Source organism: Alosa alosa, chromosome 5 (assembly GCF_017589495.1).
Source record: "Alosa alosa isolate M-15738 ecotype Scorff River chromosome 5, AALO_Geno_1.1, whole genome shotgun sequence".
Taxonomy (NCBI): Eukaryota; Metazoa; Chordata; class Actinopteri; order Clupeiformes; family Clupeidae; genus Alosa; species Alosa alosa.
The window spans coordinates 37070183-37139344 of NC_063193.1; the positions used below are offsets into that span (position 1 = coordinate 37070183).

A 69162-nucleotide genomic window follows, 5' to 3' on the forward strand; every position below is an offset into this window, starting at 1 on the left:
AGGCTATATAACGAGCTATGTGCCTGGAAAGACGATAGATGACGGCTCTGGTCATCCCATACCCTCCCCCCACTTCCTGTAGCCTACCATTATGAAGGCCTGTAGCCTAAATATTTCTAAAATCATTTAAGTTTCACTAGTCACATGTTTTAACAAGCAACACTTGTTATTGAACTAATAACAGACGTGTGTCGAAAATTTACTTTATTTTCCATACGGAGAAATAACATATGCAGAGTCTAACCAAGGTCAATCTTGCCAAAAAAAGCCCTCAAACCTGAAAACACATGAGGCAAAAAGTGCAAAACATCACAAAAAACAAACTAAACTAACACAGCGATATTTTTGTATTGCAATCATTGTAGCCTACAGTTGTAACAGCACGTAACAGTCGTTTTACTCCTCGATGCTCATTATAAAGAACGTTTAACGTGTCCCAAAACAGCTATCAATTAATCACCAAATGTCTTATAAACAAGTATTGCCAGGAGCAACACCTTGCAAAAAATGATAGCAATAGGCCTAGGCCTTTATATGGCTCTGCTCCTGCCTAGATTCGAACTCAGAACTACCTGAAAGTTGCAGACCTGTTCTGGAAATATGTGCATTAACCCACCTCGACCGTCAGACAACGCTTATCTGCTTCGAGTAGGCCTATTGGGTAGGACTGTAGCCTACACTGGTTGCTGTGGCACAGTCTTGAGTGACCGAATTCGTTTTTCTTTGTCATATGAATGCTGTCATTTTGTTAACATTACTGTTAAGGAGATGCTGTAGGCAAAGTCTATATTTCAACCTCGTTAGTGTAGTAAAAAAAATCAGAACTATTCACTTACCATAATCATTCGACTCCTCTTGAACAGACAGAAGGTCATCCACATGAGTACCAGGGCGAAGGCCTTTGCAGACAGCGATAATCCTAGTTTTGTAGAACATTTTGCAATAGACTTGCCTGAGATGTCTTCTCCAAATAGCATTGTGAAGTCTTGGTTAATCTAACACAAACAGAAACCATGTCAAAACATGGTACACAACACATTTAATAATTGGTACATCAAGCTAGTCTCTATTCTTACCAAGCCTGGTGTATCCAGGAATCGGGGAAAGTGATCTAGAATGACTGAAGACTGGTCTGGATCGTGTAGCATACTCTGACGGTGCTCGAAGGTTGCCTTAATTTTCTCTTTAACAACTGGTTGGTCTGCTGAATGCTTCATCACGGACGTTGCTTCTCTACATTCATCACCTGACAGCTGCTCAGATGTTGATGTCTCACGCAGGGTCTTAGGCCCATGTTGATCAGCAGACTTGGAGCTCATCTTACAGTCACTTGTGATATTGCGCTGAACCGTTTTCAATCTGTAGGCCAGGTAACCTTGGCCACTGTGAGGATCGTAGTAATGTTCCTGTCAGACAAGAACACAAGCAAGAGGCACAGTCAATATTAACCCTCTAGGCGCCAGGGTCGAGTACTGAATAAAATGGCCGATTTATTCAAATAGGGTGTCATATTTCATTCGACCTCCACTCCACTAGATGGCAGACATGTCATACGTCATCCCCGAGTCCGAAAAAGACAAACAAAACTTTTGAGCCACAGCGCATTGAATCAGTGCGTGAATCAGTAATGTCCATGTAGCGCTAGCTGCTGTCTTCTGACCGTGTGCCTCTCCGCAATCGCGGCGACAGTAACGTGGTGGAGCCTTTGTCTAATGCCACTGGGTATGTTAGATGAGGTCGAAGTGCTCATAGGACAGTTAGGGGAACGTAGAGGCAATGTGGGAGTCGCCAATGAGAATGACAGTAGGCCTAGTCCCAGCTGGCGCCAAATTCTCTCCACTCACAAGGCCGAGGCAGATCTGGCCATGCTGCTGCAGCAGGAGCAGAGGTGGTGACACGTGGGCAGGGGAGCCATTAGGCCATGCATAGTCTATCACAAGATGATGGGAATGTTGGCCCTGTATGGATAGGGATGGGGGAGTCATTATCTCTACAGCAAAAAAGGCCTGCTAAAATAAAAAAAAAAAAAATGTCAGCCATTTATTAGTAATAATAAATTCACTCCCCCCCTCGTGGATCTGCCCAAGGTTTCTTCCTTGGTAAGGAGTTTTTCCTTGCCCCTGTTGCTCTTGGGTGCTCCTTGTTGGTGCCCCCCACCCAATCCCAATCCTCCCCCACCTTTTTATGCAGCCCTTGCCACTTAATCTACTAAACCCCTCTTCTACTGCACTACCCCCCCCCCCCCCATTAATGCACAAATAGGCTGACACCAGACATAATTTCACTGCATTTCTTACTTCCAGTAACTATATGCATGTAACAATAAACTTCCTTGTATCCTTGTAATGATTTACACTGTTGATTCGCTATCTATTTCCCTGATCATTTAGGACATACACTATGTGTTCCTTTTTGTGTGTTCATGTCTATGTGATGTGTGTGTCTGTCAGCTAAGAAAAAAAACAAAAAAACATCAACAAAAAGAAAAAAAATACTGTAGCGTCGGCACAAAAAAAGACAGTGTTAGCGTTCTCCCACTAAAAGGCATGCTGGGATACGAGAGCGAACATTTGGGGGGTTTATGTCGTTATTCTCTTAAGTTGTAAGTGTAAAGTTAGTGTCTTTAGTGTAACATGTTTCCCTTTTAGTTCTCCCTTGTGTGTGATCCTTTTTGTGTGGGGGGCTGCGTCCTCCCCTGTATGTGTGTAGTGTGTGTGTCCCGCTTTGACCTGCCCGTGTGTATTGTGTTCTGTGTCTTGGTCTGTGTCCCTGCTCTCGTTCTCAGCTAATAAACCTTTTGATTGGACAACTGTGTGTGTATGCCATCAAATCGTTACAATACTAACATTGTCTCTTGTCTTGTCTCGTCATCTCACTCCTGATCTGTGCCTTGCTGTGGCAAATCAAATGAGCTTTTGAACTAAACAGGTCTTGTCTACTTGTGTTTGTGTGTCATCTGAATAATATATATGTGCCCCATACATGGAATCAGAGTGCCTACTGTATGTAGTAAATGGAAAATCTCTACAGCAAAAGGCCTGCTACATAAAAAAAAAAAAAAAAAATGTCAGCCATTTATTAGTAATAATAAATTCCTCCCTCCCTCGTGGATCTGCCCAAGGTTTCTTCCTTGGTAAGAGAGTTTTTCCTTGCCCCTGTTGCTCTTGGGTGCTCCTTGTTGGTGCCCCCACCCAATCCCAATCCTCCCCCACCTTTTTTATGCAGCCCTTGCCACTTAATCTACTAAACCCCTCTTCTACTGCACTCTTTACCCCCATTAATGCACAAATAGGCTGACACCAGACATAATTTCACTGCATTTCTTACTTCCAGTAACTATATGCATGTAACAATAAACTTCCTTGTATCCTTGTAATGATTTACACTGTTGATTCGCTATCTATTTCCCTGATCATTTAGGACATACACTATGTGTTCCTTTTTGTGTGTTCATGTCTATGTGATGTGTGTGTCTGTCAGCTAAGAAAAAAAACAAAAAAACATCAACAAAAAGAAAAAAAATACTGTAGCGTCGGCACAAAAAGACAGTGTTAGCGTTCTCCCACGAAAGGCATGCTGGGATACGAGAGCGAACATTTGGGGGGTTTATGTCGTTATTCTCTTAAGTTGTAAGTGTAAAGTTAGTGTCTTTAGTGTAACATGTTTCCCTTTTAGTTCTCCCTTGTGTGTGATCCTTTTTGTGTGGGGGGCTGCGTCCTCCCCTGTATGTGTAGTGTGTGTGTCCGCTTGACCTGCCCCGTGTGTATTGTGTTCTGTGTCTTGGTCTGTGTCCCTGCTCTCGTTCTCAGCTAATAAACCTTTTGATTGGACAACTGTGTGTGGCGCTATCAAATCGTTACAATACTAACATTGTCTCTTGTCTTGTCTCGTCATCTCACTCCTGATCTGTGCCTTGCTGTGGCAAATCAAATGAGCTTTTGAACTAAACAGGTCTTGTCTACTTGTGTTTGTGTGTCATCTGAATAATATATATGTGCCCCATACATGGAATCAGAGTGCCTACTGTATGTAGTAAATGGAAAATCTCTACAGCAAAAGGCCAGTCTACCGCTACATGCATTTGGTTTGTTTCTGCCATTTATTAGTAATGATTTACACAGTTTGTTCACTACTTACTATTTACCTGAGCATTCAGTATTGTGCAATATAGCATACAGAAGGTGAGGGACATTTTGGGGGGAAAGAAGTGGTGCATTTTATCATTCAAACATGCAACTTTTCATGAAAATTCTATAATCCAAGATGGTCGCCACCATATGACGTCATAATATGCTAATTAGATATAAACATTTAATCTCTACATAAACTTTGGGTCATCCTTAATATTTCTCTAATTTACAGAAAGTCTCTATCTCTTATCACTTTTAAGATATAGCCTTTTGAAATGAAGATGTCAAAATTGATCGTTTCTAATCTAATCTGTCAGGGTAGAAAGGATAGGACCCAAGCGCAATACTCTTTCAAACAAAAGTATGAACAACCACGTTTTATTAAGAATACAAACTATACTTACAAGACTTCCAACACGACAGAGAAACAAACCGTCAAAGAACAGAGGAACAAGTATACACAGACTAATTAACAGAAAGACAGAGGACTGGACTAGACCAAAAAGACAAATATAGCCGCAAGCGGCAATGGCGGGCCCGAGCCCCTGCGGGCCGCAAACCGTGAAATGTCGGAATCCAACAAAGCACCGACGTGGTGCGTTTGTGAAATGTACATATTTGATGCGTGTGCTATTTGTTTTTGTATTTTATTTTCTGCCACATGTACTTGCTTGGCCAGGTGGGGGCGCAATGCAAGGCAGGCCCATTGGGTGTCATCATAATATATATTAACCTGAGAATGGAAATGTTTCCCACAGAATGGAATTGTATTTGTGGTGGTAGGTGAAGGGGGGTGGGGGTGGGTTCTGTGTTGGAGTCAATAAGATGAACAGCCTATAATTATGCAATTATACTTGCCTTGCACGACAAGTCCTGACAAGTATCTGTAACGTTATAGTGTGCTAACCTCCACAACCCAACAGTATTCTTAACAGTATTCTATTAAGGAACTGTAGGGGGCGATGTGGGTCGAGGTAGAGTGTGTGGCGAGCAGGCAGAGCCTCAGTCAGAAGGCTCAATGGTATGGAGTGATGACACGGAGATGGCAGTTTTTGGTGCAACACAAGTGAACTTTATTTGAGTTTCAATTCATCTTCTTTTGTTCTTTACTTGTATGTGTGCTGCATCAAAGAGGAAACAAACAGAAAATGGAGTAATCCATTAAGTTTCCATTCCAGTAAGTGAAATGGGGTAAATCAGTACAGATCCCAACTCACAAACAAACCAATTGACATTTGAACAATAAACTGAAATCATATGGCTATATAAGGTACAACTAAACAATACTTGACATCCCAAGTCAACCAACATCACCTAATCATCTCTCACATGGGACTCCAACACACCAAACCAACAAACAAAGACCTTAACTTTACACATGATGGCAGAACTACTCTACAAACTGATAAACATCACAAAAGTCATAGTGAGGGTCATTAAAGTGATGACTTGCGTTAACTCAAAGACGCACACAAAGCAGGACACACTGGAGTGCTGGGTTGAGATGAACAAAAGAGTGAACTGAGGGCGAGCAAACAATTTATCCTGGTCTGAGCCCCTGCTCCGGAGCTACAGGGTTTCCCAGCAGGTAAACTGGGTGTGGTTAGGTGGCAGAGCCAAACAATCCAGCAATTTCTCCACAGCACTTTCACCACAAACCCTCCTTACACTGACAGACTTTGGAAAGATTTGCAAAGATTTGGAAAAGATTTTTGAAAGACTACAGTCTCAGACCCTCTCACATCTAAAGACAAGTAGTAGAGTTTTAAGTCACAGACTATGATTTTGCAATGACTAGGGATCTTGCAGGGTCACTATTTACAAGACTGCAACACGATTCCTTTAAAATATTACCCATCGTGCAATAGATAAACAGGAACTGAAAATTATAGCCTACTAAACTCAAAGTCGTATTTTCGTGTTTCTGCAGCATTGTTTCATGCGTGACATCCTTAACCGATATAGAGTCGCTCTGTCACGTGGAAGAGCCGACTAAATATGTATAAGAAATGACAAATATTATAAGAATAACAAATAATTATAGGCTACAGCTGTGTCGGAGTCAATAAGAAAAACAGCCTATAATTATACAGTTACACTACAAGTCCATATTGACAAGTAGCTGTAATGTAATAGTGTGTTAACCTCCACAACCCGACAGCATTCTATTGTAGTATGCTAACCTCCACAACCCAAAAGTATTCTAACACTAATGCTTCAAGTGGGATTTGAACTCTCAATCTAAGGATCACCAGTACAAGGCATTATCCCACTGAGCCACTGTCAATCCTACATGTTGGCCAGTCACATTCACATGGTGAAAATGTGTATTGGTAAACACACAACAAGAAAAACTCTAAGCATACATTTGACAATAAAATGAAGGGCTTTCCTAAAAGAGTACACCTGAAAACTTTTTTGAAATTCTGGGGCAATAAGACATTTGTAGAGAAGAATACTAATGGATGAAATATAAATATGATAGACTTTATGATGAAGGAAAAATAGTAAACAAAGAAGTTCCCCTGAATGTCATAGAGTGTCTCGGCATTGTGATTCTTGGCAACTGATGAGTGTGAATGTTGATTGGCTGATGTCATTCAGGTGCTGTTCAATGGTGTGAATCTTCAATAACTAATAGCATGTGCAGCTTGATCCTGAAGTTCTAATGGGGATTTAAACACTCAACCTAAGAAACACCAGTACAAGGCATTATCCCACTGAGCCACTAACAATCATACACATTGGGCAGTCACATTCACATATGAAAATGTGTGTTGGTAAACACACAAGAAAAACTCCAAGCACACATTTGACAATAAAATGAAGGGCTTTCTTAAAAGAGTACACCTGAAATCTTTTTGAAATTCTGGGGCAATTAGACATTTGTAGAGAAGAACACTAATGGATGAAATATAAATATGATAGACTTTATGATGAAGGAAAAATAGTAAACAAAGAAGTTCCCCTGAATGTCATAGAGTGTCTCGGCATTGTGATTCTTGGCAACTGATGAGTGTGAATGTTGATTGGCTGATGTCATTCAGGTGCTGTTCAATGGTGTGAATCTTCAATAACTAATAGCATGTGCAGCTTGATCCTGAAGTTCTAATGGGGATTTAAACACTCAACCTAAGAAACACCAGTACAAGGCATTATCCCACTGAGCCACTAACAATCATACACATTGGGCAGTCACATTCACATATGAAAATGTGTGTTGGTAAACACACAAGAAAAACTCCAAGCATACATTTGACAATAAAATGAAGGGCTTTCTTAAAAGAGTACACCTGAAATCTTTTTGAAATTCTGGGGCAATTAGACATTTGTAGAGAAGAACACTAATGGATGAAATATAAATATGATAGACTTAATGATGAAGGAAAAATAATGAACAAAGAAGTTCCCCTAAATGTCAGAGTGTCTCGGCATTCTGATTCTTGGCAACTAATGACTGTGTATGTTGATTGCCTGATGTCATTCAGGTGCTGTTCAATGGTGTGAATCTTCAATAACCAATAGGATGTGCAGCTTGATCCTGAAGTTCTAATGGGGATTCAAACACGCAACCTAAGAAACACCAGTACAAGGCATTATCCCACTGAGCCACTAACAATCATACACATTGGGCAGTCACATTCACATGTGAAAATGTGTGTTGGTAAACACACAAGAAAAACTCCAAGCATACATTTGACAATAAAATGAAGGGCTTTCCTGAAAGAGTACACCTGAAATCTTTTTGAAATTCTGGGGCAATTAGACATTTGTAGAGAAGAACACTAATGGATGAAATATAAATATGATAGACTTAATGATGAAGGAAAAATAATGAACAAAGAAGTTCCCCTAAATGTCAGAATGTCTCGGTGTTCTGATTCTTGGCAACTAATGACTGTGTGCAGTATGTTGATTGCCTGATGTCATTCAGGTGCTGTTCAATCTTCAATAACCAATAGCATGTGCAGCTTGATCCTAAAGTTCTAATGGGGATTCGAACACTCAACCTAAGAAACACCAGTACAAGGCATTATCCCATGGAACCACTAACAATCATACACATTGGGCAGTCACATTGAAATGGTGAAAATGTGTGTTGGTAAACACACAAGAAAAACTCCAAGCATACATTTGACAATAAAATGAAGGGGCTTTCCTAAAACAGTACACCTGAAATCTTTTTGAAATTCTGGGGCAATTAGACATTTGTAGAGAAGAACACTAATGGATGAAATATAAATATGATAGACTTAATGATGAAGGAAAAATAGTGAACAAAGAAGTTCCCCTAAATGTCAGAGTGTCTCGGCATTCTGATTCTTGGTAACTAATGACTGTGCATGTTGATTGCCTGATGTCATTCAGGTGCTGTTCAATGGTGTGAATCTTTAATAACCAATAGTATTCGAGCTAGAGCCTAAAGCACTACCAGGGATTCGAACTCTCAACCTAACAAACATCAGCACTAGGCATTATCCCACTGAGCCACTGTCAATCCTACATGTTGGCCAGTCACATTCACATGGTGAAAATGTGTGTTGGCAAACACACAACATCAAGAAAATTCCTAGCATACATTTGACAATAGAATTAAGGGCTTTATAAAAAAGAGTACAGATCTGAAAATGTGCACTGTTAATGGTATCCACATAATGATGGTTGTATGGTTGTTCTCCAAGGAAAAAAATACTCATATAGGAATATAGGTGATATAGGAGAAATGGGCTGAATGGTCGAACTTTATTGGTCTATATCTCTGAAATGGAAAAACATATCCAAATTCTTTTGATAACTTTTGTGAGGCTTTGTCTAAACATTGTCTGTGAGAATTTTGGTTAAGATTTGATAATTTTTGAAGTATGTGAAACTTTTTATGATGTTTGGCTTTTCTCTGAAATTGTGGCAAAAGTAAACATTTTTAGAGCATAAGACCAGGGTGAAAAAGATGCATCTGAATGTAGAGATTAATATGATGAAATAATTTTGAGTCTAGGTCAATCTGGTCAGGAGAAATAAGCATTTTTGACAAGAGCGCCACCTTTGGGTGCAGTACCCCAAATTTTGGGTTATGGGTAGTGGGGGGTACTGGTAACAATACTTGAAAATGTGAAGTTTCTAGGACTTACGGTTTATAGGAATATAGGTGATCTAGGAAAAATGGCCTAAGTGGTCTAACTTTATTGGCCTATATCTCTGAAATGGAACAAAATATCAAAATTCTGATCCATAACTTTTGTGAGGCTTGGTCTAAACATTGTCTGTGAGAATTTTGGTGAAGATTTGATTATTTTTGAAGAGTGTGAAACTTTTTATAATGTTTGGCTTTTCCATGAAATTGTGTCAAAAATAAACATTTTTAGACCATAAGACCAGGGCCAAAAAGATGCATCTGAGTTTAGAGATTAATATTATGAAAGAATTTTGAGTCTAGGTCAATCTGGTAAAGAGAAATTAGCATAATTAACTTTTTTTTCCAACAGCGCCACCTTTGGGTGCAGTACCCCACATTTTGGGTTATGGGCAGAGGGGGGTACTGGTAACCATACCTGAAAAGTTTTGGAGTTACGGTTTAGGCTGCAGTATGACTTTTACAGAATTTTGGCCAAAAATGAACGGTACAGAAACAATAGGGGTCCTGCAGCTACGCTGCTCGGACCCCTAATAATCCTTTCAAAAACAATAGGGCTTCGCATCTCTTGCGGTGCTCGGGCCCTAATAATCCTTTCAAAAACAATAGGGCTTCGCACCTTCCACGAAACCCAGCATAGCCTAATCAAATATATTTATATTTATTTGAAATATCTGACTTATGGTCAGTGGGCTATACTTTCGTTTTGTAGGCCTACTTATAATTGTACAACATCGACATAATTGTCGTTATGAAGATATATATTCGGTGAAAATGAGCATGCATGCCAGTCGAGTTGTCAGTAGCAACTCTTTGTATTGGAGAAGACGAGTATTACAGGAGGCTAACATTCATTCCCCCCCTGTTCACCACATCTATATTTTGCATAGCCTATTTCAGCCAATTCATCAACAGGGCTAAAGTAAATATTACCATTCCTTCTCTCACTACCATCTCAGAATGCCACCCTGTTCTCTTCCTTTATCTTTCTTCGTGGTTGATATATTACTTGATCAACTCGATGAATGAAGTCGGTGGTCGCCTTTTCCTCCCTTTGCCTTTATGGAGCCTCTGAGAACTAGGCATGTTGTTGCTGCCTTTATGGAGCCTCTGAGCACTAGGCATGTAGTTCCTGTCTGTCATGTCTGTCTTTCGACCTGCAGGAGGAGCTGGAGGGTTCAGTGGTCTCTTGTTAATGAGGGGCGTGGCTCCGTGTCAATGGACTCCAGAATAAATCCTGTGTCCTGATTTGGCCTCTCTGTTCTGTTCTGTTCTGGCCTGACGCTGCTGAGAGCTGGCTGCAGCTGTTCAGATTGCCTTTTCTTTATGCACTACACATAGCCTACACATTGCTGATGCGCATGACACTTTATGCTATCTTTTGTTGCTCTTCACTTACTGACTTATGTACATGTTTGTAAATAAATTTATGATTATTATTTAAACGTTATCCGACGGTGTCAGTCTCCCTATGTCCATTCCCTTTTGAGCCAAGGTGTTTGTGACATATGGGGACTCGATCCAATTTTTTCAGATCCGGTGTTTGTCTGCTTTAAGCATTGTAAGGCCCATGTTGGCTGTAATAGCGACGTGGTAAAATTTAGTCTAGACTATCCTACATTCCTTGTGACGTGAGGTGAGTAGGTCTAGTGGTAACTGGCGAGGGGCTTTTGTGAATGGAGTTGTAGTAGTAGGTGTGGTTTGGGCCTGCTGTTTACTCGCCTGGTTGTTTGGGAGATCTGCACTGTCGTGTTAAGGGGTAACGCTAAGTTAAGGCAAGTTTGGAGATTGTACACTTAGATCTCTACACAAATTTTCAATCAGTTTTTGTTGTGTGTGTAATCGTGGTTTTCATTTAAGGGCAGCTAGTTATAAGAGCAAACGCTCTCCCCATTTAGAGCACCACCGCGCTGGGTTTTAGGTTCCGGCGATGGAAGTCTGGACCGGCGGACACCGCCGCTGAGTAAGGCTGCATCGACTTCAGTCGGGATGGCTGGCATCGGACGGTATTGGTGAGTGTTCATTCCTTTGTCATGAGCTCTCTCTCTGCCTGGTAACACGCGCTGATTGAAGTCTGATGACCTCCACCTGTTCCTGCTCTGCTCTGCCTCACCCTCGTTTACCTACCAGCTGCACTGCATTCACCACTCATCATGCCCTGTATATAAAGCCTTGCTTTTCAGTCCACACTTGTCAGATCGTCTGCAACCAGCACCAGTTACCTGCCTGTTTTGGAAAACGCCTCTGACTCTTTGCCTGTGATCCCGGACCCGCTCGACTACTTTTGTGTTCTCCAGCCCCGGTAATCTTGACCTGCCTTCCGTCCCTCTTCTACGAATACCGCCTAGTCCTTGACTGTACTGCTGCTTCGTTTCAATTGCTGTTGTGTGTGTGTTTCCCCCAGGACTTCCCGGATCATCCAGCTCCTGCCATCGCTGTTCGGCTACTGGGGGAACACACACACGCAGACTCTTGGAACTCCTGTACCCCGAACCCCTGAAACCCCCTTAACCCCCAACCCTTAAATAAACTTTTGAACGTGACGCTTTTGTGGTCCTCGTCCTGTTTGGTTTCTGACATCCTTTAGTTCACTGATCCCCGGTTCTTGGACTCCCGTCAGAAGCTAGGTCAGTTTAGTCGGGGGGGGCAGGCCCGAAATATTATGCAATATTGAGAGATATATTGATAACAAACTCAAGCTTGATCTGTGTATGCAGTAGCCTATAGGCCTAAAAACAAAAGTAGCCTGAGCAGCAGATTAGCCAGTCCCCCGCTGAAAATGATGAGCCCGAAATTAACTATGGCCTAGTCCACACGTACCAAACCGATCTTTTTTTCCTCCGTCTTCCCTGGAACCGTATCAAGAATATTTGCGTCCAAACGGATCCATCTCAACACGACTCAACGCGTTACTTCATATCCCAGGCCTATAGGTGGCACTGTTTCTTTACAGAATTTGACCAAAGCTTGCGCTGTAGGCTATACAAACAGACAGAATAGGCTACAACGAAATGGCTAGTGCAAGGAAACCAGAATTGTTTGTGTGGACTTATAGTGAACTGTCAACTGTAGTCAACTGTAAAACTAATAAACTTAATTTTTACAGTTTGTGAAGGGTGCAGTCCCGTCCTTTATTTGGCTAATGCAGGTAAAAATAATCTCCTTTACTTTCTTTGGTTGTAGGATAGTCCGCGATTCACATTAGTTTTGGTTATCACCGCAAGTGCAAAGGCGTACCCAAGTTCTAGGCTATTCCGTCGCCACATTTATAATATTGCTATAATAACTTTGTTAGTAACAGTCGATACTTTTGCTTGCATCAAATCGCGCATTCGCATTTAGTGTGCATCTATAGGCTTAACATGAGTTCTAAGCGTCTTTGTATGTTCATATCTGACTTCACTATGAATGCATTTATTTATGTTGTAAGACATGTAAAATAAATTAATGACACCGGCACTACCCACAAATTAATGTAAACTTACACCGCACTTCCCTAATAACTTAAGTTCTCTCGCGTCACTGACAGTAGCTATATGCATAAAAAACACCGGGAAAAACAGTGTTCAGTCCACCAAGTCATAAGCTATCGGCGATGCGCAGCATCAGTTGTGATATTTCCTATACTATAACCTATATCTTATAGTATATTCTATACTATAAGTGTCAAATCCAGGGCAGCTGAGGTGTGGCGATGACATCATCGATACGTAAGTAGGATGTGCGGTTTCACTGTCCAAACAAATTCAAAAGGGCTACGGTTTCAGATTTTTCCACTCTGGGACCAGGTTTTTAAAAAGTGCGGTTTCGGGCAGTGCGTTTACAGGATTCGTTTGGACGCTCGGCCAAGACGAAGCAAAACCTCTGCGTTTAACCCAAAAAGCGTCTCCGTGTGGACGGGCCCTATGACTATAGGGACAAGTAGAAAGGATAATAGAGTTAACCATATGAATTAAAGTTATTATATGGAAGAAAGAACAGTAGGCTATGACAGCAGTAGGCTACATGATCAACCTATATGGCTTGTTTGCTCAGAAGTGGGTGTAGTAAAGGAGCAAATCACCAAACAACATGATAGCTGACCCATGCAGAAAAAAATCATGTAAACAATACAGTAGTTCAATATGCCTCTTAGTGGAATTGTGGGATACATTTCAAATGCTTTATTTCTTCCTTCCTGTTTTTGTTAACTTATCAACCTATCCTTGTGGAATAGTGGAATATTCGCCTATAATAAAAACTACAGGATAGTGAGAGCTGAAATGTTGCCTTATTTATCCAATTTCCACCAACACTAAAAAAGTGGGCCGGTCTTGGGCCTGAAACTCCCGGGCTGAAAAGTGGCCCCACTCCGGCCCTGTTGGGGGGTTAATGTTTAGGGGGTTACTCAGTGATTAGTTTGCCCTGCTGTGATAGCCGCGTTGCACCTTGCTTATTTGTTTCATTGAATTTTTGTTGATGCAGAAATCTAGGTTGGTTGTAAGTGTGATTGCATTTGTTATTTTGCACTACGTTGGCTTGTGAGAGAGGTCTGTTGGTATTGTTATACTGGTTATGAGCGCAGTGGCTAGGTTTTTGGATGCTCCATCGGAGAGCTTGTTGTTAATGCTAACCAGTAAACAGTAGAAGTCGCTGAGCAATATTGTATTGATGTTACGCTGCTTAAGTCTGCAAAGAAGGACAAGTTGTTTTATTCGCGAGAATTTAAAGGCAAAACGGGTGTTGGCATTTTTTTGTTCTCCGATTATGGAACCGGCTTCGGATGCTTCTGCGTCTGCTATCACTGCATGAAAAGTGTGATTCCCGTAAACGACCGGAGATCTCCCTCATTTTCGGTAGTTGACGACAATTTGCAACCCGCGCTTGTCGCCGTTTGTCTGTGCCACAAATTGTCGGAACCAGACAATGACGTATGTGGAGAGCTTTCAGAGTGCTAATGGCCCTAATTAGCATATGAATGCAGCGAAACCGGGGCTGGCCAGGCCTGGCTTGGATATCCTTACTCAGTATTGGATGAAACCACTTCTTTCAAACAAAAAATCACTGATTCGCAAAACCACACCTGGATTGGTTGGCACAATCCCCAATAATAATGATTGTATATATATATATATATATATATATATATATATATATATATATATATACACATACATATATATATATTTATTTATTCATATTATGCTGTATATTCATGTTATCCTATGTAGGCTACTACACTATTATTAGGCTACCATCAAGGACATGAATGAATTTATAGAGGAAATGAACATTTGCCAGGAACATGTTTATGCAAAGAAAGAGCTTTATTAAAACAAACACAACTAGATGTACGCATAGCGGTACAAAATATGTTTCGCCAGCTCAGTCCTGTACATCCGTTCAGCAAAAAATAAATCACACTTCAATTTGTCTCCATATTTTACTCCATCCCCCACTCTTGAAACTTTTGTGTATGCTTGTTTGGCATGCCTGAGTGTGTGTGTGCTGCTGCACAGAAAGTACCTACTGGTGCTGAAAAGGTGAATAGATTGTAGAATAGCCAAAGAAGATGTAGAATTGTTATAAAACCTTTAAAATCTCTAAACAATCACAAGTAGGGCAGTTCATCACAGTTCATCCATTGCAACTGGATTGATGAAAGGTCACTTACACCTGTAGGCTACATTGTATTTGGGAAAAGCAAAAGGTATCAGCATAATGTTATTTATTTATTTATTTTTATGTATTTTTAAACAAAACATCTCTGTCAGTTCCATGCGTTTTCAACAGCTATCAAAAACAAAGGTCATTTTTTTGGATGGATGGATTTTTTGTGAATGTTTCTTCTTCTACATAAGATTTTAGTCATCTTTAGTTCATGTAATACTTTATTGTCAATGCACAAATTAAGTAACAGTAGTCTGAAACGTTATTGTTAATGCACAAATTAAGTAACAGTAGCCTAGTCTGAAGCGAAGTGCTGTTTACATCTAACCAGTGGTGCAAATAACTGACATGTCCAAATGGGCCTTGATGAAATCATTAAGCTAGACTGTTCATACACATTTTAGCAGGGCCAAAGTTGAAAGAGCTTTTGTCGTTATTGTTAGTGCAAATATAGGCTGATTCATGTTCCTTGCATTGTTTAACTGAGGTCCATGGCTAGTCTGGCTTTCATCAGACCAAGCTCAATCTTTTAAGAAATCAAAAAAATAAATAGCGGGCAGATCAGGCTGGGTTCACCCAGCCTAGTCCATAGGCACCGATATTGTTTAATGTTCGATTGAGATATATACGCTCTGGCTATTCTAAATGCAAAAATGCATCAGGGAGTTATGACAAAGCGGTAACTAACAAACTAGATCCTAATAGAAAGTTGTTAGCTTCCCTAAGCTACAGGTAGGATTATAAGGTAGGCCTATTGACAACATAAATTGTCAATAGGCTATCCTGGCGACACAAATAAAATCTCCTTTGGAAACCAATGGCTTCGCCTTACAGTATCAAGCGGACTTAAACTGTCATATCGTGGCGAAAAGTTGTAATAACATTCACGCAGCTCCATGAGTCAAGGAAAGCGCCAAATGAAGTAGCCACTTCTAAATGGGACCTACTACACAGTAGCTTAAGGTGTTTTGCTAAAACAGCCATAATGAAATGAAGGTGTCATTGTTTGGATACTTCACACACCGTGTCTTTTTTAATTTCACAGACTACAACTACCAAGCTGTAATCAAAGCACATCGATTCCCCTCTCACACCCTGCGCACTTAAAACAAAATAAACAAGTCTCAGTCTCCGCATGTATAGGCAAAACTGCATCAGACCCGATTATAGCGTTGGTAAATCTTCCATTGCACAGAATGATTTTTGTAGCACGTGCAATAAATGACAGTCGAAAGATACAAACAGTGCTGCTATACATTTGCTTGGTATAACCGCATTTATAGTTTTCTACAAATGCAATAAATCAAATGGCTCCATCACTCAACCAAGCTTTAGCGGTAACATTACCTAGGTCCTTATTGATATTACAAGATTAGCATTACCTGCAGTAAAAACCAAGCATGTCCGATAAACATCCTCAGATTTATTTCGGCTTCAAGAAGAAATGGGAATTACACTTCATGTGAACATCGTCCTATCCTTATTAGATGTTAAGCTGCGGTAAATTACAGTCCTTGTATGAAGCGTCCATTGTTTTTTCAACCCCTTTTAACTTCCAACAAAATTACGTCTCACTGCAGCGATCGCCATCTAGTGGACAAAGCGACTACTTCAAAGCCAATACTGAAAATGCAGCCATGATGATGATGATGAATATTTATTTTGGCTTTCTTTTAATCCTACTGATTTTCATTTTTTTTTACCGGGGGCAAATCACAAATGAGTGATTATGAGTCAGGTTTATGTGGGCCCTTGAGACCAACATACCATAAAAAGATTCACAGAGAACTGTGTCTGCCTACCCTCCTTTCGGGGGTCCAGTCCAGCGGGGGCTGCAGATGAAAGCGAAAAATGGCGGTTCCATGCTATCCATATGGGGGTACATGCTCACCAAGTTTTGTGTACCCGGTCTTTCAGTGTCCGGGAATCCTTGTTGGTGTATGCGTCACTAAATGTACACATAAATTATTTTATTGTAAGGCCCCCATGAACGAAAGTACACAAAACTTGGCATGCATTCAGAGGGTGTCATAATGATCCTACACTTTTAATTTTGTGCAGTTTTGACCTTGTCAGCCAGAGATATTGAGATGAAAACACCTAATTTTATGCTTTTAATTTTTAACTAGGTGGCGCTATACATGAAATAAGTGGTAATGGGATGGGTTGACATGCCCCCTTAAGACCAACATACAAAAAAAAAGGTGGACCTCCTAGGCCCTCACGGTTCTCGAGATATTCACAGAAAACTGTCTCCGGCCACCTACAGGCCAGTTGGTGTATAGTAACATAAATTAATTTATTGTGTGGCCCCCCATGAACGGAATTCCACAAAACTTGGCGTGCATACAGAGGGTGTCATAATGATCCTACACTTCCAATTTCGTGCAGTTTGACTATGTTAGGTCACAGATACCTTCAATTACACCACCTCATTTTTACTTTTTTGTGTTTAACTAGGTGGCGCTATACATGAAATGAGTGGTTATGGAATGCGTTGACATGGCCCCTTGAGATCAACATACAAAAAAAAATAATGGTCCTCCTAAACCTTACGGTTCTCGAGATATTCACAGAAAACTGTGTCTGCCCTACCCTCCTTCGGGGGTGCAGTCCAGCGTGGGGGCTACAGATCAAAACGAAAACGATGGTTCCATGCTATCCATATGGGGTTACATGCCCACCAAGTTTTGTCTACCCGGTCTTTCAGTGTCCGGAATCATTGACGGAAATTTGGACATCGAAAAGAAAAAAAAAAAAAAAAAAAAAAAAAATCTGACTAAACCTGAAGCGGCGGTCATAACTATATAGAAAGTGAGGATCTGCCACACATGGGTAGAGGATGATCCAAAACTACAACTCCGTGAACTGTCCGTTTTGCCTCACCGGGGTTGTATGTAACTGGCGGCGTTCTTTCGAGGCAGGTCCTTTATGCAGGCGCCTATTGTGCGTGGCTCTGTACCGGCGCCGCCTCTAACGGGACTGCAAGCACAGAGTTCAGAGAGCTCCGGCCCTCTGAAATGGCGGCGACCGTACAATCCATCCAGAGACCCGCCAACAACGCCATCTTCTTTGTCAGACATGAGGTCTCACGATTGGCGGACTTCCAGAGTTCCACCTCGTCATCTGCTAGCACACTTTCGGTCACCGATTCCAGCAGCTGTAAAAACAATGAATCAGTACTGTGCGTCGCGATGCACTGCTTATGGACACAACACATCTATCAATGCACCTGAAAAATAGTCACCAAATAAAGTCTTACCCTCTTTCTTCTCGCTCGACTCCGAGCTGAACTCTTCGCAGCTTCCGCCCGCAATGAGTTTTCTGGCTGGGTATATCTAAAGCTCCTGCGTACCGTCTCGTAGTATGTCTTACAGGCGGCTGGAAAACAATTAAATGAGAGTGGTATGAATAAAAATCAAACGGAAGTCACAGTAACATTAAACAAGGAAGGAGAAACAGTAAAAACAAGTCACTTACACACAACGTCGTCTTTATCAACATCGTGTAAATCTGGACTTGCAGATATTGCTCCGAGCAAATAGGAGGTCACCGCCTCATTATGAGGCGATATTAGTCTGTGAAAACAAAATGTACAGTTATGATCGGTATCTATCCTATCTATACGTATCCATTTCCTTATAGCCTACCGCAGAATGAAAGCATATTCTTTAAATCTTACCCTTGCTCCGGTTCGTAGCACCTGCAATTTGTCTCCGAGTTGTGAAGACGGCGTACTGCTTCCTGTAAATGACGACACAAAAAAATACACTTTAATAAAGCTGGTTCTGCTCACTTGTTCTTTTGCAAGGCTACTACTGTGGGCATCGCTTTCAAATGGCCACTTCAGTCGCGCATTACGAGGCGTGAAGCTTTAGTACCACTTTTAGCCACTGTGCGTCGCTCTGCCACTGTACATTGCTCTGTCAGTAGCCTGACTGCCGCCCCTTCTGAAAAAGCAGGAGGCTACCAAACATAATTGTTACCGAGAGGAATCCCAGCCTACGAATTCAATAACATTACATTACATTTGGCTGACGCTTTTTAACCAAAGCGACTAACAACATGGTAAACAGTAAGTTTTTAGAACAATTCTCACAATTTTAGGACAGTTTAAAAAAAAAAAACATTAGAGTACAGTAAGAATAAGTCGTCGGTGAGTGCTGTTTTTAACAGTTACTTGTCAGTTTAAAACGGCTGGTGAGTGCTAGGATCAGTAAGACTTGTTGTAAGTGTTGCTATGAGAGTAGGTGTTCTCTAAAGAGCTGGGTCTTCAGGAGTTTTTTGAAAGTGGAAAAGGATGTCCCTGCCCTTGTAGGAACTGGAAGTGTGTTCCACCAACGAGGAACAACAGATGAAAAAAGTTTGGATTGGCTTGAGCCGCACCGGTGGTAGAGCTAGATGTGGATTCGTCAGAGGGCGCAGCGTCTGGAGGTAGTGTAAGTCTGTAAGAGGGCATTCAAGTAGGTGGGAGCAGAACCGGAGACTACTTTGTAGGCAAGCGTTAGAGACTTGAATTTGATGCGGGCCGCCATAGGTAGCCAGTGTAACTGGATGAGCAGCGGGGTAACATGTGCCCTTTTGGGTTGGTTGTAGACCAGGCGCCGCCGCTGCGTTCTGGATCATCTGAAGTGGTTTCACTCGCGCAGGCTGGGAGACCTGTCAGGAGGGCATTGCAGTAGTCGAGTCGTGAGATGACTGTTGCCTGAACCAGAAGTTGGGTAGCATCTTGAGTCAAGTAAGTCCTGATTTTCCGTATGTTGTAGAGAGGCGTCACCATGAGGGTGTCTGTGCTGCAGTTCCGAGTGAAGATCAAGTCAAGCTCTTTGCCAGCTTTGTGAGTCGGTGGGCTTTGAACCAGTTCGAGGTCAAAGGAGTGGACCAGGGCCAAAAAGTCCGCTGAGCCTGGGGCATCTAAGTGGATGTTCATATCACCGAGAACAAGAAGCGGACAGTCATGCTCAGGGATGGAGGATAGCAGAGTGTCAAGTTCGTCAATAAAGTCGCCTAGTTGGCCTGGAGGGCGGTAGATGACCAGCACGTAGAGTTTTGCTGGGGCGATCACTGTGATGGCATGGAATTCGGGGTGGCAGTGTTCTCTGGTTTGATCCAAGTCTCAGTGAGAGCAAGGAGTTCCAATGAAAGGTGGTTGGCATAGCCAGCTATGAAGTCGATTTTGTTGACTGCGGATTGACAGTTCCACAAGCCCATGGAGAAGGAGGTTTCTGTTGGTGAGGACCGTTTAAGTTCCTGGAGGTTAAGGGGATTTCTGCCCCTTTTGGCATGATGCCGTTTTCGGCAATGGCCGGTGATGACAGATATGGAGGAACGGCACATTTTGCCTTTGTCGGTGCCTGTGCTCGGTGAACTTGCACAGGTAAACTTGCTTGTCTTGACCGTGTCTGTCTTAAACGATGCTGGCTGAAACGAGGGCTGAAACGAGGGCCATTAACTGCATGACAGTAGGCTATTTACAATGTTCTGTAAAGTAAAGTTTGTAAACACGTTATCAAAATCAACTTAACGCAGAACTATATGCATGCACACCTTTTGTTTGAGCAGGAGAAAGAATATCAACCACGTTTGCACCTTACTTCATTTGATACACACACCTTTACAGTGTCGTTTGCACCTTACTTCATTTGACACACACACCTTTACAGTGTCGTTTGCACCACACACCTTTAGTGTCGTTTGCACCATACACACCTTACAGTGTCGTTTGCACCTTACTTCATTTGACACACACACCTTTAGTGTTGTTTGCACCTTACTTCATTTGACACACACACCTTTACCCTTTAAACACTGTTCGTTGCTACCCACCTTAATTTACTGTTTGTGGTGTGTACTGTACTGTGTGTGTGTCTGTTTGTGTGGGTGTGTGGGGGGGGTGTGTTTCTGTGTGTGCGTGCATGCCTGTGTGTGCGAACATTGGTGGTTCACATGCACAAGTGGCAAAATGACAACATAAACTGATAACATGAACTATGTGTGTATGTGTATGAATGCCTATGTGTATTGGTACAAGTGGCAACATGACAACATGAACTGGCAACATGTACTGAGTGTGTGTGTGTGTCTATGAGTGGGTGTACATGTGTGTGTACTGTATGTGTGCCTGTGTGTGTGCTTCTGTGTGTGTATGCATGCATGTGTGTGGGAACATTGGTGGTGTAGGAGTGTGTGTAAGGAGATGTCTTTTATCTCCTGGATGAAAATTATACTCTTTCCCATTCTTTTCCTATGGCGGTCATGTAAACAAAACAAGTGTTTCTACGTTGAATAAATCACTCAAAATTTAAAGAAAGTACTCAAAATAAAGTCGATGTGTCCAAAAGCCTTTTGTGAAGGATATCATAAGATCTTGAGACAATCTGATGAAAAATGCCATATTTATGGTACAGGGAATGAATAAATCGGTCATTTTTGACCGAACAGTATTAGAAGGTTAAAGTGTTGTTTGCACCTTACACACCTTTACAGTGTCGTTTGCACCATACTTCATTTGACACACACACCTTTACAGTGTCGTTTGCACCATACTTCATTTGACACTATTAGAACCGATTCAGGGATTGAACCCGGGTCGCTGGCTTGGCAGGCAGGTGTGCTAACCACTGTGCTATGGTCCAGGTAGAGATCAGACTCAAATGCAGAGGTTCAAATAAAAAAATGTTGTCTTGTTTATTCCACAAAAAGCTCAGAAACAGAGTCCATAAATCAGTTCAGCAAAAAGGAGGGAAAAAACAGAAAATCCAAAATTAGAAAAATTGCTTGGTAACAAAAGGCACTTCCGAAATCAGAGATCAACAAATAAGAGCAGCAAAGTCCATGAACACAAAAGGTTTTAGTCTTAGTAGTAGGGGAGATTATGTGAAAAATCTTTGCGCGGTGGATAGAAGCATGACATTTGGTAGATTTGTTCCTTGGGTGATTCTAAGACATCCTAGAAGGGGTGCCCAAAAATATCTCAAACAGGAAGTGAGATTTTAAAGAAATTCAAAATGGCCGCCCATACAATTAATAGCTGATTCAAAAGCCACCTACACAACCTCCTAAAAGCTTGAAATTTGGTATATATGTTCCCTGGGTCATCCTGGAAGATGACACCAAAAATCTCAAACAGGAAGTGAGTTTTTAAAGAAATTGAAAAATGCAGCGCTCCCCCGCCATATAATTGACAGCTGATTCAGAGGCCACCTAAACAACCCCCTAAAAGCTTGAAATGTGGTATATATGTCCGGTAACACTTTATTTGAAGAGGTCTACATAAGGGTGACATGTAACCGTCATAAGAATGACATGACACATGTCATGCACATTAATGACACATTATTGATGTTTATGACTGTTGTCATAATGTGTCATTCGGTTTTTGAAATGTCAAGTTGACATTGTTTGGGTGTCATCATTATGACAACTTGACATTAGACAAGATGACATTATTTGACGGTGTCTTTGTCATGACAACTTGACATTAGCCAAGAAATGCAAGGTGTTTATGATTGTTATGACAACTTGACATATAACTGTGTTTGCCCTAAGTATATCTTCTAGGTTTATGAAGTGATGAGCCTGAACAATTGGCTGTCATGACACCATTATAAATTGTGTCATGAACTTTCCTTGGCATGATATTGTCATGACAACTTGACATAACTGTTTGGCTGGACTTATCTTCTAGGTTTATGAAGTGATGAGCCTGAACAATTGGCTGTCATGACACCATTATAAATTGGTCATGAGTACTTTTCTTGACCTCAACTACAGTGGTACAGTTTTGCCTTGTCATTAAGCTGTCACAAATAACTATTACACACCAAAATAGTTTCCTGACAGTGCCATTACCTTTGACCTAAAGTACAGTGAACCATCTGAGATGTTTCCTGAACATGTCATTAAACGCCATTACACTATCATGTAGGTCCTATTTCTGTACATTGGAACATTGAGTCTAATTCAACTATAATAACAACAAATACCATACTCAGTCATGACTTAAAAGAGTTTATTTCAGCAATTCATTTTGCAAAATCATAACACATGGACATGTAACCATTCCAGCTAACATAACTGTGTATGTGGAACATGGATTAAACTATTCACATACTAGTCCTAAAGCACATTTTCATTGCCATCATTTCTGCAGCTTTTTCAAGTCATGCACGAGTCTACCCAACACACCATTACGATGGCGGATTCCTAACCAGTAGTACCACTCAATCATTTTAAGGTGTGTTTTGAGGGACTGAGGGGTTCGATTCCCCCTGAGACGCCATATTTGGTTTTTGTATGTCTGCCATGCACGTTCAATATGTTGAGTATGTGCACTGTTTTCTGGATTTACAAAGTTTTGTTTGTGGCAGACTGAGAATTGCCTATACCCATACTGGGAAAGTTGATTCTTGTAGGCACGCCATTCATCTGTGAGGATGGATGCATTGGTCCTGACGTGTCTCCGGATTTGTCTTGTAAGAGTACGCCTTGAGCGATTCCTGACTAGTTTCAAAATGGGTCTTCTGGAGTGACCATCGACTTCCAGCATCCCAAAGACCCATGTGCGCTTGCGACGCCAAGTGTTACCACATCGGCCTCGGTGATACTGAAAAGTAAGGGGTGGAAACAAAGACAATGAATGACAACTAATTAACTGTGATTGTGTTGTGGGACAGAGGTACACAAATACACAACCAGTAGGCTACCTTTCGTTTGTGGGCGAATTTGCTTTCATCAATAACAACAAATCGATGACGACCACCAATTCGCATTCCTCTGTCCTTCAGTCGTCTGAGGGCAGACATACACACCTTGGAACACAGAAATCAGTACATTAGTACTGTAACATACAATTTGCAAGCTCTTTTTATCAAACACACTGAATAGGGACCCTTTTGTATGGAATACAGTGTTTCCGACAGAATTGAATTCTATTTGTGGTGGTAGGTTTGCAGAATTAACTTCAATGCAACAGTTTTTAACAAATTAGTGCAGCGTGGTTATGATGCTAACCAGATTTAGCACAATTTAGTACAACCTGGAAAATCATTGTGTGGTGGTCAATGTTGATATTGTGGTGGCCCGCCACAAATATGTCAATGTATGGGAAACACTGGAATAGGCCTACTATGAGCTTCACGCATACATTTTACAATGGGTTGCATTTACTATCATGGGCATTTTTCATTTTATATTAATATCACCCTATGTGTCATGTACCAACCTCTCTGAGTAATTTTGCCATTCTTGACAAAGTCTTCGAGCTTGCTGCAATTCCATCTGATATCATAACCAATTGTTTCAACTGCAAACCTTGCGCAAACCTTTAGAGAAGCAAGATGACAAGAGCCATGAGCATATTACATAAAATCTAAAATCAAGTCATGCACAAATGACACATCATTGATGTTTATGACTGTTAGACATTAGGCTAAGTGTCACTCAGGTGTTGTAGCCTAATGTTAAATTGATTTTATTAGGGAATCATGGTCAAACAATATCTGGTCCACAATTCGAATTGGTCTGGAATTCTTTCACTTTCATTTTCAGTCATTGAAATTTCAGAAACTTCAAAAAGTGTCATAGGTGTCATTTTATGTTTCTATACCCATGTCTGGACTGTATCAGCTACCAAAACAACTATTTCAACAAAGACATGGATATAATGGGTTAATAGGACATTTCTACATAGCCCTAGATGCCTAGGCCTACCTGAGCATGAATTCAAGCCATTTCACCAATGGAGTGTGGGACTTTGAAAATATTGAGCCATTGCGCACGGACAGGGGGGAGCTTTTGTGATGCTTACAGACCCTGAGGAAAATTAAAGCAAAGCATTAGAATTATTTCACTTAAATAAAATAAAATAAAAAATATGAGAAGTATGAAGTCTAGGCTACTGCTTTGATAGCTATTTTCTATTATAATAGGCTAACACACTAACACACAGCAACAATAGCCTATAAAAAGTAGATGCACTAGTGGTAGCTATTACATTTACGAAGTAGCCTAAAATCTTATAATCTTGTTTGAAAGAGGATTAGATAAGACCTTACCATCGGAAACCATCACTTCCGTTTTCTCTCTTCAGTTTCATGTTGAAATTGCATTTTCTGCAGTTCATGGTCCTCTTCAGCATTCCCCATTTCTGCATCCATACAACTATTTTTCTCCTGTTTTTTATGGTATCTGAGCGCCTAGTATTTTTTATAAGTCTTTGTTGTAACAGTGTCATCATGGCAGGGGTCCTTAATCCAGTGCTTCAATCCCAACTACTGTACAACAACATCCTGGCGCCCGAATTAGATTTTTGAATTTTAGGCGGTAAGTACCGTAAGAACATTAGCACTCCACCTAGTGGAATTTGAAATGTTCAGGAAAAAAAATATTTCCCTTTTTCATCCTCATAGTAGTTGTATATATTTATTAATTTATTTAACTTAAAATAAATCTTGTCATAGCTTTATCAACCTGCATGCACGCTACCGTAAATACCACAACCACCGTCAAGCGCAAGCAAATTCTGACGATGACCGTGACAAACCTATAGAAGCCCAGCAAGCAACTGACGTGTTGGAACCAGGTCGGAACGGAAGAGAAGCATTCACTAATTAGGTAAACTAAAGCATCTTAGTTATAATTTCTGTGTGTTTTTCTTTGCAGTTAACATTATTAACTATATTAACAGAGCTTGCAGTTAACATTATTAACTTTTGTTAGTGTTAGTGTAACAGATGTCAGCTAGCTTAGCTAACTTTTGTTAACAGTAAACTACCGGTATTGCTCGTCATTTTCTTCATCTCATCATTCTCGTTATACTAAGAGAGAGAGAGAGAGAGTAATACATCGTATGTTTTGGCACTTAAAATGTGCAAAATAAGTAATACTGAATGATGTTAATCCCATTAAGTGCTAAGTGGGTAAGTGAATAAGTAGGTGTGCATAGTGTGTAAGGTGGCACTCTGGAAGCAAGAGGGGCATTAGCCTAAACTTTAACGTTAACTGGAATAGGCTAAAGTAGCAAAGGTTTCAGTAAAGGTCTGTTTAAAACAACTTGGTTTGCCAATCTTATGACCAACTTGTGCAGGTTCATTTTAACCTGGTTTTAAAGGGTGTGTTTTTGCTTTTCACAATTTGGTTAACACTAGCCTCGATGGAAACTCGTGGGAAGAAGTGTGGCGGCCGCGCGGGTAGTAAAAGGAAGAAAGATGACACATGCCTGGAGGAGGCAGCAAAGGAAAGTTCTCCGAAAAAATCTTGTAAGTCAAATCTTGTTGAAAGCAAACACATGCACCTATCCCAACTTAGCCTAGATGGTGATCAGCAAGCAGAGTTCAGATATAAAACCATTTTTAAAGTCCATATTCAGAAATATGGAAAAAATAAAATGATTTCCAAGTGATTTCTGTCAAACTGCAATTATAATGTTATTACCAAGTTAAATGAATCAAACCAAAACAATCCCATTGGAGTTGGACTGATAATAAATAAAGTACATAAATATATTTCTGTACATTCATCACAAATGGACTAATTTTTTTTGCATCAACTCTTCAAGTGTTGTCAGAACAATGGATCTATTGCAGGTTTATCTTTTGAAGAGGACAGTTGTACACTACCATACATTCTTTGGGTGCTTAATTTAGACTCATGTCGTGCTAAGAATATAATGTCGTGCAAGGAATATAATTCGTCGAACAATTTTTTATGACAACATGTAGATGCTGAATTCATGGAACATGCAGTTTAAGTATGGAATGGTGACTTTTTTTTTTACCAGATCTACTTCATTCTGTAAACACATTCTGTGCCAAAAGGTAACAATTATGTACAGTCAGTTTTAATAGAATTAACAAATTTTGTTATGTTTATTTGTCCCCCAAATGTGTAGGGTCACCAACTGGCGTGATGCAGATGGCCAAACTGAGAGAGGAGAACAAATTGGCACAGCAGAAGATTAGTCATCTTCGTGTTTCGAGGAGGAAGAAAAGGACAAAGACTTCCTGGTGGTTAAAAAGTCATCTTGAAGAACGTGTTAAGCACCTCGAGGAGGCCAATATTGACCTGAAAAGGGACAAAGACTTCTGGTGGAACAACTAAAGGGAGCACATGTAGAAAGCAAGGAGCCAAAATCCAGTGAAAATCCAGGTACAATGACATCTGTCATGCTATCCATGAAGTGCTTCAAAGATTACAGTTCACATCCAGACACTTTAGGCCACTGCTTCCTTTTATGTAGATTTTAACAAATTGCTTGCCTGTGTGGATTTGCATGTTTTATTTTGGGGGCTTTTTGTCTTTATTATGATAGGACAGTAGAGAGTGATAGGCAATGAGTTGGAAAGAGGGAAGGGTCAGGAAATGACCTCGGGTCGGATTTGGGTTTAGGTTATGATGCCTGAGTCTACTGAGCCACGGTGCTATTTGCCTGTTTTAGCATGTTACAAAATCATTAAAATGAATGACAAAATATGGACTAGGATTCTTGTGGTGAGAATTAAAAATGACGTGGAAGCAAAACCGAACTGAGATGTGTTAAGAAAGGGAACGCTCACAAGGTTTATTACAAGCCGGCTTGGAGGAGAACATGAACCGAGTTGCCTCTGTTCAAGTCACCTCACGACTCTCGTATGTCACTGCCTTTTATCCTGTTAGTAGGCTCTTTGTCTGCTCCAGTGGAAAAGTTCAGACACGCCCCGGACCTATGCGTTCTTAATTGGCGCCGACCACTTATGGTGAAGTAGCCTGGGTGTTCCCATGCTGCCTTGCGCGCGATTTGATTCACGCTGCTAAGGCAGCCTGGAGACCATGGAGCAAATTTTCGCCTGAGATAGGGGATGAGCTATGCACAGACACATTTGATAGACATCCGTGGCACCCAATAAACGGATCTGGGCATTTTTTTTTCAAATACGAGAAAATTAACGTTTGGTTCCCAGACCACGTCTCATTGAGAAGTGGTGGCGCTAGCCAGGCTAATGGTGAAGTCTGGCATAAGACAAAAGCTGGGCCGTCGTACATGACAAAAGACTTGATTTGCAAATGGTCGAGGCGTGTCTTCACCAGGCACAATCATCAGTTAATGCAAATATGAGGCAGGCAGACTGATGAAGTTAATCACATTTGTTTACAGTATGTACTTACAAATAATTTTTTACTACAGTTTGGCTTCTATTTTACCTAGTAGAATGTGTGAGAGGGGGCATGGCAACAGTAGATAGAGGGGGGAGGATAATTCTTAAGGCCTGGCACTAATAGGGGGCCTCAGAGAATATTTTAATATTATAATCAATGTTTGTGTCAACAATCAACATTATTTTTAGGGGCCAACATTTCTACAGGTGCTCCTGCTCTCAAATAATCAATTGCAGAAGGTCACTACACCTAGCCTGGCTAACGTCAGCCCTCATCTCATTGAGATGGGGTCTGGGAACTAGACATTTTTCGTATTTGAAACGTGGTTTACGAATACCCAGAGCCGTTTATTGGGCGCTATGAATGTCTATCAAATGCGTCTGTACGTAGCTCATAATGGCTTCGGTGTGTCGTCATCGTCTTGCTGCCCACCCTCCGTTCTGTGATTGGTCCCCCTAACTGAGGCGAAATTTGCTCCATGGAATCCAGGCTGCCTAGCAGCGTGAAAAAAAATTGTGCGCGTAAGGCAGCATGGGAAAACCCAGGCTACACTACACCATCAACCTGGAAAATTGTTTCAAGTATTTAAGATTTGTTTACTTATAAATCTCCATGCTTGTCCACCCTACACGTTTTCACAGGTTCCAGCAAGACTACCCACCACCTCATTGTATCATCTTCAAGTTCTCCTGACCCATCCTCTTCTTCTGGATGCCAGAGCTCCGATGAAGAGGACCAGAAAAAAAATAAAAAAAAAGAAGTCCAACAAGAAGTCCAAAAAGACCCACAAACATCTACCCCTAGATTCCCATAGTCGTTCAAGAAGTAAGTAGAGATAATACTTATTATTATTTTTATATTATAATAATTATTTGTTTTCTTACCCAAAATTAACCTAAGTAGTTTGTATGCCACAGGCCAAATGGGGGGCGCCCATCCCCTCTTCCTCGAAACCAACTTTTTTTGCATGCTTTGGACAAGTCTCAATTCATGTTAAATCACATCCAGAGATCTTAGGCTTTCAGAAAATATGTAGTTTATTCTGTTTAACCTGTGTATGTACTCTTGGTTAATTCTTGTTTCAAAAATCTTTAACATAGGCCCTATGGGGGCAGAAAAGGAAAGAATTTGGAAAAACATTCACTGAATGGTACCGAAAGTGAAAGTGAGCTTTTGTTCCATTGAATAAGCGTAAGCAGCACGTTCGCCATTCAGTATATGTTGTTCCAAATTCTTTGACTTTTCCTGCTATCAACAGTACTCACCAAGCTCACATCACTGGGCTATGATTGGAATTACTCCAAACCATCACTTTAACACTAGCTGTTGTTGTCTGTATAGCTGAAACAGGTAGTTCATCCCAAAAGTTTCACTGGTAACATTCAGCTTTACATTCACCACGGCCTATTGGCTATATCATTTGTAGCCTTAGGAAAACAGCTGAGGAATTACTCCAAACCATCACTTTAACACTAGCTGTTATTTATTATTATTATTATTATTTATTCCTATTTGTAAAGGAAAACAGCTGAGTGCAATCTAAGTTTTGTTTTGTTTTGTTTCCTCTTTTAAAGTGACAACTGTGGAGGGTGTCGTAAGGCGTTACAAAGAAGCTTTCAAGTTGTTCAAGAAAGTAGGCTCAATGAAACGTGCCTTTGACCGGATTAATGTGGACAGAAACACCATAGCCAGAACGGCAATTGTTGGGGAACTGGCGATGGTGTTCCCTGATGTGCTGAAAAAGGTCCAAGAAGCACAAGAAGCTGAGTCAGAAAAGATTTCCGATTTTGCAGAGAGGTGCCGTCAGGCTGTAACTGAGGAAATTAGTGCAATCCTGGCAGCCAAAAAAAAGAGTGGGGGGCTTCTGCCTATTGTCCATAAATATACCTGAGTATAGCTGATTTTGTTTTTTTATCACTCTCATTCATTATGTGCATTAGTTCAAATGCCCCGATAGTTCACAGTTGATGAATGAAACAGAGAGGTCACACAATACTGCAGCAGTGGCACATATGTTTTGTTTGGAGTTAACAAACAAACAGGAGTTTTATGTGGTCCGCATTTTTTGTTTATTGTTTTAGTTCTTATGTTTAGGACAGTGGTCCATTTGGATGATATGTATGATTTTGGCTTGGTTTTGATTAAACTGCTGCTCGGTAACTTGAGTTTGAGTGTTGATGTCATGTCATTAAACAGGTTGTGCAATGTTGTTAAATGTTCAATCTGAGAGGTCACACAATACTGCAGCAGTGGCACATACTCTGTTTTTGCATGTGTAATAAGGTCAGTGAAACAGCCATAACCTTCCATTGCCTGCACTAAGATATCTTTTATAAGCACATGATAGTGTAATGGCAATTAATGACATGTTCAGGAAACATTTCGGATGGTTCACTGTACTTTAGGTCAAAGGTAAGTATTCATGACACTGTCGGGAAACTATTTTCTTCTTTGTGACAGCTTAATGACAAGGCAAAACTGTACCACTGTAGTTGAGGTCAAGAAAAGTGCTCATGACCAATTTATAATGGTGTCATGACAGCCAATTGTTCAGGCTCATTACTTCATAAACCTAGAAGATAAGTCCGGCCAAACAGTTATGTCAAGTTGTCATGACAATATCATGCCAAGGAAAGTTCATGACATAATTTATAATGGTGTCATGACAGCCAATTGTTCAGGCTCATCACTTCATAAACCTAGAAGATATACTTAGGCCAAGCACAGTTATATGTCAAGTTATAACAATCATAAACACCTTGCATTTCTTGGCTAATATCAAGCTGTCATGACAATGTTGTAAACGGGTTACATTTTCTTGCCTAATGTCAAGTTGTCATGACAAAGACACCGTCAAATAATGTCATCTTGGCTAATGTCAAGTTGTCATAATGATGACACCCAAACAATGTCAACTTGACATTTCAAAACCAAATGACACATTATGACAACAGTCATAAACATCAATAATGCGTCATTAATGTGCATGACATGTGTCATGTCATTCTTATGACGGTTACATGTCACCCTTATGTAGACCCCTTCAAATAAAGTGTTACCATATGTCCCTTGGATGATTCTAAATTATCCTGGAAGATTACCCCAATAAATCTCAAACGGAAAGCAAATTTTTAAAGAAATTGAAAAAAGGCTGCGCTGCCCGCCCACAAAATTGGCAGCTAATTGGCCACCTAAACAACCTCCTACACACATGAGATTATGTACTGTAAGTGTCTCATATATATATTTCTGTTTTAAGCATACAATATGGGCTGCCAAACTGTCTGAAAAGAAAAGGAATTATGAAAAGTAATTCACTATGGCTACATATATCCACCAGCTGTCTCAAGGATACTGTAAACACAGACAAGCACATCAGGCAGATCTCATAAAACCATAAAATTAAGCACATGTCCCCTGTAACTTCTTAAGACATAGTATAACACTACACTGGATTACATTAGTCCTAGCCTACTGTTCTGTATATTTTCATCTATTCACATGCTCCAGCACATTGGCATAATGCTGTACAAGGCAACCCAGCATCCTTGCATCGGCACTTTCGAGAGCAGAGAGGCTCAGCTTTGCAGCCACATTTAAGAAGTTCTCTATATACTTTGGCTGCCTCTGGTAAAAGTGTCCATAGGGGTGTCCAAGAATCATCTAATTTAGTCCATCCATATTTTTCAGGAGAGGGCACTGACTGGATAGCCTGCAGACCTTTGGACCAAATGCTAGCTTGGTACACTGCTCTGTTTGAATGCTGTATCAGTGCAGCCTGTGTGGGAGGGATGTGTTCCATTGAGAGACATTTTTGAGAAAACAAATCCTTCCTGAGATCATTGACTTTTTCAAGATCGGTTGTCTTATCATACAGAACACAAGTGTACCTCTCCAGCAATGCAAATATGTTTGATTCCTGGCTAAGCATTTGAAAAGGATTTGCTGTCATAGCAATGAAGGCATCTGTTACTTCTGGAAATGATTTCCATGCAGCCCATGCTGACTTTTTGCCTTTGCCCTGAAATTGAGAGGTTGTATCACAACCTGAGAAAGAGTGAAAACCTGGGAGAGCCGAGCTTGTTCTCTTCCCCAAGATTTTGAAAATACTATTGATGTGTATTTCCTGAAAGTTTTGCCCCATACCAAAAGCAACCCATATATTAATGCATGGGTGGTCATCAAAAAGGTTCCCAAAAACCCCAAGAAGAATCACTACAATGTCTGTATCCACTGTCCTAATTAGAATACTCTGTGCACCCTTTTGTAGAGCATCTATTATATGGACACACACTCTTGTGGCTGCCTCCTCATGGTCACACTCTGGCATTGAGGCAGAAATACCGGATGAGACAACATGTCTACCTTTGGTGGCATATACTACTTTTCCGTGTTGAAATGTTGTGGACTCAATGATCTCAGCTAACATTTCAAAGAGTTCCTCCTTGTTTAATTAGTTCTTTAGAAAATAAGAGAACTTGCGGGGAAGCTTAGTCATTTCACCAACCTTTTGTCGGACGCCTTGTCCCCTCTTTTGTCGTGTTGATTCTTTTAAACTGTTGTTCCAATATACATCCCACACAATGTCAAGTCTATTACACATCTTCAGCTGATGCCCAATCCATGGCAAAAAGACCTCACTGGCATACTCACCAAAGGTAGATGCCTTATCAACAGGTAAAGCATGCACAATAGCAGCTCCATCTATGATTTTGACATCAAAAAAGGATGGGGCTGGTGGGTAAGTATCAGGAGCTATTAGACCCAGAAGATCAGATTTCTGTAATGGCAAATTGAGTTTACCTTCTTTGGAAAGTGCCGGAGGATGAATGGTGTTCTCATTAGAAAAAAATTCATCTAGATTCCCATCTCTGAATTTACTTGCAATGTAGAGCTGACTGAAGAGATGGCAGTCACTTCTCAAAGCTGTAAGTTTAGTTTTGTCCTTGGATCTCGGCTTTGCTTTTGCATTCTTGAAGAGAGGAACATTGTTTCTCTTAATGCTCTGATGTATTGATGTTTTCCTTTGAACAAGGACTTCTTTCACATAATTCTGATATTGACTATTGCCCAATTTCTCTATAGTGCGTACAGTATTGACAACCTCATCACTTGCACAGTTACGGGTGTCTAATGTAATCAACTCTGAGCATGTATCCTGGAAAGGATTGCCCATGCCAGCAATTGTGTGGCACAGGTCTGACACATGTTTTTGGTATCTGGCTTGATATGAGGAGTTCTGCTCATGTTGCAAATGGCCTGAATTTATACTGGAATGCAAGTACTGTGATTCAAAATCAAGAAGTACTCTTGCCTGTTCTGGCCCTGCTACCATCCATCGTCTGAAGGCAACAGGGTTCTCTGTTAGACCAATGGCACCCCCTATCCCTTTCACCATTTCATTGTTCTGTTCGTGGGCCTGATCAATTGGCATGCAGGAAAACCTGTTCTGTGTTTTTGGGATACACCAGAAATGTGCAAGATCCCTCTTTATGCTGGCTGGAAGAGCTTTCATATCCCGGATATGTGTAGGAATCCACCTGGCATAATTGGTCCTGTCAAGTGCAAAAAACCAAGGGGCCAATGCCTGCAAAACCTCTACATAAAGATTGAAATTTCGGACTCGATGAGCACAAACAAATATCATGACAAGTCTCTCAAACTCCAGAACAATGTTCCAATATTGGAATGTTGGGTACTTTTTGATCATATCTCCCCTCCATGCCTCAAAGGACATACTTGAAGATTCCAATAGCCATGCATCCTTCTGAAGCTTTGACAAGGCTAGCAGCGACACCTGATGACTGTACCTGATTTTTGGTCAAGTGTGCTACCCTTAAGAAGGAGTCTGCTGTTCCAGAGGTAGCCACCCCAGCATCACATAGTGTGTAGCGGACCGCCCATATTTTTTATAATAAAAATGTATTTACTTTAGGCTTATCCAACCGGGTTGGTTAAACGCCAATTAGGTTAACGCCACGCAGCCAGCTGACGATAAAAGGCTGTTTGGCCTAACCTGGCGCAGAGAGCGCTAATTACAGGAAGCTCTATCGGAGAGAGTAGTTACCGAGGGCATGTGAGACATGGCGGGAGCATTTTAAAAGAGAGATTTCACACTGGATAGTTACATTGATTCCTCTGGATCGTACCTTTGTGGATTAATCCCTTTGAGGAATTACTATGAAGCAGCGGATCCTGAGCAAAATAGGGACCGCTCAAACTATTTTGTGTTATGCATCCACGGAATGGATCGGCAGCATGGCAAGATGTTTTCCTTTCTCTTGTCAGCGGTGTTGCGAAGATCCCTGGTTCAAGTCGTAGGCCTACTCTGCAGCTCCCCTGGCTAGTCTCCCGCTGGTAACTAAACACTCATCTCCGAGTTCACGTTTCCCTTCCACCAGTATACAAATAATTCAACATATTTCACAACTCGCTTTCCTTCAGTGACTCAGACTTTCTCATACTTCCCCTTTTTGTTTAAATAGCATTTTTGTTTTTGATTGTATGGAGGGATATCGAGTATTTAAGTTGTGTATGCATATTTTTGGTTTAATTTAAACTATCACAATATATGATTTGAAACTTATAAAACGTGTTTGTGTTGTTTTGATTTGTGTGATAGTGTCGCTCTAACGGTGACTATATTTGAATTGGCAGCAAATACTGCCTGGCACCCCAGAGACAATTAAATCTCTAAATTTAAAAATAAGATTCAGATTAGTCACGTTACAAGTGCAGTTGTCCAACCACTTCCATCTAAAAGCTCTCCAATTGTGTTCCATAGAGCCATCTCTATGTGTAACCCACCAAGCATAATCACAAACCTTCTCTCTCCATAACAGTCTGGATCACTCCACTGAATCATTTTTGCAATGGCATATAGTGGTTGGTCAAATGCCATAACTGGGACCTGGCCAGGATTTAAGTGCTCTGTCATTTGTTTTACAACATTCATGCCATGTTTGACCATGGCAAAGCTGGCAGCTTTTTCATGAAAAAGAGGAAGGAGTGAGTTTATAGCAGGTGAGTCAGACAGTTCTGGCTGAAGTGAAGCATGGTATGCAGCCCAAGAGATGTAATTCCCTGTAGCTATGCTATCTTTTTGGAGAAGTGTGATTGCATGCTCAGCCCATTTTTCCTCCTCTGTTATTGCCTTGCTAAGTTCACCACAGATATGGGTTTGGTTAGCTTTTGGCACTGAGATGGCCTTTGGTTGACAAGTAACAGCTGGAACTGTAGTGTACTTCTCTGGAAGACAGAGCATATCTTTTTGGCTGAATGTATATTTGCTCTCTACAAATTTCGCTGAATGTATATTTGCTCTCTACTGATAACAATATATATATTTGCTCTCTACTGATAACAATATGACAAATGTATATATTTGTATGTATATATATATATATATATATATATATATATATTAATACAAATATATATATTTGTCATATTGTTATCAGATCCACACCATATTGTAATGATTTTTTTATTTTTCATGAGTGAATGTCTAGAGTTATCTGTATGTTATCTGTACGTCAATGGGGTTAAGAGTAACATTAAGTTCCCTTATTTTGGTAATTCCAGTTACACTACCAGAACTGTCTCATGTACTCATTGTAGAACTGTCTATTTACAGACTATTTAGCTCGGTTTAGCAAGCGTCTTATGCCATAACACTGCATATTCATAAATTGCACCTTAATTTATTCTATAAATTTATTCCCTAAAATGTTTCAACAAGTAATGTGTACTAGTTGGATATGTTACACTGACAATATGAAGTTAGCTAGTTAGCAAGGTAATGAAACTACCATCGAACTACCATCATACCTGTGCCGAAGAAAACTGCTCCAGCCTGCTTCAATGACTACCGCCCTGTGGCACTGACACCCATCATCATGAAGTGCTTTGAGCGGCTTGTCATGTCACATATCAAAGCCATTCTCCCCCCCACCCTGGACCCCTTCCAGTTTGCATACCGAGCCAAGCGGTCTACAGAGGATGCAATCTGCTCTGCCCTCCACCCAGCCCTCACCCACCTGGAAAAAAGAGACTCATATGTGAGATTGCTGTTTATAGACTTCAGTTCTGCATTCAACACCATAATACCACAACAACTCATCTGCAAACTTGACAAACTGGGACTCAGTACCTACCTCTGCAACTGGCTACTGGACTTCCTCTGTCAGAGGCCCCAAGTAGTACGTGTTGGCAACAATACCTCAAGCAGCATCACACTGAGCACAGGGGCCCCCTTGCGTGCTCAGTCCGCTGCTCTTCACCCTGCTGACGATGACTGCACTGCAACCTACAGCAACAATCACATAGTGAAATTTGCTGACGACACAACTCTGGTGGGTCTCATCACCAAGGGCTTAACGAGACTCAATACAGGTTGGAGGTCGACCATCTGACCACGTGGTGCAGGGACAACAACCTCCTGCTGAACGTCAGCAAGACCAAAGAGATTGTTGTTGACTTCCGGAGAGGTCACACCCAACACCTGCCACTGACCATCGACGGTGCTGTGGTGGAGAGAGCCAGCAGCACCAAATTCCTGGGGTGCACATCAGTGAAGACCTCTCCTGGACCACCAACACTGCATCACTGGCGAGAGAGCTCAAGCGCCGCCTGTACTTCCTGCGAAAACTCAGGCGAGCAAGTGCTCCACCAGCCATCATGACCACATTCTAAATCGGGGCACCATTGAGAGCATCCTATCCAGCTGTATCGCTGTGTGGTGCGGAAGCTGCACTGAATACAACAGGAAAGCCCTGCAGCATAGTGAACACAGCTGGAAGGGATCATTGGTGCTTCACTCCTCTCCCTGAAGGACATTTACACCACCCACCTCACCCTTAAAGAGGACCAAAATTGTGAGTGATGCAAGTCACCCCTGCTCACAATCTGTTTGATCTACTGCCCTCTGGGAAGGAGGTACAGAAGCCTGCGCCTCCACTACCAGACTCACCAACAGCTTCATACACCAAGCTGTAAGGATGCTGAACTCTCTCCCTCCTCTCCCCCTCCACCCTCAGCTACATAACATCCTGGACATTGGACCCACAATGGCCCTCTGCACTACTCCACCTGCACACTTGAACACTTGCACACTTGTACACTTTACAACTTGGTGTTGTTGTCCTGAAAACACAACACTTCTGCTGCTCTTACATAACTTGCACCACTATGCCACTTTCTTTATTACTTAGGTCAAACAGTATTTTATAGTATTTTACAGTATTTTGCACTAGTATTTTATTGACTGTCTATGCACAATTTCAAAAAAAAATGTTGCTGCTCTTATTTTTTCAATTATTATATGTGCCCTCTTATTCACTTATTTACTTACTTTTTTTGTTTACTTGAATGTTATGTTGTCTGTGGACTTAAAATTGGTCAAATATGTCTTGTCTTCACCGTGGGATAGTGAGAAACGTAATTTCGATCTCTTTGTATGTCTGGAACATGTGAAGGAATTGACAATAAAGCTGACTTTGACTTTGACTTTGAATGTTTGCTACCAGAGAAATTAGTCGTCAACATTGAGAAATCGAGGGAATTATACGACGCGTATTAAAGCCACCCATGAAGATTTTTTTTTGCCATGACGGGTCGACATGTCGACATTTCAAGATTTCGAGAATAAAATTGACATATCATGTCGACTTTAATTTTTACATTTCATCTTATCCATCATCTCCATCAAAACTAGTTTGGAGAGAGTGTAACAACTAGCGATTTCGCCCATTCACTCCCATTATACGCTGTTAGCATGCCTACCCCTTTGTGGGGGCGGTGACCTTTATGCCGACTCTATCTATGATGTAACCAGCGTTGTGTTGACTAGGTGGCTCAGCCCTGCATTCGCCCGGAAATACTAGTACCTCAGATCGGGAGGCGAACGTGCTAATTAAGCTAAAAGCCCAGGCTGCTAACTCTCTCACTAGCATGTCAAGGTATCGTGTGGGACGTTCTGGCTGTCTCAAACCGCCTACTTGCACACTTAAAACACTTAGTTTTAAGTATAGTGTAGATAACACAAAAAGTTAGTGCACTGAAAGTACCTGGATGACCTCCTAAAAACAGTCAAAAAGTTCAGTGTAGAACGATGGGCCTACTCGCACTAAACGGGCGCCATCTTGTGTACATAGCGGAAGGGGAGGAACCAGGAACTTCGGCATTTTTGGCACATGTGTTACGTTTGTCACGCTCATCCCACTCATCATTTCCGGTTAGTGTTTTAACCTAAGTGTTCCTTTTGAGACAGTACTAATTATTGAGAGTGGGCACTATGGCAGTAAGTGGTCAGTGCACATTAGCAGTGTACTAAAGTATGCGTAATGAGACACAGCCACAGGCCTACTCAATGTACATACTACATAGCTAAGTAATAGCTGGCTACCATTACTGTAGTACAAATCAAAATGTCATAGCTCCTATAATGTTATGCTCGAAACAATACAACAATACCCCCCCAGGAAGACCCACAGGGCACAAATACACAAAAAAGACCCCAAGTGATCACAGAGACACAGTTAGCTATGGAATGCCTTTGTTTGCCCAGCTTTAGCTCAACCCAGCTTGTGGGTCTACATTGAATAATGCTAATGCTAATGCTAGCTTAACATTTAGTCAATGAGTTGTGTCCCTATTTAGGGGTTGATCTCTGCTCATATGAACATTTAACCCTTACAAGCCCGACCGTTCTAATTTCGTTAAAATTTTAACGATGACCAATCATCTAATATCTCAGCTGTCCAATGACTGATTTTATTTCTGAAATCTTCCCCGTAATGCTGACAACATAAGCTTCAATTTGATATGATTGGTTAAGGGGTTTATGGCGCCGAAATGTTTTGGATACTTGAAGATGAGTCGCGGAAAAAACTTTTCACTTCAGTCGAGATTTTAACATGGACCGCCAGATGCCACCTGCACTTCGCTGGAGTTTACCTCGACTGAAACCACACAGCTGGATAAACTGAGGTAATATATATTTTACATCGTTTCTAGTTATGGTTAATCTTAATTTGTAGTCATAAAATCATGTTATTTGACAGTAATATGCTTTCTCATCAGCGTCAACATTATGGCATAGTGGGGGCTAAGTGCATCGTCATGTAACTTTAGCTAGCTGCATTACTCTGAACTGCTTGCAGTATTCTCGTTTGCTTTTTATATCAGTTATTTTCATTTGACAATTTCATTTAAAAAACCTGTAAGTAAGTTTGTTTTCTAGTACCAATTTGCTTGTTAGGTAAGCATTATATTGGCAAGTCAGTATAGCATACCAAAGCTGAATAAATCAATGGGCTCGCGTTTCTAAGTTCGTTCTCTTACATGAAATAAGTTGAGTTTATATTTTTACTCCTCTCAATATGTAGTTGTAGAAAACAAGATGTGAAATCACGGATTCTGTCAGAAATGTAGTGCTAATTAACGATTGCCTCTCATCGGGTTGTTACCTCGCTAGGCAGTTTGTAGTGAACTGTTTTACCTTGCTTCTAAAATGAAAAACATCAGACGTGCTTGTCTCAACATTTTCTAAGATGGCATGACTTGATATTCTACTCTTTCTCAATATGTAGTTTTATAGAAAACATGATGTGAAATCACATATTATGTCAGAAATGTCATTATTGCATTTAAGCAGTTAGTTACTAGGTGAAATGTAATCTGTCTTTATCTTAATGCCAGCCAGGCAATCAGATTTAGGGTAGCTAAACCCATGTGTAATAAAATGACTTTTCATACTTCTAAATATTTTTGAGTTACTCAAAATGCTTCAATAGTTTAGGGCTACCTCTTCTTGTGTATGTATGTGCACACACGCACAACATCTGTAGTTTTGTGATTTTTTATTTTTTTAATTAATAAATGTATTACATTTGTATGATTTTACTGTTGTTTCAGATGGAGGATGACAAGACCTACACAGACCTCCTTGCAGGCCTGAAGAGGTGGCTGACTGCTGATGAGCTTGCGCCACAATGTTGAAGACCATGTGAGGATGGAGGAAGAAGGTATAGATTTAGGTGGCGCGTGGGAGGGTGTAGACTGCCACTCAAAAAAACACTGTGAAATAGACTTGTTATGTTGATTTTTATGTTGTTGTCCCAGGCATATGTGGTTTTACCAACCGAACGGGTGGGAGGTTGTGCTTAGTAGGCCGTTGTATGCAAACACACAGTGCAGGGGCATGGGACGAAGAGACCCCAGAAGAGTTTCACAGTTTTCTGGGATTGATCATTGACATGGGACTTCACTTCCCTCCCTAATATCCATTGCTACTGGGGAACCAAGTCTCTGAAGGGATCAGGAGGCGTTGACCAAATGAGAAATACATATTGTGTACACTTTTTTCTCCATTGACATTGCTGTTTCAATAGTTTCTTATTATTTCAAGTTTGGCAATGCAGAATCTGGTGTTGAACCTAGGTTTGGTAGCTACAGCCAGAAAGATTTTGGCTAAAAATCTATCACAACAGCTGGCAGGCATTTCCGTCAAAATTTCAGCCTCGCCTTCAGCTGCTCCAACTACTAGTCTGTCATCTTTTCATCAAGTACATATTCCTGTACAGCAGGAGCCAAAGAAAAATTGTTGGCTTTGTTATAAAAACAATACATAATAACACTAAAGTAGCTTGTATGGCCTGGAGTTTAGCGGTAGGTGACTGCTTTTTTGGTAAACAAAATTGCTGTCAGATTTGGCATTCTACAGAAGGGGATGCGTTTCGTTATGAGTCATAGGTCCTCTGTGTTTAACCTTCAGGTTCCCCACCCCACCTTTCCCTATCCTCCTCTGTGTGTGTGTGTGAGTTTGTGTTTATATGTGTGTATGTGTTTATTCTCAACAGGCTTGTTCTATGTAATCCACTTTCAAATGTTTAGACACATTGATTTTTGAGTGATGTTGAAGTTGATTGTATTCCTAGCTTTTCATAAATAATACATTTTATAGATGTATATACTTTTCATATTACACTAATTTATATAAGGAAGTTGTATCTGTTAAATCAAATGTATTCTATGTCTCTTCAGAATTGATCTTCAATAAATATACAGTATACTTACTTCCTGTATTACTGGTAAGGTACATGTTTTTCTTTTATATATCATTATTGTTGACTGTAGCATTTGCTTATATACAAATAAATGGTTTATTCTTATGGACCAAATAAATCTAAACCATTGTGTCTGACTTCATTATTAGTTTTTATGCATACTTTTATGTTTTTGGTGAGAAAGAGAATGTGAATTCTGTCAACATTCTAAATCCCGTTTCCTGCATTTTTTTACACTTATCACTTAATTTATCATAACTTTTGAAAGGTTAATGATATTCCAATTCAGTCTTTTTTGTTAAATAGCCCACAACTTGCTGAACATGTCATACACTCTATATTTTTCTCTATCTCGTATAGAAATATGATGAAAATTCATTTTTATGCGAATGAAATTCAATTTTAACGAATTTCGGTATACATTTGGAGAGGATTTTCAAAGACTGTTCATTACTATATCAACATTACCATATGCATTTTACATCATTTGATAGAACTGACCCTTCTTGATTACAATGGTATGTATATCCCATTGATGGTATGTATTATACTCAAGAAATAAGGTTTTTTGTGTAAGGAGGTCATCCAGCACCAAAAATGGAATGTTTGGCACGGGCACGAAAGGGTTAAACAATAAGCTGTCTTTTGACAATGATTAAGTGATTCTTCCAAAAGTTTTTTAAAATATTAATGTTATGCATAAATAAATAATTCACTACTCAGATGAGGATTCACTTGGGGAGTCATGTCATTCTGACTGTTTTAAGCCTGTTTTTTCCACTTTAAAGCTGTATAATAGACATGTAAGATTCCTTCCATGGGTTATCTTGCACATATTATTTGTTAACCATCTATACATATTAAATGTAAAATGATAAAGTAGCAGAATAAACTAAGATGCCCAAACTATGTAATGTTTTATTATCCTAGAGTCGTTTTTGGCAGCCATCTTGGATTTTCCCTTTAAAAATGACCTTAACCCTTAGAACCCTAAGCTGTTTTTAGGGCATTTTCACTACCTTTATTCATAAGGATTTATTCTGGTCATTGTAAGTGCCACACACACATATTATATATTGTTTTTTTTAGCAGAGTCTAGGCTATCCAGATATGCCATCATTTCATGTATTCATTCGTTCAGACAAAAACGTGGGGTAAGTCCAGCTATATGAAGTTATTATTTTGCCCATATCTGTCACTACGTCTGTTTTATAAGTTTGCCTGTTAGCAGAAGGATGTATTTGGTATCAAATGATAGCTCTGTGTGCCCTGCTTTCATCTAACATGAACGTGGCATATATATCCGATCAAAACGGGTCCAGCTATATGAAGTAATTTTGCTGTTAACCCAGAAGGATGTAGTATCAAATGAATGGTCTCCTCTTCATCTAACATACGTGCATATATATGATCACGGGTAGCGTTGGTTTGTGTACATGACGTTAATATTTTGCAGTCATTTCGTCTGTTTTTATAAGCCAGAAAGATCGATATCCATGGTACCAATGGATAGCCATGTTTCTCCTCTTTCATCTGATATGCTTGCCATATCTATGCGATCACGGGTTCGCGAGTAATTCAAACGAGAGTAATGGGTGCGCAGGTGAACACAGAGAAGTATAGACTTTAAATATGATGCAATTTTATTTAATTTCATGATTTTTTAATTTTCATACTTGATCGTACAGACAAGTGCGTAGTCTCTTTGGAAAGCCCCACTTCTTCTCTGTCATAAAATAAACGTTTTATCTCGTTGTGATGAACAGTCGCGGAGCAATGTAACAGAGAAGAAAGGGTGTGTTTTTTGACGCACTCTGCGTCAATCGGGTTCTAAGGGTTAATGACCCAGAGATTTTGGGCACCCCTTCTGAAATGATGAGATACATCATAAAGAGTGTCTGTACCAATTTTGGTGCTTCTATCCGCCGCGTAACGATTAGGCCCTTTTTTGTTGATAATCCCCCTTACCAAAGCTAGTCAAAGTATTCAAAAGAGCTCACCAGGGACGTGTGGAGTTGACAAAGTCTCAGTGGCCAACAAACAGAAAACCGGGACTTAAATGGAAGTACTAATTGGTCACATGACAATAACACATTAACAACAGGTGGTGAGAAACAAACATGGAGGGAAACACAAAGGAAAGGCGTGGCCCGGAGCACATGGCAAACCAACAGTGACCCCTGGAGGCCAAAAGAGACAGAGCACCCTAACATGGCGTTGACCTTACACACCTTTACAGTGTCGTTTGCACCATACACACCTTTACAGTGTTGTTTGCACCATACTTCATTTGACACACACACCTTTACAGTGTCGTTTGCACCATACACACCTTTACAGTGTTGTTTGCACCATACTTCATTTGACACATACACCTTTACAGTGTTGTTTTACTTCCTAGTACATTTAACATGGAATAAGGATGTTGCTGTGTGGCCACAAAGAGATAAATCATCTACCACTACAGATTCTGCTTCAGGTTTATAAAAGCACACACTGTATTTGGACAGTTGCAGAGGGGAAGACAGTGGGGAGGATGAATCTTTCAAGGGAGGAATTAATAATATGGTAATAATTTTTTTTTTTTTTTTTAAAAATGCTTTTGGAAATTAAGAGTTCTAAAAAGTGGCACATTTCACCTTTTTATTCATATGTATTATGATGTATTATGGCTGTCGATAACTGCTGTGTTTGCGGCAAATAAGCAACCAGATTAACTTCTGAGTAACTGAGCTTTGACAGACAAAGCTCTGAGAGATAATCTATCTCAAGATTATTTGTTAAGTTTAGAAAAAAAAGAGGATATGTGCATGTGGAACAAATATGCATGGGGAGATGGGAAGAGAAGCTCTAAGAAAAGAGGAAGAAAATATGGTGTAATAACTGAATTTTCAGAAAAGAGTTTTAAAAAGTGCCATTATTAGCACATCTCACACTGTTTAATATTATCTGTACTGATTTATTGATTGATTTATAAGAAAAAATAAATACTTTGTTAGGAATATGTCTTTGGCCAAGCATATCTAAGTTCCTGCTCCTGCTTCACAATTAGGCGACATTCTACTGACATTTAATGATATATAGGTCCACTATTCAATTGTAATGATATTTAGGTCCACTACTTATTCACCTATTCAATTGTAATGATATTTAGGTCCACTACCTATTCACCTGTTCAATTGTAATGATATTTAGGTCCACTACTTATTCACCTATTCAACTGTAATGATATTTAGGTCCACTACCTATTCACCTGTTCAATTGTAATGATATTTAGGTCCACTACCTATTCACCTGTTCAATTGTAATGATATTTAGGTCCACTACTTATTCACCTGTTCAATTGTAATGATATTTAGGTCCACTACCTATTCACCTATTCACCTATTCAACTGTAATGATATTTAGGTTCACTACCTATTCACCTATTCAATTGTAATGATATTTAGGTTCACTACCTATTCACCTATTCAATTGTAATTATATTTACTGTAGGTTCACTACCTATTTTTAATTATATTTAGATCCACTACTTATTAAATGTTTACAGTTTTGTTGGGCATCTTCCCCTGCTTTAAAGGAGGATGCAGACTTTTGGGAAAGTTAGCTTATTTACCATCTAGCCCAGGGTTGGATAAAAGGATACTTATCCTTCTCTTTTCTGTAATAATAACAGAGTCTGACAATGCCTAGTTTAGCATAGTTTACTGGACCAATTAGCCTATAGCTAAAACGGATCGATAGGCTAACTGGTCTAGCCCACATCTAAGAACTATGCTAAGCTAAGCTAAGGATATGTGCATGTGGAACAAATATGCACGGGGAGATGGGAGAAGAAGCAGATGGGCTCCCCCTATTAAGTCAGGTTCTGCTCAAGGTTTCTTCCTGGAATATGGGAGTTTTTCCTTGCCACAGTCTTATGGCTGCTTGTGGGGGTAAAGGGTTTTCTATATTTTTGATATGTTGCTGAGTATAACATAAACAGCAAAGAAAAGTGATTGATAATGACTGACTGACTATTATTGTGTTACATGCTTCAAATGTAAAGCACTTTGAGCTGCATTCTGTGTATGAAAGGTGCTATACAAATAAAGCTTTATTATTATTTATTATTATAACGGCATTAAACTAAGAAGAGGGACTGGGGGTATTGACTGAAGAGAGCTCCTGTCATCAGCAGTTTGATGGGGGAAGTAGCCAGAGTGAGAGTAAAATGTGCAACTGAGTGATCACAAGTGTATCATGGGTTACTGAAAACAAACAGGATGTCCACACATTATAAGCGGCGTCAACAGCAGGGTTGTCACCACATATTCAGCTCTGGTGTTCACACATTATAAGCAGCATCAACAGCAGGGTTGTCACCACATATTCAGCTCTGGTGTCACTAAAGAGGTCTGCGCCGGAGGTAAGAGCCTACTTTCCAAACTGTGCTATTCACTTGCTTCATCTATTTACACATAAATTACTATAATAATTATTATTATCTATGTCAAGAATTTGAATCTCAGCTAAGCAAAAGGCCAATGTTAAATTTATAATGTTAAAAGACCATTACAGTGTGTACAATTCTGGCAGTGAGCACATCAGATAATGAAAACCTCAAAATTACTATAATGGACAATATAATTATAATTTTGCAAATATAAATAGTGTTACTTCTGCGTGTTATCTTCCAGGGACACTGGGGTTGGCCAATCATGTTAAACAACAATTTTAGTTTTAAATGTACTGATGAGTGCTGCATGGCTAAATGTACTGATGAGTGCTGCATGGCCTTGATTAAAAGATATTAATTCAGGAGGACTCAGCGCCCAGTCCAGTTTAGATTAAGGTGTTGAGTTTTTTTGTCTTATCTAACAAGTCCATGAATTAACTTTTTTTTCTTCTGATTTGCCAGAGTATCTTCCCCAAATAATTCTTTCTTAATATCTTTGTAGGTTATGCCAAAGTAGATGGATATTGAGCTGGATTACAATATGGAATTAGATTATGCTGACTATGACAATTACTCTACTGATAATTCAACAGCGGGGGAAGAGCATTCCATAAAATTCCAATCGACATGCTTCACAGAGGCAGCTTGTGTCACCCTTGTGGTGATCAATGGTGTTATTTTTGTCTTGGGCGTCCTTGGAAACGGAATAGTGATTTGGATCGCCGGTCTCAAGATGAAGAAGACCATCAACACCACCTGGTACCTGAGCCTGGCAGTGTCTGACTTCCTTTTTGCGCGATCCACCCCTTCAACATCGCTTACCTGGCTCTTCAGGACTGGGTGTTTGGTATCTTCCTGTGCAAGTGCACCTCCTTCATGATGTTCGTCAACATGTTCAGCAGCATCTTCCTGCTGGTCTTCATCAGCGTGGACCGCTGTGTCGCCGTGATGTTCCCCGTGTGGGCCCAGAACCACCGGACAGTCCGAACCGCATCCGTCGTCGTCGTTCTGGCCTGGGTGCTCGCGGCGGTTCTCAGCATTCCGTCCATCATATTCCGGGAGGTCAAGCACCATATGGGCAAGAGCCACTGCTTCAACAACTACATGGCGGACCCACACAGCCACACCGCCATGGCCGTCAGCCGCTTCGTCTCTGGCTTTGTTGTGCCTTTCTCCATCATCATCGTGTGCTACTCCGTGATCACCCTCAGACTCATGGGCAGTCAGATCAAGAGGTCGTCCAAGCCCCTGAAAATCATGACGGCGCTCATCGTCACCTTCTTCATCTGCTGGCTGCCCTACCACGTCTTCATCCTGCTGGAGCTCCACCCCGCTGCCCACGACCACCAGCACCTTGTGCACGGGCTGCAGTACGGCACCATGCTCGCACTAGCCAACAGCTGCCTCAACCCCGTGCTCTACGTGTTCATGGGCAACGACTTCCGGAGGAAGTTCAAGAGCTCTCTGCTGTCCAAAATCGAGAACGCCATGGGAGAGGACAATCGCACCACCAGTCGTTACCTGTCACGCTCCAGCTCGGTGGACACAAGGGCTTCCACTCATATTTAGATGTCCACTCGTATCTAAATGACCGCAGGTTCCCTTTTCTCTGTTCTGCTCTCATAATAGTTGTTTAAAAACATTCTCATGAACAGGTAACAATCTAGACTGTCAGTAGATGGAAGTACTCATTTAAATGTCCACAAGTTTCCCTATTGTCATGAACAGGTAACAATCTAGACTGTCAGTAGATGGAAGTACTCATTTTTAAATTGTCATGAACTGGTAACAATCTAGAAGTTTCTCATTTAAATGTGTTTCCCTATTGTCATGAACTGGTAACAATCTAGACTGTGAGTAGATGGAAGTACTAATTTAAATGTCCACAAGTTTCCCTATTTTCTCTTCTCATTGTATTTTTACTTCACTCATTGTCTACTGAGATTCCTGCCAGGTGTTGTATACAAGTCATTACATGTCTCATCAGTAGATGAGAATGCATCTCGGATTATAGTGGATGGGAGGGTCATATGTCCACAGGTCAAAATGTCTACAGGTTCACTGTGTCTCCCTTATTCACACTGTTACATTAACCACAGTCAATACAACTGATTTACTGCTATTGCCTGTACCAATGTAGTGTCATCTTCTATTATAACCTGTAGCGATGTAGTCATATTCTATTAGAGCCTGTACCAATGTAGTAATCTTCTGCTATAGCCTGTACCAATGTAGTCATCTTCTGCTATAGCCTGTTACTATTGTAGTCATCTTCTATTATAGCCTGTACCATGTAGTCATCATCTGTAGTCGTGTTACTCTCAATAACAGATGAGGCTGTGACTTTACCAAACAAACCCAATAAGCGATGTCTTGCTTGAACTGAAGTAGTTGACGTGACATAATAACTAATACAATGTCTCATTATTTGGTACATAACATGATGGCCAGATCACTGTCTTCAGATCTGAATTGTATATGTTATAAATATTTTGCTTACATGTTGGGAAGTGATGCTGCTGGGGGTGGAGAGTTGGGGTTACGCCTTATTGTCAGAATGAAGTATATTAGATTTAGTCATCCAAAAAAACATGTTTTCTCCAACATTTTACGAAAATATCTTATATTTATGTATTTTATTATCGCATGCATGCAGGTGTAATCAGTGCCTGTGTGTGTTTGTACACATCATGTGTGTTATGCATGTATTGTATGTATCTGAATGTAATACATAGAACAAAGAACAATGCAAACTGCACACAACTAAGATCATTGGAATAAAATGTGTTTATCTGTGCCACTCCTGCATTTTGTGTTATGGTTATATCCATTAATTACTAGATGTGGTTATTTTCTCTCTCAAACTATGATGACTAACACGTATCCAACAAAAACTGAACAAAGTGAAAAAAGAGGTTGATAAGACATCTCTTTATTGGCATATGAATCCGGCTAACTGATTTGACTTCCTCTTTCTCATGTCAGAACTATGATGACTCAGCTTTAGCCCTGACATTAAGGCGTGTTAGTGATGTGGGAAACGAGGCTGGAAGTTATGTGGGGGTCCAGTCTTTTTTACAGCGCTAGCCAGCTAGCTTCTTTGTCTTCTGACCGTGTGCCTCTTCTGCAATCGCGGCGACAGTAACGTGGTAGAACATTTGTCTAATGCCACTGGGGATGTTAGACGAGGTCGAAGTGTTCAAAGGACAGTTAGTCATTGTTTGTACTGCCGTTTTTTCGACTTTTGTATGATTGTGGTCTGTTGCTGAGTAGCTAAGTAGCTAGCGGGATGTTCGTTTTATTATTTAGCAAGTTAGTTAGCTTGCTGCCTAAACATTGTTGTTGTGGTAGGTGATGACTGCATCGCTTGCTATTTGGCAAACTTGCTTCACATGTGAAGTATCTCAAGACTGTGTTTTACTAAATTCCTTATAATTTTGCGCAGATTGGGTTTGAATCGCGTTTTGCAATGAGCTGCATAAATCTGAAACCAGTACAAAATGTAGTCGTGTTTGTTAGCCATACGTGGAGGCAATGAGAATGACAGTAGGCCTAGTTCAAGCTGTGCAAATTCTCTCCACTCGGCGCGCGCACGAGGCAGATCAGGCCGTGCTGCTCGCAGCAGGAGCAGAGGCGGTGTGACACGGGGCAGAGGAGCCATGCATAGTTTAGTGCAAGATGATGGGAATGTCGGCTTTGAGTACTTGGCCAATAAGGAGCAGTACCAAAGTTGGATCACGCCCTTTGATCAGCCAATTGGTTATCTGGGGGAAAGAGAACTCTCCGATGCCAATTCGCTCCTAGATTTTCAATCACTCCTTCTCTCTGATGAGTTCTGGAATTTACTTGTTGTTGAGACAAATCGCTATGCCCATCAGTTTTTAGCCTCCCATCAACTCCAGCCACACTCCAGATGTCATCAATGGTCTGACATAACTGTCAGTGAAATGAAAGCCTTCTTTTCTCTGCATTTGACATTTGAGTATGGGTCTGGTAGAGAAGTCAGAGTTGGAGGATTATTGGGCTGAATATTGGCCAACAGCAACACCTGGATTTGGGAAGGTGATGTCCAGGAATAGATTTGAGATGATTTTGTCTTTCCTTCATTTCAGCAATAATGAGGAGTATGTTGACAGGGGTCAGCCAGGCTATGACAGGCTATTCAAAATCCGCCCAATCATTAATTTGGTCATCCCCCGGTTTTCAGCAGTGTATGGCCCATCTAAGCAGCTGTCACTGGATGAAATGACCATTGCATTCAAAGGGAAATCCACACTCAAAATGTATAACCCAAACAAAGCAGACAAATATGGTTACAAAGTATTTGTTCTGAGTGAAGCAAAGTCAGGCTATGTGCTACAGTGGTCCATGTACACCGGACAAAATAGGTCTAATGCTGATTTCGGTGCCACACACCTTGTTGTCCGTGAGCTGATGGCCCCGTACACAGGGAAAGGGCATGAGGTGTACATGGACAGCTATTACACCTCACCAGCCATAGCAGATGAGCTGGCAAGTAATGATTCGGGTTTGTGTGGGACTGTCAGCAGTAACAGGAAGGGGATGCCAAAGGGCTTCACCCGTGAACAGTTACCATTGAGCAAGGGAGATGACCCAGTCTTCATGAGGAAGGGGAAGTTGCTAGCTTGTGTGTGGCATGATACAAAGCGCCTCACAATGCTCTCTTCACTGCATTCCAACACATGTGTCAGAAAGCGCATCAGGACCAAACACACTGATAGTGGCTATAGGGAGATAAATAGGCCTGTTTGTGTTGATGACTACAATTCTTTCATGGGGGGTGTCGACACAGCAGACCAGAGAATGAAGACCTACCTCTTTCCCCATAGATCAAAGAAATGGTACAATAGGATTTTCAATGCCATTCTCAGTGTAAGCATGGTGAATGCCCACATCATTTACTGCCGCTGCACTGCTGCTCCTCACAAGCCCCTGAAAGTCTTTGTGCAGGATGTCATCACTGCTTTACTGGAAGGCTTCTCCAGGAAAGAGAGCAACAAAGGCTGAAAGTCATCCTCACTGGGAGACATGCCACAGAGACTCACTGAGCGCCACTTTATCTGCCAGGCTGATGGTAAGCCAGATTGTGTCGTTTGTTCTGATCGGACCCGCCCTAAAGGCCGCCGTCAGACAAAATACATGTGTAGGCAGTGTGGGGTGGGTCTTTGTGTGCCTTGCAATGAGAGGTACCACACCCTGAAACATTACAAGAAATGTCACCTGGATGGATATGGAGTCATTATCTCTACAGCAAAAGGCCTGCTACATAAATTCTTTTTTTGTCTGCCATTTATTAGTAATGATTTAGACTGTTGATTTACTATCTATTTCCCTGACCATTTAGTAGTGTACACTATGTGCTCTTTTTTGTCAGTTCATGTCCTTGTGATGTATGTGTCTTTGTCAGCTAAAAAAAACAACAAAAAACATCAACAAAAAGAAAAAAAAAATACTAACATTGTCTCTCGTCTTGTCTCGTCATCTCACTCCTGATCTGTGCCTTGCCGTGGCGAGTGAGCTTTTGAACTACACTGCAAAAACTGCTTATCTAACAAAATCTAACCAAGTGTTATTAATCTTATATCAAGATAAAAAAAACTAGTTGGTATTGTTTTCAGTATAAAGAGACTTACCTAGCGCTTTCTTGTGAAATCATTTGACTTAATTTGAAAAAAAATTGACTTATTTTAAGACAACTCATCTTGAAAACAAGCAAATTTGTCTGCCAGTGCGTTAAGCAAATTTGTCCTAAAAACAAGCAAATTTGTCTGCTAGTGCGTTGAGCAAATTTGTCTTGATAAGACTCCTTAAAATAAGTTAAAGTCTTCTTAAATTAAGTCAAAATGATCTTTTGAGAGGGCGCTAGGTAAGTCTTTTCATACTAAAAACAATACCAAATAGATTTTTTAATCTTAATATAAGATCAGTAACACTTGGTTAGAATTCATTTTTTGCAGTGTAAACAGGTCTTGTCTACTTGTGTTTGTGTGTCATATGAATAATATATATGTGCCCCATACATGGCTTCAGAGTGCCTACTGTATGTACTAAATGGAAAATCTCTAAAATCTCTAAAAGGCCAACCTACCGCTACATTCATTCGGTTTGTTACTGCCATTTATTAGTAATGATTTACACAGTTTGTTTACTACTTACTATTTACCTGAGCATTCAGTATTGTGCAATACAGCATACAGAAGGTGAGGGACATTTTGGGGGGAAAGAAGTGGTGAATTTTATCATTCAAACATGCGACTTTTCATGAAAATTCTATAATCCAAGATGGCCGCCACGTCATATGATGTCATAATATGCAAATTAGATGGGGAAATTTAATCCCTACATAAACTTTGGGTCATCCTTAATATTTCTCTAATTTACAGAAAGTCTCTATCTCTTATCACTTTTAACCCTTAGAACCCTAAGCTGTTTTTAGGGCATTTTCACTACCCTTATTCATAAGGATTTATTCTGGTCATTGTAAGTGCCACACACACATATTATATATTGTTTTTTTCAGCAGAGTCTAGGCTATCCAGATCATCATTTCATGTATTAGTACTAGCATTGATTTTATTTAGATTTTTAAAGAATTAAAATATAAAAATCATATTATAAAAATGTTGACCTGTATCTCACCACAGCAAGCTCATAGCTCTACATGCATTTCATGTGTGTGTAGGGCAGACTGTCCTGAATCGGGCAATATAATTGCCATGTTGGAGGGATACTCTGGGGCTGAGCAATTTACAGAAATATGTGGTGTGTGATTTATGGAAATAAATGGCATTTTTATTTAGCGATGAAAAATGACCATTCTGCTCCATATCTGTGACACCTTAACTGATCTGACCTGACTTGACCCAAGTTTGCCTGTTAGCATGTGTGACTATGGTGTATGCACTCATGATGATTCTCAACTTTTTACTGCATTGCCATGAACAAAGTAAAGGCAAAAAGGTGTTTCTTTGTTGAACAAATTGGGATGCAATGTGAGCCTTGAATTGGATGCCATGCAGGAATTTGCTAGGATCTCAAAACCGGATTATGAACATGTTTTGCTATAGAGAAACAAACGATAGCGTTGGATTATAAACATGCTTTGCCACAAAAACAGACAAAAACGTGGGGTAAGTCCAGCTATATGAACTTATTATTTTGCTGTCAGTTCGTCTGATTTATAAAACAGAAGGATGTATTTGGTATCAAATGATAGCTCTGTGTCTCCTCTTCCATCTGACATACATTGGCATATCTATCCGATCACGGGTCCGAAAGTAATTCAAACGAGAGTAATGGGTGTGCAGCACATGACGTTAATATTTTGCAGTCACTTCATCTGTTTTTATAAGCCAGAAAGATCGATATCCATGGTACCAATGGATAGCCCTGTGTCTCCTCTTTCATCTGATATGCCTGCCATATCTATGCGATCACGGGTTCGCGAGTAATTCAAACGAGAGTAATGGGTGCGCAGGTGAACGCAGAGAAGTATAGACTGTAAATATGATGCAATTTGATTTAATTTCATGATTTTTTTTATTTTCAAACTTGATCGTACAGACAAGTGCGTAGTGTCTTTGGAAAGCCCCACTTCTTCTCTGTCATGCAATATAGGTTTCATCTCGTTGCGATGAACAGTCACGGAGCAATGTAACAGAGAAGAAAGGGTGTGTTTTTTGACGCACTTTGCGTCAATCGGGTTCTAAGGGTTAAGATATAGCCTTTTGAAATTAAGATGTCAAAATCGAACGTTTCGAAAAAAAAACCTCTGGCGCCTAAAGGGTTAACAGCATCCTCAGTCAAACAACCAAATATCTTAGTGTTATGATGACTTTGCTGTTGACCTACCTTAACTAAACACATACCATCCTGCGCTGTAATAATGAAATAGGTTCAATCTAACAAGGACAGTCTTACATACATAGACCTTCATTCTGACTGACTATTTGAACTCAACAGTCAATCAAATACACCCATCAATCAAAATACACCCTTCCTGTTAATAATCTGAGGCGATATGGGAGCACAAGTATGGGAGCACAATTGCTCTTACGAACTGTACCAGGCTGTCAGTGAACAACAGACGGCACACCCAGACGGTTTCACCATGTTGATTTTCCAACAAGAGGAGATAACATCCTGGACCTGGTCTACACTACACACAAAGGAGCATACAAAGCCTACAAAGTATACATCCCGTCTACCAACAACAACAGCGATAAGAACGCGGCTCTTAGTGAACTGTACCAGGCTGTCAGTGAACAACAGACGGCACACCCAGACGGTTTCACCATCTTCACTGGAGATTTTAACCATGCTTATCTCCTCTTGATTTTCCAACAAGAGGAGATAACATCCTGGACCTGGTCTACACTACACACAAAGGAGCATACAAAGCCACCCCACATTGACTTTCAGACCATATCACTGTTATGCTAATGCCCGTGATACAGACAAAGGGTAAGCGAACAAACCGGTTCGTAAGCAGGTAAAAGTGTGGCCTGAGGGAGCCTCGATGCTCTTCAAGACTGCTTTGACACAACAGACTGGGAAATGTTTAAGCAGGCAGCCACTTACAACAACCGACAGACATAGAGGGTATACAGACACTGTAACCTCTTACATCACCAAGTGCATCGATGATGTGACCCACAAAAAGACATCATCAGACTAACTGGAAGCCATGGCTGACAGGGGATGTCCTCAGGCTGCTGAGGGCCAGGAACAAAGCCTACAGAGCTGGGGATGAATCTGGCATGAGAACAGCGAGAGCCAACCTGTCCGTGGCATCAAGGAAGTAAAAAAGGAATACACTCACAAGATAACCACCCACTTCAAAGACAGGAGGAACGCACAAAGCCTATGGCAGGGCATTTCAGGCCCTCACGGACTACAAGCCCAGCGCCACAGAGCTGTGAGAGCAACATCCCTCTGCTCAACAACCTGAACCTTCTTTGCTGCGCTTTGAAGCACAAAACAGCACCTGCCCACAGAAGACCCATCCCCTCTACATGAGCAGCCCTGTGCCTCTCTGCCGACGGCGTGAAGAGGACACTTGCTGCTATCAACACCAGAAGGCAACAGGTCCAAACAACATCCCAGGTTGTGCGCTGAAGGATCTGCGGGGAGCTTAAGGATGTCTTCACAGACATCTTTAACACTTCCCTGAGGCAAACCATCGTCCCATCATGTTTCAAAGCTGCCACCATCATACCTGTGCGAAGAAAACTGCTCCATCCTGCTTCAATGACTACCGCCCTGTGGCACTGACACCCATCATCATGAAGTGCTTTGAGCGCTTGTCATGTCACATATCAAAGCCATTCTCCCCCACCCTGGACCCCTTCCAGTTTGCATACCGAGCCAAAGCGGTCTACAGAGGATGCAATCTGCTCTGCCTCCACCCAGCCCTCACCCACCTGGAAAAAGAGAGACTCATATGTGAGATTGCTGTTTATAGACTTCAGTTCTGCATTCAACACCATAATACCACAACAACTCATCTGCAAACTTGACAAACTGGGACTCAGTACCTACCTCTGCAACTGGCTACTGGACTTCCTCTGTCAGAGGCCTTAAGTAGTACGTGTTGGCAACAATACCTCAAGCAGCATCACACTGAGCACAGGGGCCCCCAAGGCTGCGTGCTCAGTCCGCCTCTTCACCCTGCTGACGATGACTGCACTGCAACCTACAGCAACAATCACATAGTGAAATTTGCTGACGACACAACTCTGGTGGGTCTCATCACCATGGGCGACGAGACTCAATACAGGTTGGAGGTCGACCATCTGACCACGTGGTGCAGGGACAACAACCTCCTGCTGAACGTCAGCAAGACCAAAGAGATTGTTGTTGACTTCCGAGAGGTCACACCCAACACCTGCCACTGACCATCGGCGGTGCTGTGGTGGAGAGAGCGAAAGCAGCACCAAATTCCTGGGGGTGCACATCAGTGAAGACCTCTCCTGGACCACCAACACTACATCACTGGCAAGAGAGCTCAGCGCCGCCCTGTACTTCCTCGCGTGAAGGGCGAGCAAGTGCTCCACCAGCCATCATGACCACATTCTACCGAGGCACCATTGAGAGCATCCTCTCCAGCTGTATCGCTGTGTGGGGTGGAAGCTGCACTGAATACAAGAGGAAAGCCCTGCAGCGCATAGTGAACACAGCTGGAAGGATTATTGGTGCTTCACTCCCCTCCCTGAAGGACATTTACACCACCACCTCACCCCCAAGGCGACCAAAATTGTGAGTGATGCAAGTCACCCCGCTCACAATCTGTTTGATCTACTGCCCTCTGGGAAGAGGTACAGAAGCCTGCGCTCCTGCACTACCAGACTCACCAACAGCGTCATACACCAAGCTGTAAGGATGCTGAACTCTCTCCCCTCCTCCACCCTCAGCTACATAACATCCTGGACATTGGACCCACAATGGCCGCCTGCACTCTCCCACTTGCACACTTGCACACTTGTACACTTTACAACTTGTTGTTGTTGTCCTGAAAACACAACACTTCTGCTGCTCTTACATAACTTGCACCACTATGCCACTTTCTTTCTTACTTAGGTCAAACAGAACTACCCAAGCCTTTTATTGGCCTGACTTTGCACTAGTATTTTATTGACTGTCTATGCACAATTTCAACCAAATTTTGCTGCTCTTATTTTTTTCATTATTATATGTGCCCTCTTATTTACTTATTTACTTACTTTTTTGTTTACTTGAATGTTATGTTTGTCTGTGGACTTAAATATGTCTTGTCTTCACCGTGGGATAGTGAGAAACGTAATTTCGATCTCTTTGTATGTCTGAAACATGTGAAGAAATTGACAATAAAGCTGACTTTGACTTTGACTTTGAATCGGGGGAGCCGTGGCCAACTGGTTAGCACTTTGGACTTGTAACCGGAGGGTTGCCGGTTCGAAACCCGACCTGTAGGAACGGCTGAAGTGCCCTTGAGCAAGGCACCTAAACCATCACTGCTCCCCGAGCTGCTCCCCGAGCGCCACTGTTATTAGCGCCACTCACTGCGCCGGGATTAGCGTGTGCTTCACTGTGTTGATGACTTGTATGTGTATGTGTTTATGACTTGTGATTAGCCTAATGAGTTATGTCATCACGTAAAACGTGGTTCCCCCTGCTGGTTGGTTGTATGCTGATAGTGGAACATGGAATGTCTGCTATCTCCGATGTGTTTAATAAAACTTATAAAGCAAGCCTCCATCTGAGCTATTCTTGTAAATATTCTAACAACAAACTGTCTTCATATTACACTTCCAAACAAAATGCAGCAGCCAAGATGGCGTGGAACTGGCCATAGACCCAGCAGAAATGAAACGAGCAAAGCCAATGCAGAGGCAACATTTGAAGAAATAAAAAAGTGTGATTACACTTGTGTTTCCCGTAACAAATGTCAGAGGTGTTGCATTCTTGCTGATAGACGGGTTAGAGGGCTGTTAGTGTCAGGATCAGTTCCTGTTCTGTCTCATCTTGTTCTCTCCGTCTACTATTTTTTCATCATGTTTGCTCCTCTTGTCTTCCTGTTTGCTTTGTTTACTTCCTGTGTCTTGTACCATGTGTTCCTTTGTTTGTTTGCCATGTGTCTCTGTTCCATGTGCCTGTGCCTCCGCCCCTCACCTGATCCTTGTTAGTTTAATTACGGTTTCCACCTGAAAAGTAGCAGTGCCTCCCTTGCACTTTGATAGCACAGGGGCCTGTACTACGAAGCGGGGTTACTGGCTTATCTGGGTAACTTCGAGAGTAACTTGATCACGTGTGGCGTAACTTCCCGATTAACCCGTACTACGAAAGGTGGATAGGTTTTAACCGAGGTATGCTGCCATGGCAATTTACGCTGCATCTCAAACCTGCTCCGACCAGGTTATGTTCTTGGTTAACCCGAGGTTTCTGTTAACCACACCCTTTAGTACCACCCCTCCACTAACAATTTCTCCTGAGACATGTCGGGCGCACCTGGATGATCCATATGACATTGGGAGCCAAATCGTGAGGCACTCTCTTAAGAGGGCGGGGGGTTTTAGAGACCGCCAGAAAATATATATAGCCTACCCGGACAATATTCTCTATGAAGATATAGATTGTCAGCCGAGGGAATTCGTTATCTTTGTCAGATGATCTAGGAAGATGTCTCATAGCAATGTCCGTACGTGGACATAGGCCTACAGTATGCTGAACATCTGAGCAAGAATAGCCTAAAATAAATCGGACATAGCCTACAGTAGGCCTAATAAATAAAAATCACCATTTTAACAAACTTGTTGAATTGAATGTCATATTAGCCTACTGTACCCTGCACATAAAGGCTACACATTTCCACAGCACCAGAATCCGACCGAATGCCTCCCTCAACCCCCTCCATAATCGGCCTTCCACTATTATTTGTGATGGCCAACTCCTCTGCTACTGTAAAAACACTCTGGTGCCTTTCCTCCTACAGTAGGCCTAGTGTTCAAGACACCTGTTTCTTGTTAGCTGTAAAACAGAGGCCAAGTGAAGGCTATAAGCTAGGCCTACATGTTTTCATAATTAAGAAATATTAATGCAATCTATAACTATATAAACCTACTATTCTGAATAATGTTTTGTGTATCATTTTCACCTGCTGCCATGTGTTTGGCAATGGTGTTGCATCTGAAATGTTCACAATATTAGGCACACTAAATTAGTCAATGGGGGCTACTTAAACATTCAATTACCCTTATTACTGTCATCTATATGCCCACTTCTGAATTGGGTTGCATCTGTAGGCCTTTCTATGAACTCAAAATAGGCTATTTAATTATTTCAACTCATTTCAGACATTCCATGAAGCTACTAATCCTCCGTAACACATATTTGAAGAATATGTGGGAATAAAACTTTACTTTTAGGCATTTAGGCTACTTGATCTGCAATACGTTGCCAACAGCCTTGCTTTGCTCACTGCCGACGTATTTGATTTTTGTCGTAGAGTGGGTTTTAATTCCTCATAACTTGTCATAATAATTGTGCATTCCTCATCCGTAAAATAAGGTGATCGCGTCATCATTGAAAGTGGTGACTTTGCGCCTGCAACCCCCTTTTATGTGAACGCCAAGACAAACCCCAATTAGGTTAACCCCGCTCAACAAATCAACTTCATAATCAGCGTCGTAGTACCGAATAACACCACTTAAGATAACCAGGTTTTGTCAACCCTGGTTTAACAAAGTAACCCTGGGTTACATCTGGGTAGGTTAATCTCCCTTCGTAGTACAGGCCCCAGGCCTATACGCCAGGCAACATTGAAAAGCCAGTGATGTGCTTGTTGTGAATTAAGCTGTTGTCATATAGGCTATGCTAAAACAAATCACATCAGCATAGGCTAATTAAGTGTGACAAGTATTTTGGCATACGCTTATAAACAAGGGATAAAAACACATTGTCGCAGCTTAGGGAGCAACGCTATTATCCCATGTGATAGTAAGGGGCGTTACCGCTGCACCAATGATAATGATACAGATAATACGGTACAGATAATATGAGCAAGCAGGCATCACTGAATCTTCAATGAAGTACTTGTTATATATAGAATAAATATAAAACAACATTTCACTCACCCAATACGCTGCAAAAGGTGGCCTTGCAGACCGGAATCTTCGTCGGATGGTCTTCAGTCAGCAAGTGGTATTCAGTTGTGACATCCCTCTCCTTTTGCCTGTCAGTGTTGTCAACTTTCGGATGTCTCCGTTTGACTTTTTTAACGGTAATAAGCTGTAAAATGGCTTAGTCCTGCTCGGTCTTCGTCAAATGACAGTAAAAGGACTGGAAGTTTCTGTAAAGTTCGTCTGTGGTCAACGTGTCAGCGTGACAGAAGTTGGAGCTTTTTGTGTGAGTGCCAGCCAGCATTTTTCCACCTCCCGAGTGCCTCATCTTCTTGATATTCTCACGAATATGATTGTTTTTCGACGGCTTACATTTCTTACCCATAGCAGAAACCACCACAGGCTCATCAATGCCATCAAAACTATTCATGTTTCTTTCCACCAGAGGTGGAAAAAGTATGAAAATATTGTACTCAAGTAAAAGTACCAATACCTTGATGAAATATTACTCAAGTACAAGTTAAAATACCGATCTGAAAATGTACTCAAGTAAAAGTAAAAAGTAGTTCATTTAAAATGTACTTTTAAAAAAAGTTACTTTTAGTTTTTTTTTTTTGGGGGATGGTACCAGAACAACCAGTTTTACCAGAGACTTTCTAATGAGGAGATACAGCACTCAAAAAATCCTCCATAGTAATGCATGGGGTTAGTTTGTAACAGTTGTCTGCACATATCACAACCCTTCCGTGGCAAAACGTTGACATGTGAATACATTGAGCCAATCATGTGGTGTGTTGTAAAATACATTGAGCCAATCATGTGGTGTGCTGTGAAGACATCGTGCCAATCATCTGTTGTGATCTCGCTGCTGGAGCAAGGTTGGTGTCGTGAAGCCTTACGCACACACATTTCTGCCGAAATAGATGCACGTTAAGTGCCCAAAAAGTGTTGCAATATGGCCGCCGAGTAAAGGTACTTGCCTGATAAGGATGTTGAGAAATGGAGATCTATGTGAAAAATCCTTTATGTGGAAAAACACCTCCTTTAAGTTCTTTAAGTTTGAGCAGTAGTTTATTTTCAAAGTTAGTTGCACTCATCCTTGGGTCGCTTTGCAGTGAACAGTAATCCAGCACAACTGAAAAGCCCCTCACAGGCAGCTGAGGCAGGCAGGCCATATTGAGTTGCAGAGAGTTTTTTTTATATTTGGAAACGAGCAGAAGGTTCAGCAGATTAAAGGGCGTCGAACTAGGGGGGAAAGTGGGAAGTGTAGGGCAATGGAGGAGAGGGCCCTTGAAAAGTGGAATACAGGGGGCACAACATTTTCATCAGGCATTAGTAATAACTCAGGTAATCCACACATAAAAACTCCATAAGTAGAGTCATGTGTAATGAAGTGGAATAACACAGGGGAAAAAGTATTGAACACGCTAAGAAAAGCACTAAGGCAAGGAAAAGGGAAGGAACGAGCTGGAATCTGTAAGTAGTTAGAGAGTAGTTATCCTTTCTATCTGCGCAAATTAATAAAAGCTTGGTTAGTAGCTTACATATTGATGGGCTATAAAAAGGTTTTTCATTACCAAGGTGTCAAACAAAAAAACAAAAAAACATGACATGATGGATAAAAGCAAAAAGCTCTCCCAAGACCGTTGCGACCTTATTGTTGCAAAACATATCAATGAAACTGGTTACAGGTGCATTTCAAAACTTCAGAATCTTCCAGTAAGCAGCATGGGAGCCATTATCTTCAAGTGGAAGAAACATCACTGCATCATCAACCGCACAGGGCACAGGATCTCCTCAAGCAATATTTCTGACCAGGGGAGTCAGAAGGATAGTCAATTCCAAGAGCCAAGGACCACTCCAGAGAAAGCTCCAGAAAGACTTGAAGGCAGCCAATTCAATTAAATTCAATTAAACAGTTCTGGAAGTAATCTGGAACTAAAGATCAGGATTCACAAGAGGGACCCTGGAATCTGTTTAGAACAATGGACCAAAATCACACCTGATACTGCGACTAATAAGTTTTGTCATACAGGAAATGAAGCTGTCTTTACAAAGGCTTTTCCACAAAGTATTGAAGAAATTTCAGTAGGCATCGCTCAATACTTTTTTTTTCCTGTGTCATTCCACTTTTAATACACAAAACTCTTATGTTTGGATTTTTATATGTGTGTTAATATAATGTGTGGTGAAAATGTCGAATAGACTCACTGGAAGTTTAGGCTAATTACTGAAAAACAAATTAAGCGTTCAATACTTATTTCCACCATATATTTATTTTACCTGAATATTTTAACTTCCAAATTAAATGTAAAAATGAATGTCAGACGAAATGTAAAGTTTGACTGACTGGATTTTGTATACAAAACATAGTAAAAACTGTCTAAGGTCACTCTCACTCTCCCTTGCTAAGAGCTAAATGGTTTAGTCCGCCTGCACGACTCATAAGGTAGTCTATCTTTTGTTTATTTAGTTGAGCATCGCTAGTAGTGGACCGCTAATTGTTGTGCTGCTGGTGCAATGTCTTGTCCAAGAAAGCCAAGTCAGGTTACTAAAAACAAAGGCCAAAACAGGAAAAAGAGAGACATGAGAAATGAGGGGAAACAACTGCTAATAAACTTCTTTCCAAAGAAAGGTGAGCACAAACGTCAAAACACGAAATCCCATGGTGTTTGCTTGAATATCTCCGCAATCATTGGTGCTAAAACGAACTGAGACAACCCATTGGAATAGCAGAAAATACACTTTCATAGGTTAGGCTAATCTGATGCATCTCGTGATCCAGCCCCATCTCCATCACTTTCAGAAAGACTGCATGGCGCCAGCTTGATTCATGTCCTGTTGTAGGCTACATGCTGATCATTATCACTAGGCTAGTGGTTTAGGGCGATTTTTTTCTCTCCTTTCTTCTGTTTTCGTTAGTCTTTTTTTTTTTTTTTTTTTTACTCAAGTAACGGATGGGATTTTTGATGTAGCGGTACAATACTTCACTCAAAAGTAATCAAGTAAAATTTAAAATACCGATTTTATAAACTACTTAAAAAATACAAAATACACAGAAAAACTACTCAATACAGTAACGTGAGTAAATGTATTTCGTTATTTTCCACCTCTGCTTTCCACTGTATGTCGAAAACTTTCTATAATGCCGGCTACATACCGGGTGCCGCCATGTTGTTTACACGACATGGAAAGGTGCGCTGTGATTGGTTGAGTGGGTTTGTGGCGTTCTACAGAACAGGTGGGCTGGCGTTTATCGCTACTTGGAAAGAAAGGGAGAAAGTATTTAGTTTTGTTAGTTTTTCTTATCTTCTACTGTCTCTTTTGTACAGTGGAGTTTGGTTATATGTTTAAACTTATATTTACCATTTCTGCTGTAAGTGCATGTTGTGTGTGATGTCTGTATGCTACTGAGACCTTGAATTTCCCCTTGGGGATCAAAAAAGTATCTATCTATCTATCTATCTAAGAAGGACAGTATAACACAGCGGATATCGCATTTTGTGGAAAATTAATATGGGTTTATCAATAGTGACCAAATATACTTCTGATTTTGGCGCAAACTCATTTAAAAAAAAAAATGGCGTTTATTGTGTTATGGAACCAAACTCATCAAATAAAAGTAACTCCTTTTTGTTTAAACTTTCCTGTCCTTTAGTCTTTCAGAGTGCAAACCACTCTCATGATTTTCATGCTAAAAAATCACCTACAGTAACAACAATCAGTTGTGGTCACAGCTCATCTGTCAATGTGTGGTAGTAATCTATGGGTACTGCATGACTGTGTGGTAGTATTATATATAACAGTTTGTGAGCATTAAGTCTGTATGCAATTGAAGTTGCATGGAATCTAGTCTGACTGAAATCACCAGTTTTTGTTTTCAGTTCATAAGAGATTAGATGTGTGTTTTTGTTTTTATGCAGTGGATATGGAAATATGGAAGTGGTCTTTAAAAGCGTGCCCTATTGCACTGTGAGAGTGAAGAAAAACCTACTGGCATCAGCACAATGATCACGTTGGGTATGTCAGCCTTGCTAGAAAGAGGAACAGAGTTTGCCTGCTTGAGATTATTAACGTCATTGTGTTAGAGGTTTAGTTTAACACTCTTTCCCTGGGGTCATTTAGGTCACTGTTGACAGGCTAAACATGAATTTTGAAGAAGTGTCGTTGCACACTCAGAACTTCAATATGCAATCATTTACTAGACCAACGTTTTGGCTTGCGCCTTCATCAGGGTCATTTTCACACCTAAATTCTAAACATGAACAGAGATTTGATCCTAATGTGGGAGGCTAAATGCACGTAAACACCATTTACGCATCTCCTGAAATTCAGAAAAGTGTTTACCCACCTCTTTTTTACCACTAGACCCCTGATCCTTATCATGTTTCATGGTGCTAGACTGGCTTTGAGTCCTGGTCTTTGAATCCTGAGAGACACAGTTTAAACTTTCACTTGTGTTAATAAAATACCTTGTCAGATTGTTTTAGTTTCTACTGGCTGTACATCTCAAAACTTGATCATAATCTCAAAAATGGCTCTTATGACAGATTTGAATTCAACTCAACTCACCAAAACACACACCAACTAATGTGTCACAGAACATATGCTGTTAGAAGACCTATTGATTAAGTAGATAGATACTTTATTGACTAAGTGTCTATCTGAGCTGCACACATGGGATGAATGGAAATAAAGACCAAAGTCAGTAGATCCCTTATAAACATCTGGGTCTGCCCAGTGAGTAGTGTGTGTTAGTGCACCACCTGGTGGTGAACATACATACAAACATGCATGTGATAGTGATGTTATGTGATATTTATAGATGTAGTTGATATATGCATCTATTACAGCGGTAAAATATACATTGTTACATTACATTTAGCTGACACTTCTTGACCAAAGTGACTTACATATGTCAGCTATATTACAAGGGATCACATTGTCCCTGGAGCAACTTGGAGTTAAGTGCCTTGCTCAAGGGCACAACGGTGGAAGGCGGGAATTGAACCAACAACTTTCAGGCTACTGCACGCTAACCCAGTTCCTTAATCACTACACTACCACCGCCCACATTGTAATTAGTGTGTGGCACTTGTTTACTTAGCACCTTCCTGGGAGAATGCAGCATTAAAGCTGCTTAAATCCTCAATTTGAAGTAGCAAAAATACCCTGTGAAGCTTGTGTCAAAAATACCCTGTGAAGCTTGTGTCAAATACCCTGTCAAGCTTGTGTGAAGCAGTCCTGAATGGCTCCATGGGCCTGTAATCTGCTGCAATGCATTACATTTACTAGTTGAATTTCCCTATTCAACCACTAACTGCAATACAGATAAACATTGTCTCCCTGACTATTGGATTTATATCATGATATTTTTGTTGTTCACAGTTGCATCAGTTGACCCATATAACTATTTCATTTTATTATCATATCTAGAATGTCCTACAATGAACTAACAACAGGGACAGTCCACCTGGAGCAACTCCCAGCTCCTGTGCACAAAGTCTCAGTGTTCATCGACCACACAACTCCTAGTGTTCCATAGAAGTCTCAGTGTTCATCGACCACACAACTCCTAGTGTTCCATAGAAGTCTGAAGTTAATCTACAAAACTGTAAGGAGATGCGGGGGTTAATTGAATCTAACTACCTATGAAAAGTTGCATTGCATATTAGCTCTGGGGTAGCAATAATGAAAGTTCGGCATCTTAACATACGGAAAACATCATTTCAGATGTCTTCGTCCCTGCGAGAGTTTAACAGGTACGATAATTCAAAATCCCAATGTTATTTTCCCATGGGAAAAATCGCAAGATCCCTGGGGGCTCATGTAAAAAGCTTGTGTACATACAAAAAGTTATGCCATCTTTCAAGCTCATGGTCAAATGTATCAAGAGTAAATGAACGTGAGTGTGCGTTTCTCCCAGGTTTCTTCACACCAGCTTCATGTCTGGTGTACGCACATTTCCAATGTGTATCGTCACTTGACTACACTTAGGGTGACCTATCATGACAGTCAAAAGCTTGGCGCAAAGCGTATAATCATCACAACACAACACATATTCCTATTGTACACTTGAGCTTTTCACCATGCCGTCTCTTTTATTGAGCAATGGTGTGTGACAATTAACAACCTAAGGAGGGGTCCATCGCATTATCTAAAAATCACTATTGTACACTACCTAAAGGCATTATGTCACTAAACCAAGAGACCTGGTCAGAAATCTATGGCGAGTTGTTTATAATATTTTAAGAGAGCATTATCAACAGTGATATGGGCGGGTGCATAACTACACCCTGCTTCTCTTGTCCACAGGAATCCATGTAAAACAAATTACACGATTACAATGGGAAACATAATTAGTATAAAGATATTACGAAATACATCTCACAATGAGTAGTTATTCACCATCATTTGCTAATTGGTAATGACGGTTAAAAGTGATTATGCTAGAGGCACATATGGAGCACAGCTGAAGATTCACTGTCACAAGATGGCAGCAACTCCTCTGCAGGATAATGTCCTTAGGTTTTTTATTCAGTCATTCAAATATTATTGGGGTAAGTGTTTATTTTTTCAGGCTGTTTTCGATGGTAACCTATTATCAGTCAATAGTAACTGTGTATAACTTTTGTCGTTGACGATGACACCACAGTGAAGTTAGTTTCACTTTGCCAATGAGTTCAAATAATAGATGAGTGCAGATGCGTGTAGGCTATACTCTGCTAGGTTTTAGTAAAGCATGGTTTAGCGGAATACAGGTTCCATACAGTGCGGTGGCGCATTGCATTCACATCACAGTATCTCATAATTATGACACATTATCTCATCATTACGAGATAATTATCTCGTAATTACGAGATAATTATGATTTATGACACATTTCCAATTCTGCCCCCACTTGTGTGTGGCAATGACATGGTCTAGCTAGCAACATTAGAGAAGATAGACCTATCAGCTTCCTAAGAGAAAGTCTGAAGCTGAAGTTCCTTTCAAACCTTTACTTAGGATTCACTGTAAAACTAAGCAGACCAACAGAGTACATCTCAGTTATTTCCTTCGATGTTTTGTTTAAGAGCAATCATGTAGACTAGCATTTCAAGTTACAGAATATAAACGAATGTGTTAGCTTATGGCTAATGTATATGAGAAATCCCATAGAGATGCTAACGGTTAGCATAATCAATAAAAGTAGATATTTAGAGCCATCTTCAGTCCATTTACAAAAGGGTTACATAAGAAGAGTTCTTTGTTTACAACTGACTATTTTCTCTCAATATAATACGTGTAGGAAAAATGTGACTGTTTAACTCATCAATGCCACTTGAACAAGTAGCCTAGCTGCACAAAATAAACAATAGGCGTGTGTAAAGGGTTGCCTTAGCACACAACACTCTGGTCCTACATACATGCACGTCACACGCACAACACAACACAAAGATTCACAAACAATTAAATTAATTTATTTTCTTAGTATTTACATTTTATAAAATGTTACAAAGTAATAGCAAAGTTGTTTAAAAAGAAACAAATTGTTTTAAAACATTTTACCTTTCATTAGTTAATTTTCTTTCTGTCATTGTGAATACAATAAACCGAGATGTATCCAGACCACTAGAGGGCGCTCCCAGAGTGATGGGATTACGACGTGGGTAATGGCGTGATTGTAAAATAAACAGTCGTGAGAAGCCATTGACACACGTTTTGTTGTACACTTTTCAATCCCATCACATGTTGGTAAAAATGCAAGTTTTATGTCAAATAACTTGTAGGTTAAGGTACAAAAGATGTGTTTAGGAGTTTGTTTAAGTATGTATTAGAAAAGATATGGTGTAATGCACTTTCACATGGAGTTTATTATTAAAGCCTTTACAGTGTCAATGCTGGATACTAGAGAGATGATTAGCTCTATACACGAGTGCACATAGGCTACACAAAACATGCGTGCATATCGTGACAGAATTGATGTAATTATGAGATGCATGTTCAGTTTTGTTTATAAAGTGGTGACTGAATTGTAAAAACCTGGTAGTGTTAAGAGATAATGGTCATTAGAAAGTATTTGGTTAACGTGAATGGGTTTATGTTATGAGATGCATTTAAGAACATTCTCTTAGAACAGGTTAAATATGAGTTCATGAAAGCTTCTAAGCTTCATAGTTAATGCTATGTGGATACTTCTTTATAGTTTAATGCTATGTGGATACTTATTCATAGTTTAATGCTAGGTGAATACAAATCTAATGTAATTTCTTTATTTTTTTTTACTAAATCTGAAATGCAGTTCAAGTGTACGTAAAAGTGAATGACCCATGGTGCTATGGTTAATGATTTCATGTAGCTGAATGAATACGTCTGGAACAATGTGTGCATTTGAAAATCCACATGTCTTTGTAGAATAAACAGTCGTGAGAAGCCATTGACCGCAGCGTTTTTGTTGTACACTTTTCAATCCCATCACAGATTGGGATAAATGCTACAAAGCCACGCTTCGCACCCGGCGATGGTGGTAACATTACAGGGGCTTCGTCGGGATCGGGCGCCACCTGGTGGGCAGCTGATCAAAAAAGAACTACAGGATCATTGACTTCTAGATGCAACGAGTTGAGCTGTAATATCCAGGTTCCAGACATGACAGAGCTACAGCAGCTGCTCATCGACATCAAACGGCTGTTGTACTGACTGGCTGGTGCTGCTAACGTCGAGGTGCTCACCCGGCTGGCTAAAGAATGCCATGGGCTAGCGACAGGTGACTTGCCATGTGCTGACGCGCAGAGAGTTTAAAATTCATGGCGGTCAGCTATCTGACTCCGATTCAGACCTAAGTTTTAACACATTCAAGAACATGCTGATCACTAAAGATACATTGAGTGTAGCTGAATTGAAGCGTTTTTTACGAACACACTTAAAAGACCAAAGCAGTGCAGAACTGTTTCAGGAACTGAGCAGTACTAGACAGTTAGATAAAGAGACTCCCTAGCAGTTTGTCTATAGGTTAATGGGGTTGAGGGAGAGAGTGCTGCTTGCTACTCAGCAAACTGAGTCAGAATTTCAGTATGACAGTAAGCTTGTGCAGGGAGTATTCATTCACTCTCTCTATCAGGGATTTAATGAGAAGTGCACATACATTCGTACTGATATTCGTACCATGCTCTCAAGACCACATGTTACAGATGACACCATCTTAGAAATGATTACAAAATCTGTTAATGCTGAAACTGAGAGACAGAAACGTTTAGGGGGTACAACTAAGTCCAAAGTTGCTAGTGTTAGTGCCACATCAGCAGATAACAATGATGGACAAAGCAACAAATTCCAAGCGAGGTGAAAGCAAACCCGTGATGCCATCCATGACCTTACGCTCAGGTGTCGCTTTAGCCAAAATTTAGAGCGAATGGTGACACCTAGGGGAAGCGGTAGTGCAAAACCAACAACCGAAACCTCACCCAGTCAAAACCAGTTGTCAAGCTTGAAGCTAAAAATGCAAGCTCTGTTTGTCTCAGGGAAATGACCGCTGCACCCATTGTTTTAAGTGTGGACAGTCAGGCCACCGTGCTGTGGGTTGTCTTTCTCAAAACACTTGGGCGGGAAACGATGTGAGGTCACAGGGACAGGGACCACCAGTGGCCAATAAATACAGTGGGTCCCAGGTTACAATGAACTGTCTCAGAGTGAAAATGTAGGAACACCTGTCAGACAAGTGGTAAAAGGGCCCAGTAGCTGGTTTGATTGGTAGCAAGTGTTTGTTCAATTGTCATCTCAATGGTGTTCAAGCTCAGGTGTTGCTAGACAGTGGAGCACAGGTTAGTGTCGTGGGAAGGTCTTGGGTTCAACAGATGCTACCAAGTGTTAGCGTTCAATCCATAGAGCCTATTGACTGATCGTGAGCTTCATGTTACAGCAGCTAATGGAACAGAATACCTTTTAGTGGATGGGTTGACATTCTATTGGAGATTGAATTGGTAATGGGGTTAAAGTAGCAATTAATGTGCCAATG

At 40.8% G+C, this 69162-nt stretch overlaps 1 long non-coding RNA gene and 1 pseudogene across 1 annotated transcript; one reads left to right on the top strand and one right to left on the bottom strand.

Moving 5' to 3' along the window:
* Positions 1–18178: 18178 nt before the first annotated feature.
* LOC125294686 lies at positions 18179–59360 on the bottom strand. Its single transcript, XR_007193548.1, has 4 exons — positions 59181–59360; positions 18593–18654; positions 18391–18488; positions 18179–18291 (listed from the first exon to the last, which is right to left on the bottom strand). It is a non-coding gene; the product is annotated as an uncharacterized LOC125294686 (long non-coding RNA).
* Positions 45384–47307, top strand: LOC125294685 (annotated as a pseudogene).
* Positions 59361–69162: the final 9802 nt, after the last annotated feature.